This window comes from Rhinolophus ferrumequinum, chromosome 24 (assembly GCF_004115265.2).
Source record: "Rhinolophus ferrumequinum isolate MPI-CBG mRhiFer1 chromosome 24, mRhiFer1_v1.p, whole genome shotgun sequence".
Taxonomy (NCBI): domain Eukaryota; kingdom Metazoa; phylum Chordata; class Mammalia; order Chiroptera; family Rhinolophidae; genus Rhinolophus; species Rhinolophus ferrumequinum.
The window spans coordinates 18692332-18764420 of record NC_046307.1 but is presented as its reverse complement, the minus strand read 5'-3'; positions in this window follow the sequence as shown (position 1 = coordinate 18764420).

Genomic DNA, 72089 nt, shown 5'->3' with positions numbered 1-72089 from the left:
CAGCTTCTATTTTTCTTTTACAGTTAGTATTTTTTTTATTTTCTGTAAAAAAATCTTTGCCTGCAACAAGGTTGTGAAGATTTTCTTTTATCTTTTGTTAGAAGTTATATATTACAATTTTTATGTCTAGTTATATGACCCATTTTTTGTTACTTTTCTTCTATAATGTGTGGTGGGGGTTGAGGTTAATATTTTTTCATATAGATATACAATTGTTTCATCACTACTTTTTAAAAAGACAATCCTTTCCCCCATTGATTTATTGATTTATTTTGATATGATTGTCAAGAATTAATTGACTCTATATGTATGGACCTATTTCTGGACTCCTTATTCTATTCCATTGATTTATATGTCTATATATGATGTCACATTGTTTTATTACTATAGCTTCATAGTAAGTCTTGAAATAAGGTAATAACATCCTCCAACTTTGTTTTGCTTTTTTTCAAAATTATCTTGGATGTGCTAGCTTCTTTGCATTTTCATATGAGTTTTAGAATCATCTTACCTATTTATATAAAGAAGATTGCTGGGATTTTGATGGGGATTGTGTTGACAAATTGGGAGAGAATTGACATCTTAACAATACTGAATTTTTGGATCATGTACTGACTGGTTTTCAATATCTGTAAAGACGTGTTTTATATATTTGGGGAGGGCTAGTGTGGTACCAGTTACCCCCTCATGACAGAAGGAGAAGCTGACAATTCTAATTATAAACAGAATTCTAAACAGTCCATTGCTAGTGATTTTTCTCTAACTTAAAGTTTGCTCAGTTTTAGTTTTGATACTTCCCCCCCATCTCTTTCACATAAGGGAATAGGAGGGAAAAAAACATCAGAAAAATCTAAGGTAGACTGCCAAAGTTCATCCGTAACGAAGCAGGTGAAGTAGATGGAGAGAAAAAGATGAAACTGAGTCTTGGCTTCATTTCAAACTGGTACAGTCTTGGGCAAACTCCTTAAGTTCTTCCAATTTTAAGTTCCTTATTAGAAAAAAGGATTTAATCCTACCCTGCTTGTTCCACAGGGATATTTTACATCCCTTGTAAAATTAATGCATGAATGTGAAAACACTCTCTAAACTCTAAGGCACCAAACACAACTAAGAATTACGTTTATTGTTCTTCAGTAAAGTAAAATCCTGTCCTTTCAGGCTACTTTAGTGTTTTTTCTATACCCCCCCAATTACTTGGATATTTGTCTCAGGATTCTTTTGTGCCTTTTTTTTTTTTTTTTTCCTGCTGGTTTGTAGTTTGCAGTAAGAGATAGAGGCCTCTGAGCACTCAGATGGAAAGAAACACTCTCCAAAGCATTTACCTTGTAAGGAAAATTTTCCTCCTCTCTACGGGATTATTCCTGAGAAATAATATGCTTTGAGTTTTCAGCCAATCAAGATAGCAGCAGCAAGAAAACCAACCAACCAAACAAAAAACACTGTTTATTTTTACTTAGGGAAATGATGATTTTGATTTTATAATATTTCATTATTTAAAATGATTTTTTACATATTTTAACAAAGTTTAAAATGAAATTAAAAATAAATTATTGCTTATAGGAAAGTGTCATGACTCAATCCATAGATGGCAGAAATTGTTCTGTCTCTGGTATTCTATCATCTCCAGGAGACTTGAACCCCATGATTTTTCAGAAATGCTTGTTCGTGAGATCAAGAGCTAACCTTGTTTCAATACGTCAAAGAAAACAGAACCTACAGACACTCTGCTTTTCTTGATTAGTTCTATATATTCCAAATCCTGGAAGCCAGACTCCCTTCCTGCTAGTCTTAGTTCCTCCTCTTATTAGCTATGTGACCTCAAGAAGTTATTCAACCTCTCTAGGCTCCAATTTCCTCATCTGTGAAATGGGTAGATAGGAATACCAACTCACAGAGTTGATGTAGAATTGAATGGATTAATAATCTAAAGCATTTAGAATAGTGCTCTGTTTGTGGTGCATCTTGTATATAAGGATTCAATAAACATTATTATCAAAAATGCTCTCTTGGGCTTGTGCTATTCTTTTAGTGTATGTGATACACATTTTATTCTAGTTTTTGAGTATCTGAATTGGGTGGGAAGGAATCTTGACATTTCCACAACTGACTAGTTGTGTTCCAGAACAAAGGAACTCCTGGAATTCACCATCAACAAATTTGAAGGCATCAGTTGTTTGGGGGAATATCTAAGTTTATGCAACTTACAACTGAGAGCGTAAATCTTAAAGTTGAAAGTCCCTCCTTTAGTTTTAGGCATTCTGACTGCTTCCTGGATGGGAAGATAAGGATGTCTGTGTATTTTTGGACATGGCTTTTTCATCATGGCCATGGATGGGAGTTTCAGACAGGACAGAGATAGGGTCCTTCCTTCCCCACAGTGCCAGCCACAGTGTCCAGTGATTCCCTAGCACCCGAGGAATACCTCCAGTGAATGACCTTTCTCTCTTTGCGTTGCAATGGCTTGTTTTACTAAGCCTGGCTTCCCTGCTACTCTGAATTCTTTGTGGAAAGACTCATTTGAGCCCTTAGCATCTAGCACAGTTCCTGGCACTGAATAGGCATTTAGTAAATATTAAATTAATGTTAAATCATTACTGGGTTTGCATTTCAGCCTTGTTCTTGTGTCTCTGTATGTTGGCTGGCCATTTAAATGAGTGGTTAAAAGAGGAAAACATTTAGAAAATAGTAGTCAGTCCCAGTCTTTGTTGAAACCAAAGTCCTTCAGTGTTTTGCGTGTCTTTGCTCCAAGTAGAGACTTGGGAATCCTGCAGACCTAAGAAGGACCCTGATGTCGTTATCACAACAATGCGTTTTCAGCTATGACTGCGCTTTGATGAAAACTTCTACTCGTGACCCTTTCTAAACATATTCTCCACGTAGCAGCCAGAGTAATCTTTTAAAAATTCAAGTCTGATAATACATCTTCTCTGCTTAAAACTCTTTAATGGCTTCCCATTGGACTTGGAGTCAAATCCACATCACCACAGCCTCTAGGGCCCTTGTGCTTTCGCCCTTGCTGACCTTCCAGTTGCATTTAAAGCCATTCTCCCCCTCATTCTCTGTGCTCCAGTGGCTCTTAACTTTCTCTCCGGTCCTCAAGCATGCCCTTTCCAGCTTTAGAGCCTTAGCACATATTTCTTTCTCTGCTGGTACTGTCTTCCCCACTGGTTTTCACAGACTTGCTCTTTCTCCTTTTCAGGTCTTCCCTGAGAGAACCACTCGAGAGGAGAGACCTTTTGTTAATTGGCATCACAGCACACTGTTTGCATCCTTCATAGCATGTACCACTATGTGTTTGCATCCTTCTTAGCACGTACTACTATGTGTTAATTATGCATTTAGTAAGGCGCTCTTTTTAGTTTGTTTTCTTGCTGGTAGCACATAAGCTTTATGAGGTATTGGACTAAATACATTCCCAATTAAATAACAACATATAAATTTATGAAGTTACAAAAACTTGTAAGTTTTTTAAGTTCTATACTCATCTCTCGTTTGTATAGTCCCAGCGCCTACTACAGTGCTGGTCCTTCGTAAATATTTATTACAATAATTAGGCATTATGAGTGACGTTTTCACATTTAATTTGCATCCTTTTTCTTGTCTCACCAGGCAGGGAGGTGAGTGTTTGGAGATGATGTACACTAACGTGAAACTGTGTTGGTGGATGTGAGTAACTGTATGTTCAGGGCTGCAGACTCACTGGGCTGAGTGAACTTCTCATTTTGTCCGGGTTGTGGAGAAATTGTGTCGAAGAGGAAGGAATACGTCAGATCAAAAAGGAAGTTATAAAGAGACAGGGTAACCAGGATTTCAGTATGGAGAACGGAAGTCTTATTCCCCCAGGGCCAGAAGAGGTCCTCTTATGCATGGAGAGGATAGCCTAGTATCCAGTTATAAGAGGGTATTTTGTAATAAAGAAATGTAATCCTTGTGCTGAATACTTTTAATGGACTACAGAAGGGCAAGGAAACTTACTATGGTTAGCATTATTTCAAGATAATTTTTTTGATCCTCTGGCTATTTTTGGCCATTTTCAAGTTCTTTTAGCAATTCACAAAGAAGGGCCAGGAATTATTAATATTTATTCAGAGTGGAAAAGCACATGCAAATAAATTAGAATAAATATCACTCTTCAGTAGACCTTAAACTAGAAAACATTCTATGCACAAAGAAAAATCAATAAAAATACATCTCAAACTCAGCGTACATACATCTGTGGAGGACAATGAAATGCAAAGCCAGATCATGGTGGACTCTCCAGACTGAACTGACCTGTCTGCCTGTTAGGTCTTTATCACACAGGGCAATGCCTTCCATATTACACTGTGGTATATTAATTTGTTTGCATGAGGAAGGGAAGGCAGTACAAATCATTTCATACCATGGAGAGCTCTTTTCAGCTCAGAGATCGTTTTGTATTTCTCCCTTAAGTCAAAAACTTGGCAAATTATAGCTTAGAAAAGCTTAGTTTTGTCGAGGGGGCAATTGCTATGTCTTGATGAGTTTAAATCAATTTCTAAACCTCAGTACTTTCCCTTCCCTTTTATGTCCAAGACAACAAAATAGGGTCTTTGGGGTTAGTGAAGAAGGGGGATCTGTCAGTAGATTAGCAAATGTCTTTTAACTCTAAAACTGATTTTGTCAGAAGGCAATAAAAATTAACTAGGCCCAGCATTTACATAGCACAAGTCGAGTCCTACAATTTATTGGGAAACATATCCAATGCGTTTCAGAAGGTAGAATATGCAGTTGCAATGGCTTCGATAGCACATCAGCTACCGAGGAAGAAATTTCAAAGAAAAGTACCATCTAAATTAGCTTCTCTGTAAATAGAATTCATGTTGCATAACCCAACTGCAGCTAATATGTAATTTCTCTTTTCCCTTAGTAACTTTGAAAAGAAAGTCTACATATGCAAGAGCTATTGAATGGTTTTCTATGTTTTCTGATCACTAACATGTCTCTTCCTAGTGAAGGTCAATTACTAACAGCTACCCTGTTATATTGCTGCATTAAAAGAGGTAATAATGATATGGGGCTTGAAACCTGGGGGACCTGCTTTGAATTTCGATTCTTCAACTAAATAGTGGTGAGACCTTGACCAATTTATTTAACCCCTCCCCTCAAGTCTCAATTTTTGCTTCTGTAAAATGGGACTAATAATACCGACTTTGTGGGGATAAAGTGAGAATTACACTGAGATAATGCACTAAAGTGTTTAGCACAGTCCTGGGCACGGAGGCAGCACTCAACAGATGGTAGTTAATAATTTCAGTAACAGTGATCCTGGCTGCCTTCACTGAGTTAACCTTTTGAGACAAATCAAATGTCTAATTCAATTATACATATATGGACACCTGTAAAACTAGACAGGAAAATGATAATCAAAAAGTCAGCACATTTGGTTTTCTCATTTTCCAGTCTTTCCAGATTATGGTACAGTCATTCTAAACCATAACATCTCTTTGTTTCATATTTACAACGACACAAAAAAAGCAAGGCCAGTTTCCCCCAGAATTGCTCTTTCAGCGTCACTCACAGCAATACAGACAAAATCAAGTGGAGAGATGTCATTGAGATGAGCTTTGGGGAAGGTATATCCTTTATGAATGATCCAGGTATGAATTATCCTCTTCACGCTAACCTACCTCCTAGATCGTTGTTCAGCACTTTGCGTCACTTGTCCGTGTAGACAAAGCTGGTGAGTCACGATGGGTTTTGATATATGGCGACTGCAGGCAGAAAATGCCAAGTGCAAGTAGCACAACGAGCACTCAAGAGCATGATTTCCTCACTAACAATACAGTGAGGCATTGCTTCTTCAATCCAATCCAGCATGTAACCAGAGTAAATGGAGCAGAAGAATAAAATCTATTGTATTCATAATGAACTTGGACTGCACATAAAAAAAAAAGCCTTTTAAATATCTGAATGGTTAAAAATGGATTATATTTCCCTTTGGGAAAGGAAGTAGTCAAAGGGATATGGCTGATAAACTGAGCTTATTAAATTGGCTTTGGCGGTGATGAAAACTGTATTGACAAAGAGGCAGTGGTATATATTTCACACACATCTGCAGGGTAATGAACACAAAGGGCTGCTCTGGCAAAAGTTGGGATGCTTTATATTCTGACACCGGACTCGGGTGGCATGCTTGTCATCCAGAGTAGAGCTCAGCTTTGAGAAACCAAAGTGATTCATGGATAAACACCTTTGATCATTGGTGGGCTTGGTTTACAACTTGAGAGAACGCTGCATTACTGGAGAAAAGATTCAGGAATAAGACAGGTGGAAACCACTCGTTTCAGTTGACATTCTGAGGGATATTCCAATCCTTTTAGTCCAAAACCCAGGAATCCATGAGCTCTGTGACAGAATTCATGGCGTATGAAGACATACCATTAACCTCGTTCTCAGAAACTCCTTTCTAAGAGTTCGTTGGAGAATCCATGCTAGACTGGATTGTGAGTCTTCTTATCATTCTTTATGTATCCCATTTGACTTAGATGTAAAAAATTGCATAAAATTACTGCCTTCAGAAGCAAACTCACATCTCAAGAGTAGTAGCAAAGAGAGGCAATCGTGTGTATAGAAGAAGAGGTGGCTGGAATGGCCAACTATGGCTTGATTCCTGACATTTGCATTCCTCTGCTTTACCTTCCTTCACATGGATGGCACCACCAAGTTGGCCTTTTGGAAGCATGGATACTTCTATAATGCTTTGGGTAGACACCTCATAGGCTTTCAGCAAACATTAGCTGCTGTTATTATTTTTACAATGAGACCTACAGACCTGAGCTTTTGGTAATCTGTGTATTAATTAAGATCTAAATAGGAACACAGGAATGATTTCAAGTATTTACAAGAGATGAAATTTAAAGCAGGCATTGGGCCCGCAGGTGAGGGATTTGCTGAGGGTCAGACACCTGACAGTGAAGTACCCTCCAGATGAGCACCAGCAGGAAAGCAATACCATTCCCAGACTAGGTGTTGTTACTGGAGCCCGGGGACAAAGTCACATGATAGAAGAGTGAACCTCGAAAGAGCTTTCTGGACTGACCTGGTGTCACAAGAGAGATTTAGCTATGATCGGGAAGACATTCAAGGCCCGGGGAGAAGAGAAATAAATTGGCTTTTACCTTTCCTCCATCCTCCAATCTCTCACCAGTTCCTCTGTTGTTCAAATGGAAGCCTGGTAAACAAAACTTTCAGGGCTAGCCATTCCCCACCCTCCATTCTAGAGCAAATCAGGCCAAGGGCAAGGAAAGGATCTGAGGGCAACAAGGCCTGGGAAAAGCACACGTTGACAGACAAGGTAAGGGTTGTTCTTGGGTTCACAGGCTCTCCTTAATCATCAGCCTCCTAACCACTGGACGTCTTCCATCGTAGGAGCCATTTTAAAAACCCATCACACAACAGCACCCTTTCGGACATCTTGGCAGTGTCTTACCTGAACTTTGTATGCTTAGCTTTTAGAGTAACCCCAGGTTCAGTGAATTCTATGAAAAATGTCACTGAACTGAACTGACAGGCTCAAAGGACCGTTGTGAGCACCCAATGGGATGATGTACACGAAAGCACCTTTTAAACTGGACGAGCACAAGGCATTGCCCTGTGTCTACACCAAGTCCCCAGTTAGCTACTAATGAACTCGGACATGTGTCCCCTGCACCATGATATTTAAAAGCACTGGTCTTCCAACTACAAACCATCTTGTACTTCTCAGCCATAGAGTGGATTCCAAAAGGGCAGGGAATATCCTAGTGGAATTTGATTTTCTCTTAGACAAAATGATCTTTTAAAAATGTGATGATTACTGAGAGCAAGAATATATTCTTTAAAGTTAAACAGAATTGTGGTAAATGAGGGGGAAAGGACTAAATGAGACAAGCACACATACTCGTTTTCAACAAGAAAACAAAGTTTGTTGGTGACTTTTGATACGAGCTCTTTTCTATGAAGTGGATTTAGAAACTGACAGAAACAAGGTTCACCCAAACAAGAAATGTGGTGCTTTCTTGGTTCTATTTCCCTAGTAGAAATGCACCTCATAACAAAAAGTAACCCTAACTCTCAGATTTAGCTCTAAACTCCAGTAAATGTGGAATTCACCATTGTGAAAACTGCAGGCGATGATATCATTATAGGGATTGTTCTTGTCCCTTTATTTTCTCTCTTATTTCTAACCTGTCTAATAAAATTATTTCATTAGTTCTGTATCAGGTTCCCATTCTTTGCACATTGGGAGTGAAGGAGAGAGGTAGAGTTTTAGCTATATGATATATGGTTGGGGGATAGATACAGTGCTGGTAAATGTTTAATAATTGGTCTCCAAGTGTAGCTCCCACTGAATGTTGGTTGATGTTTTGATGTTTTTGTTGATGTTAATGAATATGGTCTAAACAAGGAAGGCATACACTTAGCATGTCACTGGTTTGTCAATGAGAGCAACTTCTTTGCTGATTCAGGTGAATACTGAAGGATATTTTCTTTTTAGTGCTATTCATCATGCAAGTGTTACTACACATCTTAACATTTAATTTACATTACTAGCATTTTTCTCTACTTTGTTTAGTCTGGACAGTAAAAAGACAAAACAAAAACAATAACTAGGCCCATTTTTGTAGTGTTCGTGGGTTCATGGTAAAAATTTTACCATGGCCAATTTCAAGCTACAAATGTGACATTACTTAAGGTGGAATTGGGGAGAGAAACACAACAGCAAACAATTATATAGTATTTTCACCAGACAGGCACAAGAGAGACAGCCTCAAGAGCATCTTTAATATTAGCAGTAAATGCAGTAAAATAATTAGGAAGTTGTGAGTTTGGAGTATCATCTTTTAACAGCTTTGTTGAGGTATAATTGACATGTAAAACTTATGTATACTTAAGACACTTGACTAAATGTTTTGATATATGTATACATTATGAAATGATCACCACAGTCAAGCTAATTAATATAGTCATTACCTCACATAGTTACTATTTGCAGTGCCCTCCAGTCCTTGTGAGATGCAGCCTAGGATTCCATGTAGAGATGTGCCACCATTTACTTAACATGTAGATTATTTCCAGAATTTCTCTCCTGTCAACAATAATGAAACTGACACTTAGGGCATATGTGTAAGGATGTGCCATTTCTAGAATATCTAACTGGTATAATTGCTGCACAAACAACAATAATAGCGAAAACTGAAAGACCAAGCAAGCTTCAGTACATTCAGATACATTAGTCACAGAATAGAAAAAATCTGAAGACAGTGAAACAAAATGCTTATAATTCTTCACTTTATATAAAAGAGTATTAGAAGTTATTCTTCCTGATTAGATACATCCCTATGCATAAATATATGAAAAGAATGATTGTGGATTATATTAATTAATCAATAGGAGGATTTAATATGTAGTTATAACCTTCCAAATTTACCTTTCGGTAATATAGAAAACAAATCGTACAATAAAAATTACAGTTAAAAAACCAACAAAGAAGTATAAAATTCAGATCCAAAGGTGACAGATGGTAAAGGGTGACTAAAAAGTAATTGTATAAATTTCTCCTATTAATAGCTAGAATCTCAGACATGAACAAAAAAACAAATTCACAAGGTTAATATTTTTACGTGCCATAATAGTATTACATAGGAAACTTGTCCTTATTTTTGATGACTGTGGATGATATGGCAACTTACTTGAAATGATACTGAAATAAAAAAAGTAAAACTACCATGGCAATATCTTAATCATTGTTGAATTTGCCTGGGGTGCCAAAAAATTGTATACAAGTGGACACTTTTGTCAACGTTGCTCAAGCAGTAGTTCGCTGTAATCAGAAGTGTCTGGATGCTAATGGTAACCACTTTGAGCACCTCTTGTCATTGCAGAGATCAAATGCGACTTGTATTTATCTTTTGTTATCGGTATATATACGTATATCAAGTATTACAATTTTAATAGTTCTTTTCCTTTCTTAAATTGTGTATACATTTTTTGGCACCCTCTGTGTATGGTAGATTTACAGATATTTGTTGTATTATTTTTACATTATTCTACATTTTTGAAAATTTTAATAACAAAATGTTAGAAAAATAAAACAAAACAATGAAACTTCCCTTCAAAATTCCATTTAAATCCTGTTAGTTATTTTCTTGAAAATTTTCACACTCTTATTAATTTTGAACTTTACAAAACTGTATTCCTAAAGTGGATAATACCTGTAAGTTGTCTCTACTAGATGAAAAGCAGATTTTCCTCTTTCCTTTTTTCCTTTTTGCAAGATAGGAAAATAGAAACCATTAACTCAGAATAGGCAAATCCATTAGCAATAGAAAGTAGAAGAGTGGTTTGTTTCCAAGAGGCGTGGATGTGGAGGAGCGTGGTTAGGGAGAAACGGGGAGTGAAAGCTAATGGGGACCGGTTTCTTTTTCAGTGATGAGATGTTCGAAAGCTGACTGTGATGTTGCTTGTCCTCCATTAGGTGAATATACTAAAAACCATTGAAGTATATACTTTAAGTGGGTGAATAGTACATGTGAATTGTGTCTCAGTAAAACTATTATAAAAAAAAGTCTCGTTTAAATTTATTAAACAACTGAGGCAAAACAGATGCTAAGTCACTCTCTTGACATCTTTCTTTGCCTTATCCAATACAAACAGTTTATGGTCCCTTCCTATTTCAAAATATTCCCTAACTATAAAATGATAAATATAATTTAAAATGCTTTAGTAAACTGTACAGTGCTACATAGGATAGTATAATTACTTATGGTCAGGGTTAAAGCTCTCAACTGGAAAACAGATACTTGAAATGACCATCAAAGGAAGAGTCTCAGCACTATTAACTCTTGATGGTCATGACTTCCCCCGCCTACTGAAAAACGGGGCTGCCCCAGAGAATTTCCTCAAGGTTCTTTCAACTTTATTTCTTTATAATATTAAGCTTCACCCTGGTACTTAGACAAACGATTTGACCTTTCTCTGTTTTTAAACCATGAAACTAGGAAAGTGATGTAATCCTGCAAGTTTTGAGGGTGAGGAGTGGGAGAGAAGCAGGATCACTATTTCTCCTCTTAGCCACAGAATCATGCCACCTTTTATAGAAGTGAAACACACCCCTCCTGCCACCAATCCAAATAAGCCTACCTTCCAACCTCTTCCCTGCCAACTCTGCTGCATGGGATCCCACAGTTACCACTTGTAGTTTGGCTGGACAGAACAAAGAGGCTGTTGTCTGAGAACAGATGCAAGAGGAGATTTTGCCAAATTGCACATTCTAAGGTGAGCAGGTTTTCACAAATGGAGCATTAATCGCCATTCTCTGACACTATCAATTACCGAGTGCCGACCAAGAATGGATCTGAAAATAAGAAGAGCCCTTTCTTTCACTTCAATTTAAGAACAAAAACATACTGGAAATGCAAAGGAAAACAAAGTGGTTGAAAGATAGACGTCTCCACCATAAAACGTCACATAATATTTTTTATAATCAGAACAAACTTAAACTTTTTAAACTGGATGATTATTTAGCAGAAATACACACACACACACACGCATATACACACACACACATATAATTAAATATATATATATATATTTTGTTTGTTTGTTTGTTTGTTTTGTTTTGTTTTGTTTATTTTATGGCGTTACCTAGAACCTTCCTACCTAAAGTGTGAAATATGGAATTACTTGAGAGCTTGTTAACAAAGCAGCATCACAGGCCCCTTCTCAAAGCTATGGAGTAAGAATCTCCATTTTACTCAGGAGATTTGCCTGAATGTATGAAAAGCATGGGTCTCTAATATAAGTTTCTACAGAGCTGGCAACTTACGCTTGGGCTAACAGGGATCACTCAACATGCTGGGCTGCATAAAGTATAAACAGAGTGTTCCTTTATCATATTATTTAACTTTAAGCATAATACTTTTCCATGGAATCTGTATTATTTCTTAGGGAAGTTCACACGACAGGGAAAATACCATGTGTTCACCAGCAAATAGTGTATAAAAATACTACATTTCCCAGACATCTTTGGCCATGCCTAGTCTGAGTACTGGCCAATGGAGTAGAGCAATGGATGAAAAGTGTGACCATAAGAGTTTCTATGCAACCCTCAGAATTGACTACAAAATTTGTGGGGTCCAGTGAAAAATGAAAATGTAAGGCCTCTTGTTAAAAAAATATGAATTTCAAGATATAACAGCAGAGCATTAAACCAAGCATAGGCCCTTCCAAGTGAGGAATGGATAGGTGTGTGTGTGGGGGTGTGTGTGTGTGTGTGGGGGGCTATGCTACTACACAGGTTGCATGCCATGAAACCCGTCCTGGCAACACTTCAGCTCCTCTCTTCTCTGGCCCTGGCAACTGGCCTTGGAAACCATGTGTGAGATTGTAGCATTATAAGATGCTAGAGTCTCTGTCAGCCTATGTCCCTGAGTGACCATGGGGTGCAGGGCACATGCTAACATATAGTGGACAGATAGTGAATGAGGAATAAACTTTTGTTTCTGCAAACCACAGAAATTTCAGTTAATTTGTCACTCTCTAATCTAGCCCATTTTTGGCTTATGCTTCTGAGTTGTTGCCAATTACAGATGACTCAAATCGAGAGGAAGCAGTTAAAACTTAACTGAGAGACAAAAGGTATAAAGGTAGGAAGAGGTGGCATGGAGAACAAAACCGGAATATCTGAGCTTGTAAGGGAAAAATATTCAAGATAGGATTGGAACATTTAGTTAGAGTTTGAGGAAAAGAGACACGGAGGGGAGGGAAGCTTTAACCTGATACCTTCTTCTTTTCATTAATATGGAAGAAAAGTCCCCTGGTGAGATTCAGAATGTATGGAGATGCATTTTGAAATAAGTGCTGCTGGAAACCTCCTAGGAAACCAATAGGAGATGAGTAAGAGGACGTGTGTCAGAAAAGGTCGAGATGGATCGAGCCTTTGGTGGAGCCAAGAAAACCCAATCACTGGAGCTGGAGGGGACAGAAGGAAGAGGTGGCCCAATATCATGAAGGAAAAAAGTAGTTTGAATTACATTTCACAGAGTATCTATCACCTCTGTGGTTAAGAATTGATTGCTCCATTAATATCAGTCATGACCATTTTGACAGTTTCAAATAGATCCTCAGAGTACACCTGGTGATTGTCACTTGGGTGAGGGCATCTGGCCACTCGGAAAGGCTTCCCAACGTGGCATTTTCTTTGGTAAAATTACCACAGTACAGATAATAGCTGTTATTCCTGCGAACTTAGTGGTTGACATTAGAAGGAAAAATACAAATGTCAGGCAGACTAGGCATCATCACGTCCTCTCCCTCTACTCCAGCTACGCAGGAAGCCCATTTAAAACTAGATTGCTAACTGCTTACACTTTCCTCAAAGAAATAATGATAATTACAAACGCTTACTTACTGCTCACTCTGTGCTAGGTACTCTTCTAAATGCTTTCAGTGGGTTGTTTTAATTCTTACAACAACCCTAAAAGAAAGATTCTATTAAATTCTCCATTTTTCCGGATGAGTATACTGAGGCAGAGAAAGACTAAGTACCTTATCCAAGGTCACAACACAGTGAGTGGCTGAGCGATGAATTGAACTTTGTGCTCTGACGTTGGCGTTTAGAGAAGCAGTTTGTATCATACCACTGGCAAACAGACAGCACTCCCAGTTGGCCCAGCTAGCTGGCCTCTCTCTTCGGTAAGTTCCAAGGGAAGCTATTTCCTTTCCTAAGGCTGCGTGAAGAAGCAGGATTGCATGGGTGTTGGAGTCACACTTCTTGGGGTCACATCTTTGCTCTGCCCTTTTGATCTCATATAATTTGGGCCAATTATTCAACCTTTTGTTTGTTCCGTAAGCTGCAAAATGTGGAACTCACGGGGTAGCTGTAAAGATTAAATGAGAAAGGAAGACTGAGCACAGTACTTGGCATATTAAGAACTCCATGGACATTAGCTATTGTTATTAGCATAGAACCAGGTCAAAGGCAATTATTGATTATTTCATTTGGCCCATCTCATACCATTGTCAGCAAACCTTCTTTAAACACTCAATGTAACTGGCTCCCAATGTTATAGGGGCTGCTTTTTGTCAGTAGGCAAAGCTCTAACTCTTTAGCTTAGCTGGTAAATCCTTCTGCAGTCTCGCACCAGTTTTTCCCCTCCATCCCTATTTTTCGCTCTTCTCCAACGTGAGCTCTTCAATCCAGGCCCTCACGAGCCTTTGCTCGTGTCATTTCTCTTTTTCATCCTTCAGATCTAGCTCAGATCTCACCTTCTCGTGAACTCTGCTTGCGACACCCTGTTCTCCAGTAATGCCCTTTCCCTTCTGAGCTTCAAGAACACCAGTCTGTTCATATTCCTTGTGTTGGTTCTCTCCTATAGTATTTTCTCTCCTCAACGTTTGCTTAAAAGTGCATAGGAGGGAAAGAGCCCCTAGGCATCAAACACTACATTTTAGTGCTGCTGATTAAGCTCTATTATTTGACATGACCACTTGGAGGTAGAGCTATTTTGATGTGTCAAAATGTAAGAACAATTTCTAATGATCCAGTTTCACATACACAAGAGATCTTGCATCCTTACTTCATTCTTCCTGCCTAAGACATTCCTGAGCCCTATTCCATCCTCTGAATGGAGTCAGGGATGGAGTGGGGCCCAGGGAATGTCTGTTCTGCCCCTTAATTTAGACAAAGAAAAATAATTTTTTATTTGATGGCATCAAAATATCGCTGTGGTCAACATGACTTTGTGAAAGCAGCTTTGTTAAAATGACAGGTGTGTTTCATAAAGTGTTCACATCTTATTTGAATCCTTAGTTGCCACCTATTTTTAAATTCTTTCCACAAGCTATATTTTAGCACCTACTATGTGTTAAGGCTCAGCTAGAAGTCCCGAAACTATTAAATGCTCAATTAATGTTTGCCCAAAGAATACATTGTCTGCTTTGACAATGGAATACAAAGGAGTACCTTCCAACTCCTTAAGTAAAATATCTGTTTCTACGTTACCTATCTTATCTATCATCTATCTATCTATCATCTATCATCTATCTATCATATATCATCTGTCTATTTATCTAGATAGCTATGTAGATACACAGATCTTTATGATGTCGGAGTAATTAGCATTAATTTGTGAGAACACTCTTGAGTCAGTGTGCCTGCAATACAGTTGGAAGACATTCAACTTGGAATTACAACGCATGAAAACTGAAAAATAAGCACAGGCAATGAAAAATGTTTTTTTTAAATATCGCATTACAAAAAAAGGAAAGCAAAGTGACCATTAGAGCAGGTGAGATTGATGATTCTCTCCACAGCTTAAATCTTTGTCGATTAGCACATCTATTTTCCTCCTAGAGATCCGTTTGTTAGCACTAAATCATGGACCCATCCATACAGACAAGATATATACTTACATATGCTAGAACTGCTGGGCATTCGGGCTCTGCGCTTGTCTCCAAGAATAATGGCTAAGGCAGGAAGGGGGCCATCAGTCATCTTGAGGCACCCGGTGCCCTCCCTCAGTCTGATAATGGCTCATGCCTCTTTGGTAGAGTAGTTAGTGATGGCTTTTATGAACGTTTATTACTGCTTTCTCCCTTCGAAAGACCCTTCTTTCACCTCTCAATTAAACTAGATGGAACACGCACAGAAAGCGCCAGAGCAGGGAAGAGTTAGGGGAAATCGTATGTTAAACAGGCCTGGGAATGGCTGGGGCGGGCGGACTCAAGCTATTTCTGCCACGAGGTCAGTGGTGACCAGTGGTCACTGGTCAGTGACCACACAGAGCGGCTCAGGTCAGTGGTCTTTCTCCCAGTTTTGGACATGAGGCCACAAGTAAATGGGAGCTGGACAAATCTCCCCCTTTGTTTTTTGTCCCTCTCTGAGGGTCCTGATGGTTCTGATGGTCCTGTTCCTATGACTCAGATGTCCTGCCGAGGACACACGGCCTACTGTGGGCTACAGCTCTCAGATCATCTCTCTTGTCCCAACCAGAGCCCCCGACACCGAATGGAAATGACCTGGGGACTCAACTTCCAATGGCCATGGAGCTAATGTACACTTTGGGTGGCTCTGGGGAGAGGTCAGTTGAGTAGGTGTGTGTCATGCACAGAGGTAGGATATTCTACTTCACAGGCTCGTCTCTGGACTAGGCGGCGCCAGGTCAGGTTTGACGTGTTGGGGGTGCAGTGGTATTCTCCTTTTTGCACTGAGTAACAACGGGACTTTAGCAAGCATATCGGACTTAAGTGTCTTCCTAGATTCACTTGGTCCCATCACTCACCGACCTTACCCATTTGTGGCCTGGAGAAACTCAGGTGACCAGCCAAGCGAGCTTCCCTCAGGGTGAGGACTAGGCTTTGGCCTGGCCTCCATTGTACCTGCTGCAGGGGGAGGTCTGCAAGCTCCAGCACCTGGGATTGTCCCCATCAGACCCAGGAGGACAAGTTACTTTATCTCTCAAAACCTTAATTTCCTTTACTATACTTAGCGAATACTAATACTAACACTAATAATAATATTGCTCTTTCCATAGGGTAGTTACGAGAACTTGGTTCATAAAATTTTAAAAATAAACCATTAGGACACCACTTGGCGTGTATTAAGTGCTCAATATATGTTAACCGTTATGTGATCTTTTTATTTTTTCTCACTTTTGCTGTATTTTGCCCTTTTTCTACAAATAGCCTGCTCTACATTCTTAATCAGGAAAAAAAAAATCGACGTTACTATTTTTAGAAGAAAACGTTCCTTCCCGGTGTACGTCCAAATGGAAGCCAAATTACGCGGGTGGAAACGAAGCAGCCTGTCAGTTGCTCCACTCCCCTCAGCCCCTGTGACGGTCACTGAGTGTGATTATGTAGCCCCACGCGGGCATCGTGAGCACTGGAGAATGAATAAAAAGAACTGCAACAATGATGGTCACCTCCAATAGACTCACTTGTCCCCGAATACGTCCTTCGGTTTTAGAGGACGGCCATCATCATGAAAGGGAGCCTTTCTAATCATAACAATAAAGTAGTCTTCAGCTTGGTGCTGTCATCCTTTTTGTAATCAGTGGAAACTCAATTAATTCAGTTAATTAAACGTTGGTGAACTCAGAATGCATTCTATTAATGAATGTTTCTGTATAAAGACACACCAGACCACACAGTGCTTTCCAGCAAGCTTGCAGGTGGCTGCCCAATTGTAGCTGTCACATTTTCCATGTTGCTGGGGACAGAAAGAGAGAATAAATGACACAGTCATCCCAGGATTCCCAGTCCACGTTCTACAGATGTGATCTCAGGGGACAACGAATTCACTCTAAGAATTTAAACTTGCTTAGTTTCTACTGGGTGCTATAAAAGTAACATAAGATTCTGAATGTTCTGGATGAGGACCGTCAGTGGAGCACTGCCACACAATTTTAGCATCCACACTTCCCTTCGTGCTTGCAATCAGATCAGTTTTGTGGTTAACTTAAGATAGCAGTGTTGACTTTACCTCTTCTGTTATATAAGCATCGGAAACAACCCTCAAGCACTACCTCTAAACTAAATGTAGCTAACATTGTATTTTTCTCCTACTCTTTGGCATGCTTTACAAGTGTTATTTCATTCTGACAACATTATAAGGGTTTGTATTATTGTTGTCAGTTCAGAAGCTCAGAGAAGTAAATTTACTCTCCTACCGTGTTTCCCCGAAAATAAGACCTAGCCAGACAATCAGCTCTAATGTGTCTTTTGGAACAAAAATTAATATAAGACCTGGTCTTATTTTACTCTAATATAAGACCGGGTATAATATAATATAATAAATATAATATAATATAATATAATATAATATAATATAATATAATATAATGTAATATAATACCGGGTCTTATAATACCAGGTCTTATATTAATTTTTCTTCCAAAAGATGCATTAGAGGTGGTTGTCCAGCTAAGTCTTATTTTCGGGGAAACACTGTAGTTCACACAACTAGTGATAGAACTGAGGTTTGAATCTGTAACTGCTTGACTCCAAGACTGAGCTATTCCCAGTATTAGCTGTGATTACAGAGCTTAAAAAGAATCCGATGGGATGGGGTGGGGAAGGAATTTGTATTGTGTTCACAAAATGCCATGTTCCTAATTGTGCTGAAGCCCGCATTTCCATCAAAGGCTGTATACTAGGCTCACGTAAACAAAGAAACAACAACAAGCCAGTGATCGTCTTGAAATAAATAGTTGATTAGCTGACCTTAGCAACACCTAGACCTTTAGGACCACTCTGTGCCAAGGATGTCGCTATATGTGGCATGACCTCAAATCCAAGGGCCATGGGCCAAAAAATCAAACCTGAATCTGATCAGGCCACAGGATGTAACTATAAGATGACAGGACATACAGAGCACAGAGGAATATATTAAACAGCGTGATAAGTATGCAATCAGCAAAATCCAAACCAAGGGAAATCTTACAATAACCTAGTTTGTTTAACAAATACACTGCCAAAGAAAGAAAGAAAAAAACTGAAAATGGTAAAGGGAAACCTATCGATTAAAACTGATATGAGAGTTGCAGCAATCAATCATAACATGTTATTTTGATTTTGGTTCAAACAAACTAAAAATGTCTGGAAGTCTGAATATTAACTGAATGTCTAAACATACTAAGACCATATTATTAAAAGGTGTGGAAATGATATTGTAGTTATGTTGACAAGAAACAAACATACATGAGGACCGGGATTAGTTTCAAAATGACGTAGATGGCCAAGGTAAGATACAGGTACAGTGAGATTTGTCTTGAGCTGCTAATTATTGAAGCTAGGCGAGGAGTATATGGGCTCATTATTCTGTTCTATACTTGTTCAAATTTTCCATCATAGAAAATTGAATAATGTAAGTATGACAAAAGTAATATTTAGTAAGAGTTCACGAGTTTTATAGGGTTTTTACATGGTTTCACATAACATTCGTTTAAACTTGTAACATTGCAAAATAAAATATTTTCAGAACTATATTATATATTTTATAATATAAATGCATGAAACCAATAACAATATATATACAATTAAAATATATACCATACTATACTATACTATGCTATACTATGCTATACTATACTATGCTATACATGTTTTAAAAGAATGACCCTCTCTGCTATCACTGAGATTCTGGCCTCGTGGGATTTGCCCACCAACCGCATTTCCCAATCTCATTTCTCTGTCTCTGGAAATCTCCTTAGCAGCTTTACACTAGGATTTTTCTGATCAGTTATCTTTCCTAGTATAAACAATTCCAAATTCCTAATTATTTTTTCAAATTCTCATAAATCATCTCCTCAGTTCTCCTTTATGTAACAAAGTGTGGCTTTTAAATTTCATTACTCATTCATCTGTTCATTCATTTAACAAATGCATAGGGTTGATTCTTCCATGAATTTGCTATGTGAACACAGACAAGTCTTTGTTTTCATTCTAAATCTGTTTTCACATCTGAAAAATGATATGCTTCGATTATATGATCTCTAAAGACTTCTTTTAGCTTTAAAGTACTACAGAACAGTGATTCCATCATTTATTTCTATCTGGCATGCATTACTTTTATTCACATCCTGGGGGTACTTCCAGTTCTGTACTCTATCAACACTGCAAAAAATCAAGATCAACTTCTTTTAGTTCTCTTTCATTTGTAGCAAAACAGACTTCACTTCAGCCATCACTTTCCAATAGGTCATGAAAAAGGGTTCCACAATCAAATATGTTTGGGAACTGCTACAGAGCAGGTAGCATTGATTTTAATTTGTTACCTAATTAGAGATGGTAAATTATATTATCATGCTTCTCTTTTTTGCCTCATTACTGTTTCCGAATTGAGTCTTTACAATGAAATAATTATAAAATAATTTGTCATCAGAGGAATTTAGAAATCAATTTTTGGAGGGCTCTGCATGTAGAGGTGTCAACTACAGATTCATCTTTTCATTTGTCACAAAGTTTTCGTAGCCAAAACTTTGTATAATCTGGAGTTTACAGCAGTGTGGTACATCAGGGCAAATAGATGAGGATGCTCATAGACCAAAGAAACCAGCCCAGAAAAGGCAACCAGTCGAGAGGCTGGAGGACTCACTATCTAGGCTTCCCAGGAACTCATGCATAGCAAGATGGTTGGGAAGCTTCGATGTCTTTTCTGCTCTGATGGAATGAAAAATATTTGTTGTTTGGACAGAAGACTTTTCAACCTATCTGTCAAAAGACAATTCCTCTACCCAGGAACTCTCATGTTGAGAGCAGTGCAGTTTAGTGGTATGCCCAAGCAGAGATTTGACTCGTCAGTTACCAGAGCTTCGGGGAAATATGGCATTAAATCAGAATTAGGACAAGATTCATGGCTCTATCACCTAAACTACATGAATCAGGATAAGGTTATTCCAAGTAAGCAAATTATGTGCACAACTTACAAATACATGGCTAATCACAAAAAGACTTTTCATTTACTCTGTGGTATTTATAAACAATGACAAGTTCTAGCAGCTACCCAATAAAAATTAATAATCTTGACATAGAAAACAGAGGCCTTCCTGTTGTGAAGCTGTCAAAGTGGTATAATATTGCCTATATGGGGGTAGCGATGGAATCATAGGACTCTTTGGATACAGAATTTCTGGTTTCAAAAAATTTAAGAACGACAAGTCATTTAGTCTTATCCCTTATTCTCAATGATGTAACCTCTTCTCAGCTGATGGGTACTGATTCAAAGGCCACTGATTTAAATGACCAGGTTTGACAACTTTCCAGAAAAATACTACTTCATTAGTATTCTAGAACTTCTGCTACTTCTCCTGGTTAGCCATTATTGGCCTTAATAATTTAAAATGATGTTTATGGAGGCACATGACCTCAACTGTCCTGCGTGATGGCATTTCCAAATAGAAGGACACTGTTACAGGTTGAGTTTCCCAGAAGCAGATTGAAACTTGAAGTCTACTGTGCATGATTTTTTAAAAAAGTAGTGCCCTTGGGACCAAATTTGTCAAAGAAGAGATGGATACATAATTGAACAGGGATTGGAGTTGTATTGTAATGCTGGCCCAAAGATTTCCTCAGTTGACCCAAGATGGAGCGCTGGATCTAGACCTGTACTTAAGCATAGTCAGGTATTGAGCACAGATGGCTAGGCCTTTTTATTGACACATCTGCTGTTCATTGGAGGCAGGCCTTTGGCTGCCCAGGAAAGCATGACCTTGGGCTAGGCAGCCCTCTGGAGCTGAAATAATTCCTGATGGGGTTCACCGCTGATTTCTGCTGACAGTAAGCCCAGCAGTTGGGGCCAAAAGTCCTTCGTTACAGGGAGATCTGGACCATAGATTGCAGTGTCTACTCCAGAAACCATAATGGGGGCTGAGTAGGTTGAATCAGTGGGGTTACTGCAAGGTCTCTAAGTTGGTCTCTTTTCTCTGCACCACTTTCCAATTCCTTTGCCATATGGAAGTCAGAGCATTCCTCTTCAGATGTGCATTTGCTTAAAAACTTTAATTATTCCCCATAGCCTGGAGAATAAATTTTAAGCACTTGAATATAGTTTACAATGTCTCTCTTGCTTACTTCTTTAGGCTCTTTTTCTCAGCCTCATAATTTCACTCCCTAACCTTGGGACATTCTGAATTGCTTAAAAGACCATAAACAAATCGTGATCTCTCTCACCTCTTGGTCTTTGCACAGGCTATCTTCTCAGCCCAGAACACTCTCTTTTTATTCACCACTCTGTTTCCTACTTATCCCACGGAGGTCCACAAACCCTGTGATTGGCTCCCTCCCCATGGTCCCTGTTCCCTCCTTAAGTTTCATTTTCTCCAAGAAGATTTCTTCAGTATTCTAAGTCTTATTCCTACCTTTTGCTCAGATAACACTTTTACTTAATGTGCTGTATTGTAATTGACTTTTTCCTTGATTCCATGCCCCCTACTCAAACTTTCATAATGAACAATCCAAGGGAGGGCCAGAACTGGGTCTTATTCTCCTGGTATCTTCAACCCCTAGCACAGTGCTTGGCACATAGTATATGTTCAGTAACTAATTGATGAAAGTTGTCTAACTGGGTGTTGACTGCCTCATATGTGACACTTTGTAGGATGCATTACAAAGGAAAAAATGTATGTTTGGAAAAATGTAAAGTTACAAGATTTTGGTGCCTTGGCATTGTCTCACGTTGTTAGCCTCACGTGACCGTCTCTATGGCCTATAATTTGGAGCTTGGAATCAACCCAGCATTTGCATCCTTCACTGGTCCACGAAGCCTGGTGTTTCCCTCCTTCCCCACCCACTTCATGTGGGAGAAATGCCTATCATGATGTCTCCGTCTCAGTCATCCAGAGACTAGAGTCTCTTCATTCTCTAACTGTACAATAGACTTCTCTCTGACTTAAATTAAGAGCGGCAGTGACCACACATTGAGTATTGACTATGTAGGACTCGTTGGGTAAGAGCTTTGCTTACATTATCTTGAATCCTCATGACAAGCAGTGAGGTTACTATTATCATCAACATTGTCCATCTGAGTAAACGAGGGATGAAATGACATGCCCGAGCTCACACAGCTAGGAAGTAGTAAAGCCACTCTGAATCTGTCTGCTCTTTCTATTACACTCACATTAGAACACTAAAAAAAAAAAATGAATGTGAGCAGCCAGGAGTCACCAGGAATGAATTCCTTCTGCTCGCAAGGGGCTGACAAGGTAGTTCAAACCGTTGTGAAATGGTTATGAGTTCAGATCTCAGCTTCTGTCCCTAGGCTGCCTCCCACTTGTGCCTGTGTGCAGTTGGTTAGCTCTCTGCTCTAAGAAAGAATAACAATTGTAGCTCCTACCTGGGATTATTGCAAAGAATAAAACCTATATTTCATGCCAAGTCTTTAGCATAGAGTACACAGAGCATAGCCTGGCGTAACTGTAATGACAAGTGACATTTTCTTATTATGAAAATTATTATGAGAGAATTATTTTGTTCTCCTAATTCTCCCAGAAATCCATGTAAGTACTGAGAGACTCAAATCTGTATAACAGGGGTTAAATACTCAGATATGTTTATGAGAACGAGACAGGTGAGATAAGTGAGTAAAGCTGGCCATCCATGTGTTTGACAAGCAGGAGTGGTCGTGGTGGTGGTTTACGGTAGTGTACCTGTCCTCTCCAAATGCAGCATAACTGTTCAGTTACGGCCTATGGGAATAAAGGCTTAGTGTTGCTGAATACTTTGAATTTTGTCAAACGAAGACTGAAATCTGGATTTGATGGGAATTTAAAAATGGGGAAAAATTGGAAACCAATTCAGTTGGTTTTTTAAAAAATATTTTTTAATGTTTTTAAGCAAGAGACATTTAAAATACACTTGTGACCCAGATTCAGTCCTTGGTTCATCAGTATGTTACCCATTTTTATTATTGATTATTCAAGCGTATGACATTATCTTTCATTCAACAAATACTTGCTGAGTTGTGACTATGTGTGAGTCTTTGTCTTCAGAGTAGAAAATACAATAGTTGCTAAGAAAGATGAGAGGTCCTTTTGGACCTTGCTTTATAATATGTGTGTGTCTTATGGTAGTTTATGGAGGGGGTGGGGTGGGAAGCGAAGAGGAGTGTCCTCTTACTATTGCATTTTCATGAAGTCATAAAATGAGGGCAGGATTTCATAATAAATCCCTCTCTTGTCTTATTTAGCCCTATTGCAAAATTCCTCCACAGTTGATATAGAAAGCACACATCCCAATATTTAAAATTTTTTAATATATATTTTTCTAAATCTGTGACTCCAAAGGAGAGTTTATCTTTTTCAGTGCCTGGAGGTACAAATAAGAAAATGATTATAAATCATTTTCAGTTGATGTAAGAAATTTATATCACCATTTTTATGTAGTGCCTAGAGAAATTGAAGTTTTTTCTTTTTTTCTTTTTGATGAATGGTCTAGAGGAAAGGAAAAGCAATAAAATCTGCTGGTGCAAACATAAAAAAATTATGAAAGAATTTAATGGATTATATCAAAAATGGAAAGTAACCAAATGTTAAGAGTATAGCTCAGACTCACGCAAATATAATTAACTGATTTTTGACAAAGTTGCCAAGGCAATTTGATTGAGAAAGAATAGTCATTTCAACAAATGGTGTTGGAACAATTGGATGTCCACATACAAAATATTGAATCTAGGCATAGACTTTATACCTTTTACAAAAATTAACTCAAAATGGATCATATACATAGAAATGTAGAACAAAAAACTACACTTCTGTAGTTTTTGTAATTGACTTTTTACAATGTAGATTACAATGTAGAAAATTACAATGTAGTCAATTACAATGTAGAAAAATACACAGGATAAAATCCAGGTGTTCTTGGATTTGGTGATGAGTTTTTAGACACAACACCAAAACCATGACCCTTGAAGAAAACAAAAATGATAAGTGGGACTGTTTTTAGTTTCCTAGGGCCACCATAACAAAGTACCACAAACCAAGTGGCTTAAAACAATAGCAATTTATTCTCTCACATTTCTGGAGGCTCCAAGTCCAAAATTAAGGTGTTGGCAGATGCATGTTCCTTCTGAAGCCTCTAGGGAGTCATCTTTCTTGGCTTCTTCCTAGTTTCCGGTAGCTGTTGGCACCCCTTGGTTTCTGGCTTGTATATGCATTACAGTCTCTGCCATCATCATTAGATGGCCTTTTCCCCTGTGGGTCTGTGTTCAAAGCTCTCTTTCCTTTTTCTTATGGAGACATCAGTCATTGGATATAGGGCCCACTGTAATTCAGTATGACCTCATCTCACCTTGATTACATGTGCATTCCATGTAATATAGAAACTCTATTTCTAAATAGGGTCATATTCACAAATTGTGGGGGTTAGGACTTGGACTTATCTTTATGGGGAATAAAAGTCAATCCACACCATGGACTATATTAAACATTTTAAATTCTGCTGTGTAAATGATACTGTTGAAAGAATGAAAAGACAAGCCCCAGACTCGGAAAAAATTTTTAACAAAACACATATGTAATAAAGGACTTGTATCCCAAATATACTAACTCTCAAAATTCAACACTGAAAAAACAGTCAACCAACCCAGTTAAAAATAGTCAAAAAATCTGAACAATGCCTCACCAAAGAAGATATACAGATGCCAAATAAGCATATGAAAATGTGATCAATATTATTTTTTTATTATATTAATGCAAATTGAAACAATGATGAGATATCACTACACATCTATTAAAATGGCTAATATTTTAAAAAGTTGACAATACCAATTGCTGGTGAAGACATGGAGCAATAGGAATTCTCATTTATTGCTGGTGAGAATGCAAAATGACACTACTACCTTGGAAGACAATTTGGCAGTTTCTTTTAAAGCTAAATATTATCTTACCATACAATTTAGAAATAGTGCTTCTAAATATTTACACATCTGATTTGAAAATTAATGTCCATGCAGAAAACCTGCATGCATATTTACTTATACTGTATTAGTAATCTAAAAAAAACAAACAACTGGAATCAACCAAAAGGTTCTTAAATAGGTGAATAAATAAATTGTGGTATATCCATACAATAGAATATTTTTCAGTAATTAAAAATAAAGGCATTATGAAACTATGAAAGGTCAAGTGTAAATCTTAAATGCATATTTCTAAGTGGCAGAAGCCAGTCTGAAAGAATACATATTGTATGATTCCATTTATATGACATTCTGGAAAAAACAAAACTATCGAAACAGTAGAAAGATCTGTAATTGACAGGGATTTGGGGGAGGAGGTTGAATAGACAAAGCGCAGGGGAAATTTTAGGGCAGAGAAACTTTTGTATATGATCCTGTAATAGTGGATATATGATATTGTACAATTGCTATAACCTGTAGAATTTACAGCTAGCAAAAAGAGTGAGCCTTGATGTATGCAAAATTTTAAAAATCATTTAGGAAGTTAGGGGAATCCAGAATGAAATGCACATGTGACAAAAGAAATCTAGCTATTAATGTATATGAAATAACCTTATCGAAGGAAGTAGTGGGGGAAGGTGCTGACCAAAGTAACTTTGTAAATGAGGGGAGTTTTTGAGACTAAAAACAAAAGGAAATTCACAGGAGCACTGTACTCTACTTGATAAAATTTTTCCCCATAGGGGTATGTATTAACAATTCTGATACTGTTATACTTATATACTGGAAGTAAACAATTAAATAAATGGAAGGCAAATGGTGCAAGCCAGGTTTCTCACTGTGAGAGTGAGAAACTATAGACAAATGGGAAAAACCTATAATGACGATGGTTGGAGACCTCAGTATGAACTCATGTTTGTATCCATATAGTACAAGTGGATATTTTATATTTGCAGATGTGTATATATATATAGGTTAACACATACACATATGTCCTTGCTCTGTTAGCAGTGACACCCAGTAGCAATAAGCATACCTACCACTGAGACATTGGTTTCTTTTTTCTTTTCTTGTTTCAGAGTAATATATTGCTCCTTTATTAACACTGTAAATAATAAGATCTAGTGGAGAACTTTATAGCCACTATAATTTCTTTTTTTTTTTAGCTAAAGTTTATTGGGGTGACAATAGTTAGTCAAGTTACATAGGTTTCAGGTGTACAGTTCTGTAATACATCATCTATATATCACATTTACATAATCTTTTATTATGTAAATAATAAAATGTATTATTAAAATACATTTTAATAATACATTTTAATGTAAAATAAAATCTAAATGTATTGCTTGCTCAATTTTGACTTGGACAATGAAAAAGTCAACGTTAAGTCTGCTTTTTGGGGAAATTCAAGGCAAGTTCCGATGGGATACTCTGGAAGGGAGTGGTTCTGTTCTCGGTCTTCCTGATGGTGCCACCACAAACATCGTCCCCTGCTTCATCCCTAAGCTCCCAATTCCCACCATGATACAGATGCTCCTGCACTTACCATGGGGTACGGACTCATAAACCCATCGTTCAGTTGAAAACATCGTTAGTCGAAAATGCATTCGATACAGCCTAACATACCAAACACCATAGTTTAGCCTAGCCTAATTTAAACGTGCTCAGCACACAGCATCCAAAAACTGCAGGTCACACAGTCCACCGCAGAGTTTGGGTTGTTTACCCTCCTGATCGCCTGGGTGACGGGGAGCTGTCACTCGCTGGCCCTGCCCAGCATCACGAAAGTAATGCACCACATAGCACCAGCCCAGCAGACAATCAATGAGATCACTTTTGCACAACTGTAAAGTTGAAAAATCGTAAGTCGAGCCATCATAAGTGTGTAGTGCCAGTTTAACTCCCCTTTGTCAGTTTCCATGGCTATGCCCATCTCCTAATTCTGCCTCAGATGGGAGGTGCTGCTATCTATCTCTGTTCTGTCACCGGGCTACTTGGGACAGGGAAAGATGTCCAAAGTGCATACAGGTGAGCACAATCAGTAAGGCCACAGGTTTTGATTGTATAGACCCAGTGAGTGTTGTTTCTCCACCTTATCAAGTGTGTGATCCCAGAGAGCATTCTAAACCCCAACTTTCGTAATACCTGCTTCACGGAGCTGCTGTGAGGATGAAATTGGACCAACGCAGGTGAAGTGCTTCACATAGTGCCTGGCACATGGTGGGTTTTGATTAAAATTAGTTTTCGCTATTATTAGTGACAGATATATTGAATGCATTCTTTATATCCTGAAATAGATTCTTCCATGTCTGATTCAAATGTCACCTCGGAGTTTTGATGGGTTTAGATCAAAAGTCTCTATACTTAGTGCAGAAAACTCCCCGATATGGAAAGTAATACCATCAGAATTCAAACCAACCACTTTCATATTTACTTGGTGGGGGCCCGGGTCAGGGTTGGGGGGTAGAAGAAAGAGTAGGAAGTTGAGAATTAAAGAGCTGAGTGTCAGGATAGGCTCTAACACGGATTCACGTGTTAGTTTGGATTTGCTTCCTAAACTGGTAAAACGGGGTTCCTCCTCCCTCCCCCCGTTAGACTTCACCAGACAGAGCCTCTTCCTTTAAATAAAATAAGAAGAGCAAACAAACAAACAAAAATTCTTGAATTTGTCATTAGCTCTTGCCTCCTTACCCATATTATTCAGCGTTTGTTGTCTGGCCATGATGGATGCACGTTGGTGAACAGACTGGTTATGCCGAACATTCCTTCCCAATCTCCTGTTGTCGCGTTCGCTTATTAGTTCGCAGTACACACAGCTTACCCCTAAGTATCTAAAATAATTTAGCTAACGATTTCCCTACTGAACCTTGAAAGATTGTTCAAAACAAACAAAGCTAAGCACAACTGCATCCTATTCATGTTGCAGAACTGAAATTTGTATTCATGAGGATGTAGCGATAATTTTTATAGCATTAGCATTTATAATGTATCAGAACATGTGCTAATCACTTAGGTGTGCATTCATCCTTGGAATGAGCATGCAAGGAAGATACTCTTATTCTCATTTTATCGATGAACACTATGCTGAGAGAGATTAATAACTTTCCACAATCAAATACCTCCACAATGGTGAGCTAGGTTTCAAACTAAGATCGCTTTGACTGTGTCACTCTTAACTTTTAACTACTTGCATTCTGGAGATTAGGGAAATTAGGAAGGACAGTAAAACAACAACCATCTCTCCCCTGAAAAAAATAAAATAAAATAAAACAAAAGGAGGTCTTTATAATAAGAGCTTACTGATGAATGCAGGGATGGTTTTTAGCTGAACATACATAATTAATTTCCTCTCAAATCAATTTAACATCTAAATAATGCAGCACCAACTAATGGGCTCTCAGCTGGCCAAACGTTAAGAGATGTATTGTCCCCTCTACGCATCATAAAGAATGAAGATGAACAACTTGCCTGGTTACATAACGTTGTTGTACAACATAAATAAAAGATTCTCTTGTTTTGGCGATTGTTCTGTACTGTTCTCAGTTTTGCTAAATCAGACTTCCTTCTAATCTAACAGATGCCAGCAGTTTAAAAGCAGTTCAAGAATCCTTATTTATATCTGGTGTTCAGCTTGAATAAAATGGGCAGGCAAATGCAGAGGGAGAGGGGGGGAAAACATAACTTAAAAATGGAATTTATTTCCAGCCTTCTAAACACAGATTTCCAATAAACATCCACTTAGAGAACCATTTCATTAAGCTAACTGCAGCCGAAAACAAGTTCCCCGATGTTTCTCTTTGAGCATTTTATTTTCTAAAATGAATCATTACTTTCTATGTTTTGGCTTGACAATCTTTCCCCCCCCCCCCCCAGTTGTGTAATTTCACGTTTGTCACTCAAATTGCTTATATTTCCAGAGAATTGTTCCAGGACATTTATGCTTTGGAATGAGACTCTTAATATGGTGGCATGAGTTTGGAGAAGCCTCCAAACTACTACGGTGTTAGAAAAACTGGAGAGGGTCTTGACTTACTTTCTCATTCCAATTAAAGTTTAGCAGCCCTTAAGGCTGATTCTGGGGGTGGCTGCAATGAATTTGTAATAAATGGGATAGATAGCTGTGGCCCCACGAGGATTTAAGGGAAATGAAAACCAGGCCTTTGAAACTATCTTCTGTCTATGGCTTGGTAAATAATCCAGATACTTGCAAACCAATTCTTAATGATTCCACCCTCAAGGGATGCACCTTTACTAATGAAGAACTAATAAAATGTGAGGAAAATTAAAGCAAGGTGTTGGGGGGAATATTTTCGATATACAAACTCCACATATGCAAATGACACTTAAGAATAACTCTCTCAAAAGTCAATTCATTCCAGTAGCATTTGGCTTTGGTATCTTTGGTTAAATAGTCAAACTGAGCAAAAAAGATTCATACTTCATGCCCGGTAATAAGCATAGACAATGCACAGCTAAGAAGGGTATGTTTTATCATATGGAGAACCTCTCATGGCAGTAGCTGCATTCACCCTACCATTGAAAAGATCAGATACTCTAATAATCATTACAATAAGCAAACCCTAGAGCCATTTATTGAACATTTAGTGTATACCACATTTAGGTAGCCATAAAAATGAGTGTTATTATTAATAACAGACATAGTTAACATTTGTGGACTGCTTACCACATCCAAGACAATATACTATATCTATTATGTGGTTATATCACGTGATCTTAAAGTAGGTACTATAATTATCCCTACTTTACAAATGATGAAGGTGGGAGGCAGAATATTTGATCAATTCTCAAGGCTCGCAAATATCCTAATTCAGGTGGTCTAACTCCAAAGTTGATTCTTTTGACCACTGTTCTATACTCTCCCCTTACTCCCTTACTGTTTGCAGATAAGGTGACAGGCGTACAGAGGTTACGTCTCTTACCCAGGACCCATAAGTCGTTAAATGAAGTCTTGGGAGTCGAACACAGATTTCTCTGGTTTGTAATCCAGGGTACCTCTTGGATTAGGCATGGAATTAGTGAAAGCCCACTATATAAATGATGTGCTGCGGAAGACTACAGGTTGGAGGGTGATGACATCTATCTTCAGCTGCCTGACTTCCTGAGAAAGACTGTGCCTAAGAACTCTAAACTCTAAAAAATCACGCAAGTGTAGGTTTCATCCCCTGTACTCCATCTATGCTGTCCCTATAATGATGCCCAGAGTGATGGGATTTTACCCTCTAAACAGATATCGATGCCTTTAAAACTTTCTGTGAACACGTCTCTTTCCTCTTGGTGTGTGTCTTTTCTAAAACCTGAATGTTGTGCCACATTTGCTATAGAGAGAAGTCAGAATGAGTCTTTTTTGTGTTTGTTTCAATTCCCAGATCCTTTTTTCTTACACGTCCTTCTCTTTTCTAGTTGGTTTCCCAAAGCGTCAATTATTTCCTTGGTAGCTTTTTATATCAATATTAAAAGGCTGTTCCTATTACTGAGGATAACAGCTATAATTTATTTCATGCCTATATAACTCTTGTGCTTAATTTCTGCTATGTCTAGTACTCATTACAGATCTGTAAGGTAAATATCATTATCCCTATTTTAGAGATGAGAAAACTTGGGTTTAGAGATTTAAACAACTTATCTAACATGACAAGCCAATTAATTAAAAAAAAAAGCTATTATTGATTGGGGACTGGAGATAGAATTTTAACCCAAGTCTGGATAGTTCTAAATGAGTGAGTTGGATCTCATTCTACTGTATTAATACCGCCTTTTCTACTCAGAGTTAAGAAACTGTAATTATTAGGTTACTGGTTTGTCACTGAAGGAGCACATAAACAAGTCTCTCTAATCATGACAGCAGGTATGTGGCCTCTGCTTATTCTATGTGAGAACATTGTGAAACATTCATGGATCTCCACTATCATTTCCTTTGAAGGTGTTGTCATGACTGTCTTATTTCGTGGTAGATAGAGTACAATAAGCTGCCAGTATTAACCCGGGCAGGGGACGTGCCTTATCTTAGAGCTACAGGTTCGATTATGAGAAGGGTAGAAATCCTAGCGTGCACTACAAGTGACTAGAGTGTAAATTGGCTCTGGACAGAAACAAACAATAATCACGGAAGGGTAGGGGACATCTATTTCTGACTGCCCACGGTACCTCAGAACACTCTCTCTCTCTAAGAGACTCACCCCCAATTTACAGAACACATGTGTTTTGATAGTGGAGGGTGACTTCACTTTCACGTCCAGGAGGTAAACAGTTGACCTGGTTCTAATGAATAAGACTACCCCTTTTCCACGGTTAGTGATTTTTCTCTGGGTTGGGTATTGGGACCTAGTTGGAGCCCAGTAATCATTGAATAATTAAGAAAAAGGCATGCTTTTCCAGCTAAAGTCATTAGGCTACTAGGATATAATCTTGATTTGCTGGTTGCCACATTTGCTACTTCTTGGAGAGAACCTGAGAATGGAGCTGTTCCTCCAGCTGAGCAGCCCATGGATTTTTCCATTATATGAGCTAATACATTTACTCCTCACCATTGCCGTCACCCATCCAGACCCAGTTTTAGTTGGGTTGCTGTCATTTGCAACTAAAATTATCCTGTGTCATTCAGCAAATCACTGAAACTGTATAGGAAGATGTTCCAATCTATTTTCTTCATGAATTAAGATGCACCTCATTATTTAGAGGCTCTGCAAGCAAGCCAAGGTCTAGAAAACCCATCTCTGTTCTTCTTTTTCCCATCCAGACAGAAATAGTACATTAAGATGCAAACATTTCCTGTCTGCCAATACACACACACATACACATGCATAGATATGTAAATAAACCATCACACAGAGCTGCTTGGTGGTTCAGTGAATGCATGGCATATATCACCACTCTGTTTAAATCTACAGTCGGGACTACATTTCTTTTTAACAACATGAGCAAAGAAATTATTTCCAGTTGCATTTTTAAAAATTGCTCTCAATTGTGACATTTATCTTCCTTTTCAATCAAGGGTAATTTGCCAGAAAGACTGCAGAATGTTTCTGCATTTAAAGTGTGTGAGGTTTTGGCGACATTCCCCACCGCTCTCCCCCTCAAGTTTCCCTATCAGGTAGGGGTGGGACCGACATGGTTCAACCAAACTCATGAAGTTATAATGGCTCCCCAAAAATCCCATCTACCACAAAAATAAGATGGTCAATTGCTAAGAAGCTTCACTGGTTTAGTTCACAGTGAATCAATCAACACATCTTGAAAGTTCGAGGCCTGGTTTGATTTCAGGTATCTTAGTGAAAAATGTGTGTTGATGTAGGATGAGCCAATCATTCATTTAGTGGTTGAGAGACAAGAAGGCAGTAGCATGAGTTCTATTACTGTGGTCTGATGGGACCTTGGATTTCTAATCCAGCAGTTGCCAAACCCTGTGCTATGGATCAGTGGAAATCCATGATGAAGTTTTCACTGTGTGTGGCAACATCAAAAAAATCAATACTGGAGAGTGAGGCTTTTTTTTGGGTTGTTGTTTGTTTGTTTCAAAGCTAAATTTATTCCATTTAAAAGGACTGTCCTTTAATTCAAGATTATGTCTCTTTGTCAAAAATTATCTGTCCATGTTTATGTGGGTTTATTTCTGGGTTCTTTATTCCATTCCATTGGTCTGTGTGTCTGTTTTTCTGCCAATACCATGCTGTTTTGATTATTGTTGCCCTGTAGTACAAGCTAAATTCAGGGAGTGTGATAACTCCAGCAATGTTCTCTTTTCTTAGGATTGCTTTGGCTCTTCGGCGTCTTTTGTGGTTCCATACAAATCTGATGATTTTTTCATTCTATTTCTTCAAAAAATGCCATTGGGATTTTGATGGGGATTTCATTAAATCTGTATATTGATTTGGGTAATACGGCTATTTTAACTATGCTGATTCTTCCAATCCATGAGCCCTATGTAACTTTACTAATAATTGTCACCCCAATAAACTTTAAAAAAAAGATTATAAAAAAAGAAAGATTCTAATTCTTTGGTTTAAAATATTTTTTTCTTGGATGAAGGAATGGTGATATTAAATGATGGTTTTGAAATAAATGTAATTGGAAAAATTGAAAATTGGCAGCCCCATATTTCTTGAAATTATATGGGTTTGGCTACCAATCACTGTTCTTGGCAATAATGCTAATGTCAATATTAGGCGTTAGCATTTTTGAATTGTTCTCATATGCTGAGGACTTTGCTAAATGATGTGTGTTTAATCCCTACCTCAGCACATGGCAGAGCTGCAATGACTGTCTGATTTCACAGGCAAGGAAACGAAAGCCTGTGGACTTGCCTAAACTCACATACCACAGTCACAAAGTGGAAGAAGCCAACCGTTTCTGAAGGTCTCGTTCTTCCGAATTTCATCACACCTGTCATTTAGAATGTAAATCTGCCAGATCAGGGATGATGATGGTGAGGTCGTTTTGAGCCGACCTGGCAAAAGAAACCTGAAAATTTTAGCTGGTGGATGCTGAAATGAGAAGGAAGGAGAGGGTTGACGAGTCTCTGATTCCGGATGCCTGTGGCGTATGGCGATGCAGAGACTGCCAATCGGGAAGAGCTGCAGAAACTGAGACTGCTTTTGTATATTATGGGTAAGAAAATGTTATCTGCTAAGTATTCTGGATAATTTGGATAGCAGACACCTTCAGCGTGCGCTTTCTACTATGTTACACCTCTGCTGTGATTTTGTTCTGGAGAAGAGAGAAAGGGCCATCTCGGCTTATATTTTCTCTCACTGCTCGAGAAATTACTCTTGGATAAATTTCCTCAACTTCAGGAGATTTCTGGGTCTCTTCTTTTCCTTCAGACTCTAGGCCAAATTTCCCAAAAAGGCAAGACTCTAAAGCATCACAAAGGCTTTTTTTAAAAAAAATGTTTTTAATATTATTAATAATGGTAAGAAAGGATTGCTCTAGTTAGGGCTAAAACAAACAGAATGTAGCCCAAGGGAGGTGGACAGGTGGTAAGTTGGTGGACATGAGTTCACTTCATACCCTTGTGTGGACCCCTCTCCATGAGTGAGGGCGGCACCTGTGACTTGCTTCCCACCAAATAAATATGGCAAGGATGATGGGATATCACTTCTGTAATTACGTTCCATAAGATTGTAACACTTGTCTTGCTAGAACTCTCTTGCCCTGCGGGCTTTTAAGAAGCAAACTACCATGCTGTGAGCTGCCTCACCTGGCTGTGAGGGCCAGGTAGTGAGGAACTGAAGGCAGCCTCTTGTTCTCTGGACCACCAGCAAGAAACTGAAGCCCTCGTTCCCGCAGCCTGTGGCCACGAAATTCTCCAGTGACCACATGAGCTTGGAAGTGAATCCTTCCACTCTGATGGGACTCCAGCCCTGGCCAATACCTTGATTACAGCTTTGCAGAGGACCAAGCTGTGCCACAAAATATGCACCTTGTATTTGATGCCTTATCATCTGACCTCTAAGACATGAGAGCACTGCTCACCTTACAGAAAACTCATTTACCTCCTCAGCCCAGAGTCGTCCAGGGCTCATTCCACTTTGCTCATCATTCATGTAGATAAGCTGACCGGGCATGGCATGGCTTCTGAAGCAGGGAGACCAGTGCTTCATTTTCCCTCATTTACCACTGTACAGCCTCAAATGAGTTATTCAACCTCCATCCATCTCAGCTCCCGCATTTGTAAAATGGCGAAATAACCATTATCCTGCAGAGTTGCTCTCAGGACTATTTCTGATTCATTAATTTAACAAAAATTTATTGAGTGCTCAAAACATGCCAACCTTGTATGACTTTTTTCTGAAAATTATATTATCGTATCTTCAAAACATGAAATATATCCCTTGTAGAACATTTGGTCGATGGCGAACCATCTATCTAACCCTATCTGCCATTACCAGCGAGGCTACCAAGGCAAGAAGAGTTATTATTGACAATACAGCCACAACACAATTATTGGACCAATAAAATATGATAGTATTTTTAATGTATTAATCTCATACACCCAAAGTATAAATAAACATTCTGGGCTATTTGAATCCAGGGACATTTTCCTAAGTGTGTATGTTTTTGATAGCACCAAATATTAAGGACCACTTGGTTTGGGCCAAATATGCTCATGGTCTTTTTTATTATTATTAAATTAACCGGGGTGACATTGGTTAGTAAAATTATATAGGTTTCCAGAGTACAATTCTATAATATATCATCTATATATTGCATGCGTGTTCACCACCCAGAATCAGTATTCCTTTTATCATCATATATTTGACTACCTTTACCTTTTTCTACCAACCCCAAACTTCTTACTCTCTGGTAGCCACCAAATTGTTAAGTTTTTGTTTGTGTGTCTTCTTCATTTGTTGCTTTCAGTTTTATTTCCCACATTATGAGTGAAATCATATGGTTCTCAACGCTTTCTGTCTCACTTACTTTGCTTAGCCTGATGATCTCAAGATCCATCCATGATGTCGCAAATGGCAGTATTTCGTTTTTTCTTATGATCGAGTACTATTCCATTGTATATTTGTACCACATCTTCTTTATCTAATCATCTATTGAAGGACACTTTTGTTGTTTCCCTGTCTTGGTCACCATGAATAATGCTGCAATGAACATAGGGGGACATATATCTTTACAGATAAAAGTTTTCAGATCACGGTCATTTTTGATAGGTCCAAATTTCAAGGATCCCTTTTGGTATGGATCAAATGTCTTTGTGGACATTTTGGACAGGACCAAGTGTCCACTAAGCAATATACTATACTGCTAAATACGAACATTTCCTATTACAGAAAGAATTTCATGACAGTATCACAATTATTCATGATCCAACTAGATGAGTTCAAGCAATTCTTTGTAAACACATAATTATAAGAAATAGAGGTGACATCTTTTAGGAGCTAGGAATTTGATAACACCACTGTCTGACAGAAAGGGTAGGAAATTAACATCAGGGATAGCTTTTTATGCAACGAATCCTGCTGACCCTGGTGATTTTAGAGAGCACCAATATTTGAATGATTCTCTTCTGAGCCCCTTCTTTCATTCAGAGACAACTGATTTCCATCATGTACTGAGACCATGTGGAATAGACACACAGTTGGCACATTAGACTGAAAAGGGAAATTTTGAACTGCTAAGAGGAAAGAGAAGCGACTTTGGTGAAATAGTTTAATGGAATGTGTGGATGAAAGGCATTTAATCTCCAAGACCACAGAAGTATTTTAGCCAATGCACATTTGTCACTAGTGTGCTTCCACCAATTTCTTTAAAGGTATTTTAAAGGAGAATTGTATTTTAAACGAAAATGTTATTTGAGAGTGAAAAGGGAACTATTCAATAAATGCCTGCTGAATTGATCATTAAGAAAGAGTATCCTTTTTACCTTTATCCTATGTTTAAGTGACATCTTCATGTGCTATGTAGATTTTATCTCCTGTCCTTCCCCCAATGATAAAAGTTGACATATACTGAATGTTACTAAGTGCCAGAAGCTGCTAGAAGTACTGTATGTGCCTCCATGCATTTACCTATGAGGTGTGTACAATGATTAGTCCCAATGTATAGTTGAGGAAACTTATGCACAGAGAGGGTAAGGTATTCACCCAAAGTCACAATGTTGGTAAGTGGTAGAGTTAAGATGTAACCCACATAGGATGGCCAGAGCTCTAGCTCTTAAGCATTATACTAAATAGTCTCTTAAAATTATTAGACAATTGTCTGCTCATTTACTTCTTAATGCACCAATAAAGAGTGCTTACACTAGCACGTGCCCCTCTGCACACGCTTCGCGTCACCACAACCTTCATATTTTATTTTCTCCAAATGGTCTGATGCCCACTTACAGCTCTGGACACATCACATACCACACTCTACTTCCTCTCTTAGTCCTGCTGACTTCACTCAACCCCTCTAACATATGGTGATCTCTTCTGCCTGTCCCCGGGAAATGTGTGGTTTCCTCATTCTTGGGTCACCTATGTGCCTTTCTTTCTCTGGCTCATGCCTACACCCTCTTCTGGACTTAGCTTAAAGCTCCCTTCCTCCAGACACCCTTCCCCAACCCCCCCTATTTTACACTCTCTTTTTTTTTGCAACATTTTGCACTGGTGTGATTAATTATTAAATTACTTATTTATAGACAACCCCATATTGGATGCTCGTCTTCCCCACTCGCCCCCAATATTCACGAGGACGGGGTCATGTCTTCCTGTATCCCCAGTGCTTTGCATAGCACCCTGCACAGAGCAAGTGCTCAGTTAATATGTTTGGGGCCTTACGGGCTGAATTGTGTCCCTCCCACCAAATTCATACGTTGAAGTCCTAAGTGCACCTCAGAATGTGAGTGTACGTGGAAATAAAGCCTTTGACTAAGCAATTAAAGTAAAATGAAGTCATATGTGTGGGCCCTGATCCAATAGGATTGGTATCCTTATAAGAAGAGGAGATTAGGACACAGAAAAAACACAGACTGAGGGACAATCATGTGAGCACAGGGAGAAGGTGGCCATCTGCAAGCCTAGGAGAGAGACCTCAAAAGGAGAAATCTGCTGATATCTTCATATTGGACTTCCTCCAGAACTGTGAGAAAATACATTTCTGTTTGGTATGGCAGTCCAAGCAGACTACATTGGGAATTGACTCTCTGTCAGACTGGCCTTTCTTCAACTCTGGTTTCCATTGGTTCCCATGTGTCAACTAAGACTTCTCCTTTGCGACATTCTATCGGCGAGGCTGTCTTCTTTTTCTCTCTTCTCGACTGGAAGTAATTGATAGACTAGAATAAATATGCAAATGCTTTTTATTGTCTTTATTGGTGTTATTTATTACTCCCAGCAGGCTGATTACAGTGATGTAAGCTCCTTGCAAAGGTGCCCACTTTTGACCTCTAAGTCTGTGCCTACCTCAAACATCCATATAATCTTTTTGAATACTTGTCATGGAAGCTGTTGATGAGCAAATGAGAGAACTTCTCCCAGCTGCCGTGGGGTCCATAAATTCAAGTGAGCTCATTATTTCCTTTTCTGATGCATAATGTCGCTCTAGAAAATTATCATTTAATCAGCAGTAATGACTCTCATATTTCTGCTGCACTGCTTGTTAATCTCCCTACCCAGTATAAAGAGAATGTCTTTAGCAATGCAAATAAAATTTCAGCTTAGAAACACAGCTATGGAGAAGGATGGGATCTTACCCATTCTTAAGTATTGTCATGTCTATATAGCCTTTGAAAGAAACAATAATTTGTACTCCATCAAATGTACTAAAATTTCCCATGGAAGGTGGTCAACAGTAGGAAGTGATTTAATTGAATTTAATAACCTTATATAATACCCAAATGCTTGCATCCCTTGGTCTGTGTCAAGTGCTAAACATTTATCAAAAGCCTGTGATTTCACATCCTGCAAATCCTTACCTTTCCATCCTCGCTGGGCATCACTGTCCCTCTTGGTCACTATGCTCTAGTCACTCCAGTGTCCTTTTAACCCCTTGAACATCGAGCCTCTTCCAACCTCAGTGCCTTTGTACATACTGCTGCTTCTGCCTGTGACTCTTTTCCCATGTTCTTTTCCTGATAACATCGACTTTTATGACTTGTTTCACTGCCACATTCTAGAGGAAGCCACCCCTGAATTCCCCAGGACAAAATTGGTCCCATAATAGGTCCCCAAATATGCACGGTAGTTTTCTTCAGCGCACTGGTCACAAGGACATTTAAACTTTATATTCATAATAAATAACCTGCTAGCTGTGTCCCTAATATTTGGAAGGGCAAAAACATAGACCATTTCTTTCAGACTATCAATCACACGCGTGTATCCAGAGGATGCTACAAAACATTTCTGTCTTGTTTGTGCATGCATCATGCCATATTATAATAATTTATTATGTGTTTGTTTGTGTCCCTTATGTGACTGAATGCACCACGACCAAAGATTATTTCTGTTTAAATTTTTGTAGTGTTAGCACAGTCCTTACCATATAGTAATATTTGCTGAATTTATCTTTGGTGCAGTTTGTACAAATCTTGGAAGCTGGCTTCCTTGCCTGATCAAGTCCCTTGACTTTCATCTTATCTTCCAGCTAAGCATTGAAATGTTAATCTTCTTAGTATAATCAAATTTAATTATTGCAGTTATGTTTCTGTGCCCAGAGGTGAAAATTGTGTGTTCTCAATAAGTCAAAGTAATAAAGAACACAGTACAAGGTAGGACATTTGGTGCTTTGAGAAATAGAAAATGCCCCCATCTTCTCCCAGATTCCAGGACTTCCAGACCAAGTGGGCTGGGAGTCCACAGGGGAGCCACCAGAGATGCAATGTGATCAGGGAAGTAATCCTCAGGAAGTTTACTGTATATGGAATAAACCCTGCTACTTGCATATTAATAGTCTCTCAAACTGACTAGTAGGATACTTCAAATGTTCTCAAAATTGGTGAAATCTGATGGCTTGGCAAGATATTTAGGAAGTAGGGTCCCTAAGTGTTGAGTGTGGATTGGATGTTGGGGAATGAGAGAAATGGCCAGGTTTCTGGCCTTGACTGGTTGGAAGAAGGTGCCAGTAATCAAGAAGGCACACCCTGGAGGAGGAGCCACTCATATCTATTCCCCCAAACCAGGAGGGAGGGCGAAGCAATGGAAGAGAAAATAATGGTTCTCCTGCTTTAAATACACATCTCTTCATCTGGGAACGACAGAAATCCAACTGAAACTAATTTAAGCACAAAATAGGACTGTGTTGGCTTCAGTAACCAAAACTTAATAAGAGTAGGAGTGGATTTGACCTTAGAGACAACTGAAGTGAGAACTCACACACACAGTTTTAGACATACTTAGCATGTGGTGCCATGCAAGGGTATTAACTGTACAGTTCTGAGTAACCCACATTCCCTTCAACAAACAGAACTCTGCCATCGGCCCAGAAAGTACTTTAATATCCCTCTTTTTGGCAACATGTGCCCCTAAAAAACATTTTACAGGAAAAGTATTCATAGCAGCTTTAATCATAATAGTTAAAAACTTCTATTCTAATTTCTAAAACCATGTATTTGTTTTGCATATTCTCGAACTTCATATAAGTCAGATTATTATCATATGTACTGTTTAATGTCTGGTCTCTTTCAACACTTTTTAGAGGTTCATCCAAATTGTTGTGCTTATAAACATGTTTTTTTGTTTGTTTTTGTTTTTTATTAAATTCCCAAGTACTATTCCACTGTATGAATATAGTACAGTTTATCCATTCTCTTGTTGGTGGGATGTTTCCAGTTTTTAGCTATTATGACTAAAGCTGCTATAAATATTCTTGTAAAATGTTTTTTAGGGAGCTCATGTTGTCAATCCTGTTGGATAAAGGCTTAGGAATTCCATTGCCATTCACAGTATAGATACATGTTTACTTTTTAAGAGGTCGTACGATTTTACCAACTCCTACCAGTAGTGTACGAGAGTTGTGGTTACTTGTCAACATTTGATGATATCAGTCTTTTAATGTTAGTCATTCTACTGTGTGTGGTGTTGTATCTCACTGTAGTTGTAGTTTGCATTTTTAATGATGTTGAGCACATTTTTTTGTGCTTATTGGCCTTTAATATCTTCTTTCATTAAATATCTGCTGAAGTATTGTACATCTGTATTTATAATTATGTGATATATGTCAATATGTGTTATATACAAGATTGGGCATTCTTGAATTGTGCCTGATGTTAGGGAAAAGGCATTCGACCTTTACTAGGGAAGTATGATTTTAACTACTCTTTACACAGGTGTCCTAACCTGAGTTGAGAAAGTCTCCTTATTGCTAGTTGCTGAGTATTTTTATAATGAATAAATGTTAAATTTCATTAACATTTTCTTCTCCTGCATTTACTGAAGCATAGCATTCTTTTCTTTTTTAAAAAATCAGTTAATATAGTGAATTACATTGATTGATTTTTTTGAATCATGATTTCACTTGGTCATGATGTAATATTCTTTTTATATATTATTGCACTTGCTGTGATAATATTTTGTTAAGGGTGTTTGAGTCCTATGTTTATGGACATTGGTCTTTACTTATTTTCTTGTAATGCTCTGGATATCAGGGTTATACTGGCCTAATGAAATCCACTGGGATGTGTTCCTTCCTTTATTTTCTGAATTATTTTTAAAAGTTTGGTATTTCTTCCTTAAATGTCCGAGAGAATTCTTCAGTGAAGCCATCTTGTCCTGGAGATTTCTTTGTAGAAAGTTTTAAAATTGAAAGTTCAAATTCTTTAATAGTTATAAGGATTCTCAGATTTTCTATTTCTTCTTTTGTCCGTGTTATGGATTGAATTGGGCCCCCCAGAATTCATATGTTGAAGTCTTAATTTGGCCCCCAATGTGACTATATTTGGGGATGGGCCCTTTAAAGAGGTAATTAAGGTTAAATGAGGTCATAGGGTGGTGACCTTGTAAGGGCTGGTGTCCTTATAAGAGAGAAAGAGACACCAAAGATGCACATGTGCAGAGAAACGGCTACGTGTGAACATAGCAAGAAGGTGGCAGTCTGCAAGCCAAAGAGAGAGGCCTCAGGAGAAACCAACCCTCCCAACACCTTGATCTTGGACTTCCAGCCTCCATACTGTGAGAAAATAATTTCTGTTGAATAAACCATTTAGTCTTGTATTATGTTATGGCAGCCCTAGAAAACTGAAACTGTCAACTTTAGTAAAACTTTTAAAGGAATTTATTCATTTTGTCTAAGTTATGAAACATAGTAGCACAAAATTTTTGAAATATCCTATTGTTATTTTTTATACTTTGTTCTATCTCATTGTCCCTCTTTAATTTCTGATATTGGTAATTAAAATTTCTCGCTCTTTTTTCTTGACCTGTTCTAATAAGGACATATCGATTTTATTAGTTTTTGTAAAGAACAACCCTTTGGCTTTTTAAAATGTTCTCCAACTTGTCTGTTTTTTAGTTCATTAATTTCTGCTTTTATTTTTATTTTTCCTCTCTTCTGTTAACTTTGGGTTTAATTATTGATCTTTTTGAGATTCTTATGGACACATGGGTCACTACTTTTACAAATTTCTTCTTTTTTAATACATTCATTTAAAACTATACAGTTCCCTGTAAGAGCTGCTTTACCTGTAACCTACAAATTTTGATATGTTGTGTTTTTATTTTCATTCAGTTGAAAATATTTCCTAGATTCCCTTGTGATTTCTTCAGGGTAATTTACAATTGATTGTTTAATTTACAAATATTTAATAATTTTCAAAATATTTTTTGTTATTGAGTTCTAATTTCTAATTCTAGTTATACTCCATTTAATTTAAATTCTTTGAAATGTATTTAGAAATTTTTATGACCAAAAAATAGTCTGTCTTCCAAAATGTTCCGTGTGTACTTGAGAATGTCCATTCTGTTGTCATTCGATGCGGTGTTCTTTAAATATCAACTATATCAGTTGGTTGATAGTATTGTTCAAATCTTCTGATTTTTTTTCCTTTCTATTTTATACATTCCTGTGAGAGGGGTATTAAAGACTCCAACTTTGGTTATGGATTTGTGTCCCTCACTTTAGTTTTCCCAATTTCTGCTTCTTATGTTTGGGAGACTTTTTACTAGATGCATAAGCAGTTAAGATTGTTTTGTCTTCTTGTCTAATTGACTCCTTTGTCTTTATGAAATGCTTTTCTTTGTCTCTGATAATACTCTTTGTTTTGAAGTATACTTCTAATATTAATGTGGCCACACCAGTTTCATTCTGCTTTAAGTTTGCACAGTATACCAGTTGTCTCCTTTTACTTTCAAGTGTTCTGTATTCTTATACATTCTTGAAGAATATTTTTATGAGCAATATTAATTGTGTCTTGTGTTTTTATCCTGTCTGATAATCTCTGCTTTTTAATTAGATTCTTTACTCCATTTACGAAATTACTGATTTATTTGTATGTTTAAGTTTATCATCTCACTGTGTGAGTTCTGTAGGTCCCATTGATGTTTCCTCTGTTTCTTCTTTTATGACCCTTTTTTGGTGTGAATTGTATATTTTTTTAGTGTTCTTTTTTATTTTCTCTATTGACTTTTTGGTTATACTTCTTTCTGTTAGTTATTTTTAGTAGTAACTCTATGGATTACAATATACATCTTTATCACCATCTACTTTCACAAAATATTCTACATTTTCACAATCAATATAAGAATGTTACAAATATATGGTCCATTTACTACCCTAATACCCATGGGTCATTAGGGTATACTCTTACATATACTCTAAGCCACACATTATACTATTAAATCATTTTAAAGAGTCAATAGTCTTTTAACCAGGTTTAAAAATTCTATGTACAAGTACACTAAGATTTTTTTAAAGGCTCTTTTACTTACTGACCTATTTACTATTTATGATGTTTTTCATTGCTTCCTACATCACCTGATTTCTATCTGGTATTATTTTCCTTTAGCCTCAGAAACTTTGACATTTCCTGTGAGGCAAGTTTGTTGAACATGATGTCTTTTAGTTGTTTTCTCTGGGAAAAAAAAAAAAAATCTTTCACCTTTAATTTCGAATGGACATGGAATTCTAGTTTGACTGTTTTTGTTTTTGTTCTTTTTTTAGCATTTCAAAGATACTGTTTCATTGTCTTCTAGCCTCCACTACATTTCTGATTAAGAGTCTACTGCCTTTCTTCTTGGTTGTTTCCATAAATGTAACATATCACCTCACTGTCCCTTTCCCCCCACTTCTAACACTTAAGCTGCTCCTAAGGCTTAGGAAGTCTTTGTATTTCAGTAGTTTGATGCCTAGGTATGCTTTTCTTTGTATTTGTCAGTTTGCCGAGATTTATGGATGTATGAATTGACATGTGTGGTAGGCAGAATGAGGTCCCCCAAAGACGCCTATGTGCTAATCTCTGGAACCTGTACATATAAAGATTACTTGGGAAAAGGGAACTAAGTTTGCGGATAGAATTATGGTTGTTAGTCAGCTGAATTTACAATAGGGTCAACCTGAAGTGAGAGACCAGGTTGTCAAGACAAACCATGGACATCTAAACAAGGTGCAGTGACCATGAACAAAACAAGGGTTGAAAAGCAGAAAAGAGGCCCTACTATCCCGGCAAGAGTGTCCAGGGTTCACATATTCTACAAAATATCACGAGGAGTATTAAACCCATAGAGAAATGTTGACAGTCACCTGATGGAGTGAGTGCAGACATGCTTGACTACCTATCCTCAGGTGAGGTGCATGGCCTACTCTCCTGGGTGGGATGGTAAAGACCAGCAGCCATGTTCTCTTCTAGAATGAGGGCAGCTCCTGGTAAGTGATTTTAGCAGGGAATCATTACATAGGCAGAAATCCAGACCTCTGAGAGCTTCTAACCCCTGGGGAACAGCCTCAGAAGCGCAGAGTCTAGGGGAATACTCCAACAGTAGCCTGGGAGTTTCACCCACTTGAAAAGTTTGCTTGGCCAGTAAGATGAGCCACGATGCAAAATAATTACAAAATAATTGATTTACTGCCTTAAGGTGATAATTAGAACTCTAGTTCCCTATGCCTAGCAACGTTGTTGCCTATATAATCCCAGCCTAGAGAACACCTTCCATGCTCTCTGCTGCTGCGCTCGTGGTCACATGCCTATACAGTCTTCAAGATCAGAAACTGTTGCACAAATCAAAAAAATCTCCTTGATTCGTGCTTCCTAACTCCCTCTTCATCTAGATGTACGTCTGTCTGGGGGAAGAATAATCTGGCAACTATAGATAGCTGCGCCTTCCATTCTTTATCATCTCCCACAATAATCTCATTTCAGAAACAAGTATGTTTCTAAATAGCCTTTTTTCTTTCTTTCTGGTTACAAAGGGACTATGTGTTTATTGTAGAAACTTGATGAAACTGGACGGAAAAGTGAAAGTAATGTACTGAGTATTTCCTTCAGAGACAGTGGTGGGCAAATATTGTAGTACTTCAAAATCCTACCTCCCAATAAATAATCATCAATAACTTTTTTCTGTTTGTCTTATTTCAGTTTGACTTTATCAGGATCCCACTCTACATACTGTTTTATATCCTGGCTTTAAATTTAACAATGTTTCATGAAAAATATCCCCATATCATTACTTAGCATTTGTATTCCGTCTCAGAAATCTGAAGCCCACCATTCGACTTATTAACCACTGCCTCTTGACCCTTCTCATCCAGACCGTCCAAGTCTCTCACTCCCCTCAGACCAACTCTCCATTCCGTAGCCCGTCACTTCAAGTCCTTTTTCATCAATATTCTCAACGTCCTAGTCTTCTTATCAATGATTTGATTGTAAGTAGGTCAGTCCAGCAGCATCTTTATCAGTCTAACTCTGATTCTGAAACAGATGGCTTGGTTCAGACATCTGCATTTTGAATGAAGCCAGACCTCACAACCAATGGCACAGAATGAGCTCCCTACAAATGTGATTAAGGGATTTCAGGCTATAAAATACGCTTCAAGTCAGATGTATTATTCGAGCAAACAAGTGCACATTGCAAACATGATTCTTGGCCTCGCATACTTCATGTTGATGAGGTTCGTCTGTGCATATTTGAGAATATATTCCATCTTTGACTACTGTAAACCAGAAGAGTAGTGGAGATTTTGCTGGAAAGAATACAAAATCGGATACAACCTTGCCTTTCCTAACTGCATTTTCTAAAAGCAACAAATTGAAAAATTCTGGGTCTATAAAGAAAATTCAGGCTGTGGATATTCAACTAAATATTTACAGCAAGATTGATGCACATTTCAATTAGCTATGTGGGGGATGGTGGGAGAGGGAGGGAGAGAGAAAGAGAGAGAGAGAGAGAGAGAGAGAGAGAGAGAGAAAGAGAGAGAGAGAGAGAGAGAGAGAATAGTAGAGAAATATTTGTAAATGGTGTTAAGAAATAATGGTACCCACGCTTCAATCACCTCCCTACTCGTTGAGGCCAGTGCCCAAAGATTTTAAATTATATATTTTTTTTTCTGGAAAGAATCATAAGATTCCTTTAGGCATTCTAAAACAGAGAACTAAACTTAATATTGTGAAGTAGACCCAAGAACCTGCCTTCTGTGCGGGCTGAAATATAGTATTTTCCCTTTAAAATAATGTTGAAGGGTGGTGAACCTTTAAACCTGCAGATTTGCAGCTTAACACTGTAATTTATTTCTCCTGGCAACAGTTGCAACGTTCCTAGATTTATGTAGAGAAGAAAAAATATAATTCCTCTATCTGAAATGGACAAAAACTCTAAAAAGGGAAAAAAAAAATGAGGATTTTTGCCCTTTACTGTTAAAAGAGGAAAATAGACTTTGGGAAGGTAGCATTCGTTGTCCAATCCTCTGAGAATTTTGGAAGGTAATTATGGAGGAGCATTTATATATTCAAAGTACTCAAAATTAAGTCTAAGGCTTAGACAGCCCCAATACTACCGAATAAAAAGGATCTTATCAATGTAATAGTAACAGATGGATGCAAAGGTTTAGAATTTGAAGAAGCAGGGGAGGGATGACAGCAAAGTGCTTATTGACGAGCAAGGGTTTGACACTTGGGAAGGGAGCATGCTAGTCTCAATCAGCTTCATCTCTTTGGGTTTTGCTGCAAAAGCCAAAACAAGAGAATTCTAAATTTCTCTATTCTTGAGCAAATCGCTAATTTGTACCTTTGTAAGGTATTTAAATATGAGACTCATATCATATTTCATATGTAATCTGGTGATGCTTATTCATATGCAGGAAAAATGCTGACAGCAAAAGGGGGATAAGGCTGTTGAACCTGAACAAGTATCAACATAATAGTTATTGAGCTTGTATGACTGAAATACGTAATGGCCTGAATTAACGGGTTGGCACTGAAGGTTTTCACTGTGGTCCCTGAGACAGCTCCTTCTTAAATTTAGTTGTTGGCATCTGATTATTGCTCCAATGGTTTTGGCTCCCTAGGGTTGAAGGTAAGGAGAGACTGCTAGAGACCAGATCAGCTTCTTGGATTTCACAAGGAACAGCCAGCGATAAACTTAGAGCAGTGATATCCCTGACTCCCCAGTTCTCATCCCTATAACACAGAGCTGGCTTCTTATTCTAGTCAAGTATTCCGTGGGTGCCAAAGAAATGTACACATTTTAAGAGATATTATCTATGTATTACTTTTCAAAGTTGAATTGATTTACATTAGCAATGTGTAGTATGACATTCACTCACTCAAAACATGGTGTTAATCAAATGAATGCTGGCGTCATTCATTGCATTACAATTTTAATGCAGTTTTTTTTTTCTTTTCTTAATATGTGTATACATGGTTTTGGCACCCTCTGTATTATGCACTTTTTACAATTATGATTTTAAGTTTTTTTAATTATAAAAGAAAATATGCTTACTGTGCAGAACTTGAAAAAATATAAGCAAAGAGAACAACATAAATATCTTTATCTCTTTATTGTAGTTTACCCTGGGCCTCCCTCCGTCCCACCTACTATTTCCCACACACACACATACAAGAGCTAAGATGAGGAGTGAAAATACAGGAATTTTACTTTTTTTCATTTACTTCTGTAGCCGGAGTACTTCCTCATGTCAGAAAGATAGTGCGGAAATGGTATTGTTAATGGCTATTTAATACTGTATTGTAATTTATCAAACTATTTCTCTACAGTTGAATACAGCTAAATACTTACCAAGTCATATTAACCATGGTTTTCTTCATGAACTCCTGTGACTCTAGCTGCCTTGCAAATGTTGATGCTACTTAAAAGTCTACCTTTGGCTCCTCTTCTTTTCTGTTTTCCTCCCTCATTGATTTTGTCCATTTCCATGTTTTTCAAGCCCCTTCTATCTGCTAGTGACTCCCTGCCGGCACAGACCTTTTCCTGACTCTGAAACCCATGTGACAGAGTCATGTAAAAATAGTGGGAGAGCCTTGACTGCTGCCATATTGAAAAGTTTATCCCTCTCCCACCACTTTTTTTTTGGAGATAGCCACTAGCGAGTTTCAGTGACTGGAAATGCCATGATAAAAGCTTTCTGAAAGACGAATCTGGTGAGGAATGTGGGATGGCGCAGAGACAGGAGATGCATCAGAACTGTCTCATGCCCCTGTCAGAACTTCGTGACCTTTCCTCTGCTCTCAGCCCAGGCAGGCATCAGGACCAGCCTTATGCTTGTGACAGTGAAAGAAAGGGCTTTGTCCGGGGCACGGATCCCTTCCCTCATGCTTTGCCCAGAGGCTTCTCTCTGCTGTAGGCACTGGCACTGGTGGCACTCAATGCTAGGTACTCATGCAGGTGCACCCCAGAATTGGGGGAAGCTCGTGCCCCACGGAGCAGATTTGTACCAATGTGGGACAGAAGCCCATACACAAGTGTGTTTCGTTTCCTTCCCTCAGGCAGATGGTGCTGAGAGGTATCTCACAAGACTTCTCAGCTGGCCCCATGGGACGGAACGTGCAGCTGTCTCCTGGACGAGCGGTGCATTTGCTAACGTGCAGCCTTGTGCTGGCTGTCTTGTTCCCCGTGTCTCGTGCCCGCTCCTAAGTAAACTACTCCTGCATGAGCTGTCGTTACAGGTGGGCACTGGGAGAGCCCGTGCTAAGGAAGAAGGGAATACAGTTGCTTTTCCCCAGAGACGCCTTCTCAGTTTAAATCAGACTACCTTCCAATGCATCACACTTGTCCCTTGGAGTAATTATTGCTTTTTTAAATTATTTTTTATTTGTGTGATTCTCTCCCCCATTTGACTAAGATCCATGAAGCAAAGAGCATGTCTTTTTTATTCATTATTATATCCCCAAACCTTGAGAAAAATTATTGAATAAACCAAACAATGGCGATGATTGTAAAGCTTTCCTCCAAATCCCAGATTTCTGAGGTCGAGGCTGTCAGCAGCTATGTAGTCTGTTTCACCTTTGTGAGGGTGTGTGTTGGTGAGTAACATCTAACTTTATTGTTCTCAGTAGCCTTTGAGTTTCTCATTATGGGAGATAGCAAAATATATTTGACATCAATTTGGATAAAACTGAATTTCATTAATCATCTCATTTATCAGATTTATGATTTTCTAATTTCTTCACCTCAGTTTTCTGTATTCCAAGTAAAAGTTCGAGGTTCCCATGACTACAGATGATCTGCTCTGTTTCATGGTGTCCTAAATGAAGCAAGGTTTCTGTGACCACCCCCAAACCCGTGCTCTTTCCAGAGGCTTCTTTGAAGATGAGCTGAGGACAGTAGAAGAATAGTAAAAAAAAAAGTGGAAATGTATTGGGTTCCACTGTGCTCTTTGCAGTGACACACCCAGTGTCATTGAAGGAGGAATCATTGGCCACATTTTACAGTTGAAGAAAATGAGGCTCCGAGAGAGCAAATGCACTGCCCAAGTTCACACAGCTAAGTGGCCTCCTTCCAAAGCCTGCGCTGTCATATTACATTTCAGAGCTGTTCGAGTATGATAAATTTCAGTTTCTTTCGCGGTAACAGTGGGTTTTTCTGCCCTGTGCCGTCATCGTTAATCCTTCAGGGCGTCTGAGAAGTATCTTAATCACGGCCTCTGACCCTGTCATTCATTCTTTTCTTACTCTTCAGTTAACTGCAGGCACCCTAAGGAATGGAAAGGGAACAGCTTTGGACTTCACAGGAGCAGACCCAGCCAGAGAAACTACCCCTAAGACCCCACAGTCAGCCCAAGATAATACCTTTCATGTGAATGTTTCTCTTCTCTCTCTCTCTCTCTCTCTCTCTCTCTCTCTCTCTCTCTCTCTCTCTCTCTCTCTCTCTCTCTCATCCCCGCACCCCCCTCGTGCCCCCTCCCCACCACACACCTTTCTATCTTTGTGTCTACTTGCCTGGTTCCTTTACTTTGGGTGGAGGGATAAGATAAGAAGGATATCTTCTTTTAACTTTATTTTTGCTGATATGCAAGTTTATTTAAAAGTGACCTCTGAGGATTTTCAGGAGTTTTTACTATTAGGCACTGCAACCATTTAAACTGCAGCTTCTCAGCTTTGAATCTAAATCTATGGAAATAAATCATGGTGGAAAGCTCATTATTTCTTAATTACAGGACATATTAGTATCTAGCTTTAAATTCTCCAGTGAGTTAAAGGAACATTTGGTGCAAAGGAAAGTTTCCGTTTAACCTTTCTGCTAGAGCAACATCAATGAAGTATCATTATCATTAGTTTAAAATAAAAATGGGACAAAAAGAAAAACAGACAGGAATGAAAAGACATAATTTAAATTCTTTGGGGACGAGCCAGAAGAGAGGCTTCAATTGCTTCTTGTAACAATTTTCTCTTATTTGGAATAAATTCTAAAGAAGACTCATAAACTACAGTGTTGATTTTATTCCAGGTAGAACTGTGGGTAGGCAAAATTTGTTTTGCAGCCAAAGGTGAACTTAAGGAAAGTTAACTCTGATCTGAGTTGGACTTCAATAAGTAACAGCCGTCTCAAAAAGTTATGATTGTATATTAAATTTTACATATTTGTATAACACATACAGTCTATTATCTAAATCCATTTGAGACCTTCCATGCTATACAGAAACTTAATATACTACAAGTTGAGCTTAGGGACTAATTTAAATGAAAGCTTCCTGTAGCTAGTACTTAGGTCCCTCTGTGTGCGAGCTGTAGGGCTGTATCAAGTCCGCCACCATTATTCCAATTATTCCAGTCCTGGGGAATATGGTCTCATCGCAGCCATTCCTCCTGTTCATTTCCCAAAGCTGTGATACTGCATATTTTGTCTCCTCAGTTCAAGCCGCCATACCAACCATCCATGCCCTTTGCAGATATTTATGGAACAACTGCCATCTGCCAGCATTGTACTAAATGCTGGGAATAGAGTAGTGGGCAGACAGAAGTGGTCCCTGTTCTCACAAAGCTGTCAGTTTAGAGGGGAGAAGACCGTCGAATCAGTGAATTAGAGGGGAAATAAATGTTACCAAAAGTTGGAAGTAAAAGAAAGTAGATATAATAGGGGGAACCAGCAAACAGGACCTTTGTGACTCTGGGGAAATTCACCGTCTTCTTTTGGAAACCCTAGGAAAATGAAGTAGAAATAATAACAATGTTAACAATGGTAGTAGCAATAGCTAGCATTTGTTAAGTATTTATTATCCGCAAGGCATTAAAATAATGCTATAAACCTTAAATGCATATTGCTAAGTGAAAGAAGCCACTTTGAAAACAGTACCATACTGTATGATTCCAACTATATGATATTCTGAAAAGGCAAAACAACGGAGACAGTAAAAAGACCAATGGTCGCCAGGGGTGTGGCGGGAGGGGAGATGAAGAGGTGAAGCATAGGGGATTTTTACGGTAGGGAAACTAGTTTGAATGACACTATGATGGTGGGTGCATGTCATATAACTTTTCAAATTCACAGAATATATAACACAAAGACTAACATGAACAATGGACTTCAGTTAATAATATGCATCACCGTTGACTCCTCTAACATAATGAATGTACCACACTAATACAAAACGTTCATAATGGAAATTGATGGGGCGTGAGGTGGTATATTGTACTGTATTTTCTGCTCTAAAACTGCTGAAAATATAATCTTATTAAAAAAGATTGTACAAAAACAAAACGAAAAACCCAGGAGTCACTAAAATTAGCATGGTGTTTCAGATGAGGAAACAAAGACTCAGAGACTTGCCTGATTTCTCACAACCAATAAGGGAAGGCACTAGGACTTGAACCCACGTCTGTCTGGTTAGGTCCTGTTATAATGCCAAGTAACACCAGAAACGCTTTTTTGGTTCCTCACTCCCATTTCTAACCTGCTCTACCCTCCTCTCTTCCCGTAGCTGTTAATGGTCTCATTATTCTTCTGGGCACTTGGAATAGAACCTCAAAAATCCGTTTGTCTCCTTTTTCTCTCCCTTATACCCCTACAGCTGCAATCATTCATCACGTCCCACGGATCCCCCTTCCACCATGTTTCTTGGCCCCACCTTCTCTTTTCACCTTTTCTAGTCATCTACCACCTCATTGGTCCACACAGTCATTAAGGTTTCTCCACTTCTATGGCCTCTTAGGGACTTCACCTGCTTCTGGGCCAATGGTTTATTTCTCTGGTTTGTTCCTTCATCTCCCCCATACTAACTCCAGACTGATTGTTCTAATAATCATTCAACACCATGCCAGGGTCTTTGACAGTCAGTGAATAGTAAATGCTTTTATGGAAGTGATGACAATGATAATTGTGATAATGATGATGATAGGTATTGAGATACTGTAACTGACTATATCTCTCTTCAAGCTTGTCTCCCAAAACATCAAAGCCAAATTTGGGTGTCAATCTAAACAACTATAGTGGACTTTACTATTTGGGTACCTGATTTGGGAAAGAAAGATTTACCTAGCATCACCATTCAAGGCTGTTTTTTCCATTCTCTTAACCCTGCTCACACCTCCACGTGTAGTCATTTTACCAAAATCTCTGCATTTAAATCATCTGGGTGAATTCTGTGTCCTGCTGATGCGGTTACTGATAGAGAGGATATTCAATGTCTATTTGCCAAACTGATTTAGAATTGGAAAACATTTCTCCCTTTTGTTTTTGTTGCTGTATTTGTTCCATTTAGCATACAAATGATAAATTATGCAACAACAACAAAACAAGTCGAAATGCCTTTCAGTTCTCTGAAATCCTACTTTGTGTTTGGTTTGGAATAGTCTTACTACATTTTCAAGAAAGTATAATTTTCTTTTAAATGCATGATTATTTACAACTTTATTATATTTGTGAGATTTTATAAAAGGTCTGATAGTCATTCTTTTTTCTAAAGAATTATGTCTTAAATGGAATAATGAAAATAAATGGGAAATGTCATTTAAATATATAGATATTTGTTATACAGCTTTTTCTCAGGAACATGTAGAAGTTAAATCATGACATTTAAAGATCCATAGCACTTGCTAAATCCCTTTAGTAGCTGAAAAATTTGTTTTATTTACTCTTTCCTGAAACCAGTGTGCTATTAGAAATGAAGCTTGGTAAACCTTCTATACTTCATGTATTTTCACTGAAATTATTGGAATAAGATTTAACCTACTGCTCATCAAGTGATTTAATTGTTGTTTTCTATGATTTACCTTTGGGTGAATTCACATGCATCCTATCGTTCACATTTTTCTCTCATAGGCACATCTATAGCTGTTACATTAATTCACTTGATCATACCTGTCACTTTAACCATTTTCAGAAAATTTGCATGTGGAAAATTGAAGCCTACTCATCACTGGATGGTTACTTGCATTGCATAGTAAAGACCTTGGACGAGCCCTTTCACCTCTCTGAATTTCAGTGTCCCGTCTGTGGGGTGGGGCTGATAATACCGTCGTATATGCAGAACACATTGCAGAGCATGATGCAAATGCAAGTGGCTACCCATTTAAATCTATATTTAGAAAGATACATTTGATAGTGTTATTTAATATTGTATGGTCTCCGGAGAGTCAAAAGACTCTGAAAAACTATTTTAGCTAGTCTCAACTGGAAGCTCTAATCTTAAAAAATAAACCATGTGGTTTGTATTTGGATAAATTTTTGTCTCAATGATCATAAAGTGATATATATGTATGTATATATATATATGTGTATATATATATATAATTATCATATATATGTATATATATACTACATCATCCTTGGTATCCTTTTTCCCTTTCTTTGGTAACCAATAACATTTTTGCAAAAGAACAATACCCTAAATTGAGCATTTTTCTTTCATGTCTATGGTCCTCAAGAGAAAAATTTGGGAAATATATTCCTGTTTGGTATGACTTTGCTTTAGACAGTTCAGAACTATTATAGTGCATGTGCTATTGTTATTTTAGAGTTTTCAAAATGCAACAGCCTTTCTTTTGAGAATTCTTTTTTTCCAGAAGAATGTTTCATCCTGGATGTTCCTCAACTAGTACATTGGTATTTATGGTTTCAGTGTTTCAGTAAATATAAGAAAACAATATTCACTGGTAAAGCTAGGAGGAGATATGAGGAATATGTGTTTTTAAGTTGACTAAACCCATTTTTCTGTATTGAGATTAACCTCTGTAGCCTAGAGTCAAATGAGGACTATAAAGAAAAAAAGAGATGAGGTAAAATACATTCCAGATAGACAACTGACACTTGGATTCATGCATTATTAAATTGTGGATTATCTGTAGCAAAGTTGTGGTCTGAACTCCTTTCCTCTATTCTTCATATTTTGAGATCTAAAGTCTCTCTTCTTTGAAACAGATAGTACATGATAAGAAAATAATAATAGGAAACTGTATTAGTCTAGAAAGGCTAACTGCTATAACAAGAGCAATAAAATATTTCAAGTGTAACACAATATACCTCCATTTCTCACTGATATAATGATAGTTCAGTGTGGTTGTTTGGGTGGGGCTCTTACTCCATACATTCATTCATGGATCCAGGCTCCTTCCATCTGTGGTCCATCTGCTCTTATTGTCCTCTGCTCTAGGTCCTTGGGGTGATCTCTGTTCAGCCAGCTGACAGGGAAATGGATGAGGATCATACTTTGAAGGTATTTATGGGTCAGGCCAGTAAATGACACATATCAATTCATCTCACATCCACTCTCATGGAATATACCTGACTGCAAGGGAAGCTGAAAAACTAATTGAGGAGTGTTTACAGGAAGAAAAAAAAATGTGTAGTATTTCTTGAGCACTTGAACGTGCCAGGTACTATTCGGAATCCATTTTATGGATCAAGTCATGTAATCTCCAGAACTCTAAGAGAGAGAGATTTTAATTATACCATTTTCAAGAAGAAGGAACTAAAGCACAAAGAAGTTATTTAATTTGGTGGAGGCATAGAACTAGTGAGTGGCTGAACCAGGATAGGGGATCAAGTAATCTGGTTTAAGAATTCACTTCTACTATTACACATTCTGCTTTTATATACATATAGAAGGTTTACATAATCACATACCATTTACTAAATGTAGAAAATAAATACATATTTAAAATTTTTATTTCTTTTGCATATGATATTACCCAGGATTGGCACAGTGGCTGTATAAGGCAGGTCCAGAGAAAAATTTACACCTAAGCTTCAGGAGCCTTTAAAATGGTCTTTCACTTTGGCCCAATTCTACTTTGGCCCAACAATTCTACTGATTTTCTAAGGAAAGTCTCAGGGGAATGCAAGGTGTAAGTATAAAGACCTTTGTCACAAAGTTATTAAAGATAGCAAAATTTTGGAAATAACCTCGCTGTCTGATAGTAAGCATAGGTTAAATAAATTTTGAGATATACAAAATGGATTATTCTGTAACCACTACAGATGAGACTATACATACATACTTATGACATGAAATATGTTTATTTACTATTTATACACGTACAAGTTACAAAATAATATATACATCAGGAAATTTTTTTTATTTTAAAAAGTGTATATTTCCATAGGAAAATCTTGAAAAAGACATAACAAAATGTTAATATTGGTTAGCTCTAGTTGGTAGAATTTTTTGCTTTTAAAAATGTTGCTTATTTTTATTTTCTCATATGTCTATAAAAACACACTTGTATGATGAAAAAGAGAAAGCAGTAAGGCGCAAAGTTTAAATTGAAAAGAAGATACTTTTACTTGACATTGAGGGTGATGGAGAGGTATACAATGTTATAAATGCCACAAAACTTCAGACATTCCTGGGACAGTCAGTTTTATTCACTTTCATTCATTCAATTATGTTCATCCATCACATTACATGTAAAATACCTATTCTGTGTCTGTTCTTTGGCAAGAACGAGTGTATAGGAATAAGAAAGAAACTGAGGGTTGCTAGATGGGCGGGAGGGGTGGGGGGTGGGGGGGAGGGTGAGGGGATTGGAGGGCAGTTGGTGACCACAGGATGGCCACGGGTTTGAAAATTAATCCGGGGAACGTAATTTGGTGGTTACCAGAGGGTAAGGGGGTTGGGGGGTGGGGGATGAGGGTGAGGGGGATCAAATGTATGGTGATGGAAGGGGAGCTGACTCTGGGTGGTGAACACACAGTGTGATCTATGGATGATGTGATACAGAATTGCACACCTGAAATCTATGTAATTTTACTAACAATTGTCACCTCAATAAATTTAAAAAATAAAATTAAAAAAAAAAAGACACAGGCTGTGCTCTCAAAGAACTTATTTAGCTGGGTAGGAAAAAGACTGAAGGTGCTTCTAATTCTGAGAGAATAGTATTTATCAATATGTTTTGCTGGGACGGCGGGGAGGGTGCAGATTTATGTGACATAATTTTGTTCCAATCGTGGATGCAATCAGTCACATTCAGTTGTCATCAACTTTCAATTATTCAATGGCGGAAAGATTAGATTCTAGGTTTGCCAAGTCCTTGGATTCTTTTACCTCAAATGCCTGGGACAATTCTAAAGAAGCTTCTAGAAGGATCTCGTCATCAGCTCCAAGAGCCATTAGGACAGGACAGATCTTATAAAATTTCTTAAGAACCTGTATGGGTTAAAATCTTCTGAAATATTTCCATGGGTAACTTATTGGGAAACCCTGAATTTAAAAAAAATAAAGGCATTTCCAATTTTCATGGTTCGTATTTGAGCTTCTGGAGAGCAAGACAGCAGTTTGATTTAATTCAATTCAACACACATTTATTGTAATTGCATTATAATATTTATTATAATTGCATTACAGCATTTACCATCACTTCAGGAGGAAGCTCAGTAATTAGAGACCTCAGCAGTCAGTCACTTTTTCATTCCCTCAAAGTGTAGGATACCCGTGGGCACTGCCGACCCAGAATACTACACTGTAATTGCCTGTTGATCCCACGAGACTATATCCTTGAGGTAAGAGACTATGTGGCCCCATCACCCAATGGGGTTCCTGGAATATGGTTGGCACTCAATAATTACCTTCTGGGAAAATCTCTTCCTCATCCTTTTGCTCCTTTTTTAACATTTAATTGCTCATTAGTATTTGTTTCAAAGGACTAGCTAGAGAGGGGAAGGATCCTTGGTCAAGTCATAAACATTTAATAAGATAGCTGAAGACACTGCAGTGAGAATTAAAGGTTATAAAATAATTTCATAAGTAGTACTTGCCCTCGTAGAGCTCACACTCTTCCTGAAACGATGCACAGAGACCTTGAAAATACACTTAAGATGTCTAACTGCACGTCTCTGAAAAATGAACACTAATGTATAGATGTACAGCCCCACTTAGTTAATATAAACCAGTGTCAGGAAATGAAACTCTACAAAGCAGGTGAATAAGAAAGTGGTTATTCAGAAGATTAAATGACTTCTTTATTGTAGAAAAAATGGTTTTGCGTAGGCTTTCATTTACGTAGGGAGAACCCTGATTAATTTTAACTTTTATTGCATTACCCTTAGAACTGCATAACTGTATAGTGTGGCATTTACTTGGAGGGTGGAGGGAGGTGGGTGATAGAGGAGACCTATCGTGTGATGAAAATGTGAAGTAAAGAGGGATCAGAGGTGGGTGCAGCTATTCCGGGAATGCAATTTTGAAAAGTTTGAAAGGAGGCAGGAAAAAAAAAAACACATTTCATTTAGTCATTATTTCATTCAACAAATATTTATTTAGTACATATCTGGCAAAAAGGGGAAAGACTGGAAAAGTCAAGATAGGAAAAGGACAAATAAATGAATTTAGGTTCTATACAAATTTTCTTCCCTGAAGTTGACTTTCTTCCCTGAAGTTGACATATTCTGTAGAGGAGTAATAAAACTTCCTGAAATCTCAGAGGACTGAATTAAATTAAAACTTGAAAGTGCTGAATAGTGGATGTCATCATTGACACCAGCAAGACCTGGTTTCGAATCCTTTGCTTGTTGGTTGAGAAAATAAACTCTGAGCCCAGTTCTCTCATTTTATAAAATAGGGATAATAAGGATTATTACATGGTTAAGTGAGATAAAACATTTAATCTCCTCTAATAGCACTCTGGTACATACAGTTGCCCCTCAAAATTACTTCTCTCTCTCTTTTTTTTTTTCCTCACTTAATTTCCAATTTTGCACTTGAGGGAAACTACTTGTGACCTCTAGATGGCGCTCTAACAATGTAAGCATAGTTTGTTGGAGGGTGGCTCTTTGTGAGAAGGAATACGACATGTGTATGATTAGTGCTAATGCCTGATTCCTACATGAAATATGTCCCTGGTCCACAGTTTAATGTCCCAGCCTTACCCTGAGTTAACTAGTAGAATTGGAAGGAATGGGGTTTCGTGAAGATACCCATACTTGTTGCAGCTTTATGAAGAGTTGCATTTTGTGTAAGACTGGTTACAGAGTCAATAAAACTGACCATTTCTTTCATAAGAACAGGAAGGAGTGATCAGAGAGGAAAAAGCACAAGGGCAGGTCATCGAAAGGAAAAAAGATGAGTACTTACACTGACCCTATACTCTGTTACTGGTGGTAGAAAAGAGCCAGCCTCATTCACCACCACCACGCTCCCAGATACTATAACCAGAGTTGTGAGATTCTGGTGAGAAAGAAGGAATATTTAGTAGGATCCAGAAGAAAGCAATAGATAATGTGGAAAACACAAAATTTCTCTCTTTGAAAGGCTGGAACGGTGCTCAGAGAAGTTGAGGCTCTAGCCCAGCAGACACGTCATCTGTGCCACCATCTCTCAATTCCGTGCTCATGGCAGACATTACTAATCAATTATGCCAATTGTCCCTATTGAGGCTGGAGATGGCTACCAAAAACATGCTTACTGTAGCCCTCCAGGCAGCCATTGCAAAATCGCAGGAGTTGACTCATGGGATGAAATCTCAGCCCCAGGCATATACAGCCACTCCACTCAAAGGTGTTTTGCTTTGCTTGTTTGATTTTTTTCCCTGTGTGGTTGGCAATAAAATCTTATCATATCACAAGGCCAAGCTCCATCTCAATGAGGAAGTGTGGACAGTGCAGGAGACATTGCAGTGGTTGGGAATGTATCATTCTCTTATTATAGGGGAGAACGGAGACAGTAATGCAACCTACTACAGGAAATTCCTTCCTTGTGATCTTACTAGGGTAGATAAAGCATTTCATGACCACAGTTGTTGAGTTAGTGCCTTTTAGGATTCTTCCTCAATTGCATGAAGAGAGAGAGAACCTATGACAGCTGAGGTCAAGCATCTTCTAGCAACTTAGTCCAGTTCGCGGACAGTCCGATGATAACCTCTTCTCTTTGGTATCTCACTGTACACTTAATAGCATGGTTTCATTAGACCAGCTAACTTAATCCATAATTCTTAACATGATTTATGCTCTGGCCTTTGTTCACCCCTCTGGCCTCACATATGGATATTCCTCAGTGATCTAGATGAAAAAAAACCTCCACTACTTGAAGTCATTTTTTATTTGCAGATGCCCTCCCACTGCCTGGAATACAATTCCTCCTAAGAAAGACTTACAGGGCTTGCCATATGTGGCATCTGTCCTTTAGCAACATCTAGGTGGTCTATTCATCCCGTTTCCTTTGCCCTAATAAAATCAGATCTTTTAAACCAGAGAAGTGGCCCTGAGTGTCAATCCAAAAAGAAATGAACTAATGTTTCCACAGCATACAGGTGTATTGTTATCTTTAATCCTAATTTTCCGTTCTCAGCAACGTCAGTTTGCATGTCAACTGACGCTGCAAGGAAAGCAGCCACTTCTGGATTTGCCTTGAGGCCTCAGGTCCAGGGAATAGCTGCTTTCAACACCTCTCTGGAGACTTGCAAGCAACTGGAGGAGCAAATGTATCCTATGCTTGAGTCGATCAATGAGTTACAGCTGTGTAGTTCTGCAGAAACTGTCTACCCTACCCCCCCAAAAAATATGCTAGAATCACAGGAGTGGAGGACTGTCACATTACCATAACAGCACCAGCCTGTGAGTCTCCTTTCTTATATTTGACCCTCAGTTACATTTGTATCTATATTCTTTTATATACATGCAATAGTCCCTCCTTACCTGGGGGGGATGCATTCCAAGACTCCAAGTGGATGCCTGAAACCTCAGAGGATACTGAACCCTTTATAGACCATGTTTTTTCCTGCACATACATACACTTTATACTTCTCGTTGGCAAATCCAAATTGCCAGCATCACTACTTTTGTACTTTGGGGTCATCACCAAGTGAAATAAGGGTGACTTGAACACAGGCTCTGTGATACAAGCACTGTGATCTGATAACAGAGACAGTTACTAAGTGACTGACCGGATAGGCAGCATATATAGTGGATGCATTAGACAAAGGGATGATTCACATTTTGGGAGGAAGAAAGAAAGAGAGAGAGAGAGAGAGAGAGAGAGAGAGAGAGAGAGAGAGAGAGAGAGATTATTTACTGCTCCAGCATCCTGGGTGGTCCAAGCAGAGTATGCAATAAAGACAGAGGATAGTCAGGAGTATTCATTTGGGGATCCATCACCCTACAGAGAGAATTTTGAGCAGAATTTGACCTCAACTGTTCTGGCCATGGGAATAAGAAGTCACCTCCTCACTGTAATTTTCCTTCTACGGAATAGCTTAGCTATCTCTTGTTCCTCTTCTCCCACCAAGATGTCAATACATTGATTTCAGCTTAGCAGAGAGGAGAAGGCTATCAAATTGAACATGCTCAAATAAAGTGTGGGGATTAGAAGAATGACAGTTCATTGCTATTGTATCCTCTGAAGGTTCTTAGACACAACCCTAGTGGGTGGTCAAACTGTCCATGAGAAGTAGAACTGTTTAAGCCTGTTATTTCTTTTCATAAACTGTCCTGAAATTGCCAGTGTCAATTTCCAACCATTATTTAAAGCCTGACAAGTAACTATCATGCCTTGCATTGTCCCTTGTTATCTGACTACCTCCTCCAGCATAGGCCAGTGGTAATGGCATGCGTGGGGGCAGCACTGTATTCAGTTTAAAGAATGGATCACCCTTAGGAGCTGCCCTGACAGGATATGCAGGTGTTGCAGAGTATGGCAAAGCTCTGGAAAGACACTGTAATGGTTTTAATAGAAATGTCAAAAAATTGTTTGATAGTCTTCCCTTCAAAAGGTCAGTTCTAATTCCCTGCCTATTAAGTGTGGGTTGTTTTGGATGACCTGCTTCTAATGAATTGTATGTGGAGGAAGTGAAGGTGTCTGATGTTTGACATTAGGGCATATAAGGCATTATGGTTTCCTCCTTGCACTCTTTCTGGGGGAAGCTAGTTATCGCGTCATAAAGACATTCAGTGGACCTATGGAGAGGTTGGTGTAGTCAGGAACTCAGGCCTCCTACCAATAGCCATGTGAGTGAGCCATCTTGGAAACAGAGCCAGGGGCTCCAATCCGAGCACCTCTGGTTGACATCTTCATTAAAAAACCCTGAGTGCAGCTTCATTAAAAAACCCTGAACCACAATCAACCACTGAAGCTGAGCCTGAATTCCTGACCCACAGGATGCTGTGAGATACAACAAATGTTTCTTGTATTAATCCACTAAGTTTTGGGCTTTTTATCACACAGCAATGGCTTACTAATACCGACCTATTTTAGCAAAACTTCAAAAGACTCTCTATTTCAAATAGTGTTTGTTTGTTTTGTTTTGTTTTTAAGAAAGGATAAAACAGACTCACACAAAGAAATTGGTGGGAATTGCCAAAGTAGAGGCTACACGTCTCCTTGCTAGTACCTCCAGCCTCTAATGGACTTTTTTCTGGCATGCCTGTGAGGTCAGGTGCTGGTTGCTGGTGCTGAATGGAGGAGGGAATACTCGGGAGGCCTAGCTGCTCTTACGAACAGCCGGCGAAGCCTTTTTTACCGTTAGCTGAGGCCTAGTATTCTTGCTATAACAAGAATCCTTAAGGTTAAACAACATATATCTTTTCTTGGTTGTGTGTTTGATACATAGAATTATTATTGTTACTTTCAATAAATCCATAAAAATCAATCTTCATGTTCTTTTGGGGAAGAAATACGTCCAATACTGAGATTCAGATCTACTGCTTGGCACTCAGGAAAGACTTAGAAGAGGCTGTTTTCTCTAGGGGACTCAGAAAGGAATCTGTGTGTAAAGAGATAATTAGTTCTTAGTCATATGCAGTAGCTGTGGCTTCTGTGTTCTCTGAAATGTCCCTTACATCATCCTCATTTGCTGGAGGAAATTGTGGAAAGAAACTTGGTCTTGAACTGGCTTGGCTAATAGACCTACTTCCAACCAGAGAGAAATTTGAAATTAAGAAATCACATTTTCTCCAAAGACTTTTATCCCTCTACCTCTTTTAATTCAGTGGAGCCATAGGCTTCTAATGGAAAGATACAGTTTCAAGGCCACTGTACAATAAATAGCTTCTCAGCATGGCAATGATTTCAATGTATTTTTTTGATCTGGAGAATGATACTTTTGTTCCGGGAAGTGATGTTACAATCAAATTACTTTACCTCTGCAATGGGACCAGTGGATGGGAAGTTCTGTGAAGTGCACACCGTTGTTATTAATTTACAAGATAAAGCGCTTGTTGTTTTGGGAATCACTTCCAGAGCTCACTGTTTCCACATAATCTTATATTATGGGCAATTATACACAGACATTAACTTGATAAAGATAATTACAAGAATCTATCATTGCAGGGGTTTTGATTTATTTGATTGTGAACTATCAGGGACTGTAGCTTCGATGATTCACTTATCCTGGGTATTCATTGGTGAGGGCCTGACTAGTTACTAAAATTAATACAGAGCATATTTTTACCTTTTCACAATGAATTTGTTTGATTAACAGCACAGTGTTTATCCCGTTGAGGATCTTAAATGCCAGATGCAAATTTCAAACAAACAAAAAAAAATCAGTTGAACCACTAAGTTCAAATATTTAATGGATCAGTGCAGAAACCATTAAGTGGGAAATTTACTTTAAAAAACAAGTGTGCATTTGTGTATGTGTGTGTGTGTGTGTGTGTGTGTGTGTGTGTGTGTGTGTGTATGTGTTTGAGATAGAAGCAGAATGAGACCCTGGTAGATTTTAACCATCTCAGAACTCATGGTATGGCAGACACATAGATCCCATGAGGGTGATATTTTCAATTTTTGGAAATGTTGGATTCCTTACACTTTTTTTATGTTTGAATTTTTAAAAATTATTAATTTATTTTTCAGTTATCGTTAATATTCGATACTATTTCATATTAGTGTCAGGTGTACAGCTAGTGGTTAGACATTGATATAATTTATACAGTGATCCCCCAGTTCATCTAGTACCCACCTGGCACTATATATAGTTGTTGCAACATTATTGACTATATTCTCTACGCTGTACTTTGCATCCACATGACTGTTTTGTAACTACCAATTTGTACTTATTAATCCCTTCACCTTTTTCTCTCAGCTTCCCAATCCTCCCACCCCTGGCAACCATCAGTGTGTTCTTTGTATCTATGAGTCTACTTCTGTTTTGTTTTTTTGTTTATTTTGTTTTTTAAATTCCACATATAAGTGAGACTATAGGGTATTTATCTTTCTCATTCCTTACAAGTTTTATATAATTATTTCTGGTATGTTAGGAACGGCTCCCGATGCTAGCTGTGCGTAAGCATCACCAGGATTATGAATCGTGCTTCTGGTTTGGTGCCTGTACACCTTCATTTTTATTTTAACACCTGCCCTAGGTGATTCTGATGCATAGCCTGCTTTAGGAAGTACTGTTATGGCATTCCTGTGAAGGTCTGCTCCTAGCTAGAAACGTGACATCATATTAGTTTCTCCTAAAATCATAACAGGAAAATATAAGAAAAGATACAACATTCTCTCTCTTTTCGACCAATTATTAGGCCTTGGCTCCAAACTTTGCATGTTTTCTTTTTTTCATTGCCAGAGTCCTCTATCCACTTCAAGCGATGTCTTTCCCTAGTTTTTTTTTTATGTGAGGAAGGAGACATTTATCCATTTTTTAGCCAATTCTTCCAGGACTGAGATTCAGATTACCCTCGAGGCTATTAGCCCTGCTGATTACTAGGTTTTTGTCTTGCTCCTTGGCTTCTGCGCCCACACTTTGCTTTGGTTTATATTAATGATTTCTGGGTTCTTTCCTAAGTCTTAGTCCTGAGATCCTGTCCAGTAGCTTAGTCCATCTAGGGTTGGAGTTTTGCCTTGGTTTCCTCCCAAGAATGTAAGTCTTGCTTTAAAACCTCCGTCCAGAGGCCAGGACAGTCACCAGCTGGTAGATTTCCCCATGTGGCCTGGCATGCTTTCCTCCCTATTCCTGCTCTGATGGCATGTTCCACCCACCCACCTGTCCAGGTGCTCTGTGTTGGACCTTCTTGATAATCACTGACCCAGGGACTGTCTCACATGAGAGAATAGCTCTGGTTCAGAGTTCATTTTCTGTGTTCTGGTTAGCTAGGTCTGGTCAGGTGGTGTCCTGAGGCATGACCCAGCACCTGGAATATCTATGAACCTGTCCAGACTGTGTAGCATGCATTTTCTATTCTGGTTTCCTTTTCCTCTATCTTTTTCTCTGTCCACGTCCTGGGACGTGAATTTATAGCTATTTACTTTTGTACTGATCTGTAAACCACGTCTGTGTGCCCTTGATTTCAACAAATCAATAACAAGAGTGAATCCTACAGAAGAAAGGATTCAAAGGGGTTGTGACAGTTGTCTTCAAGCATTTGAGGGGTTGTCATCAAAATGAGGACTTCACCTGGATCCAGGTAGCTCCAAAGGGTAGCTGATTATGGCTCAAAATAAGGAGAATGTCCTCCCAATCTAACAAAGGTGGAATGAGCAGTCTCTGAAGAAAGAGGGCTTCCAATAAGAAGCTGAATTACTCTGATAGAAATCCTATGCAGGCAATCCAGGAGAATAGATCTCATACAGCTTTGAGAATCATGAGTCATGAGTGATTGACACGTCAGTAGCTATGCATTCAGGAACATCAGTTATTGCTCCGTGGAGTGACATGTGGGTCCCAACCCAAGAGATTATACTGGTTGGCTCAGAGAGGGTGACAAGCCAGCCTAGTACCAAGTAACATTATGAATGTCCTGATTATGTCACTGGATACAGTTTATTCTTTTGTCTATCCTGAGACAAAAGCACTAAGGCCAGTTGCTCTGCAAAGCTGGTAACAAATCTATTCTGAAAAGATGGCATATCTTAAGATAGGCCCAGGAAATTAAGGCTGATACTTGCTGGTAGGAAATACGATTTTGGAATGACTTCTCAATCATCTTTGGAAGTTGTTTAATCATTAAATTTCATTGAGTCTCTAGTATGGGCAGAGTTGGTTCAAGGAGTCTTGATAGTTCATTATACCACATGTTTTAACTAGCATACAGTTTTACCAGCCAGACAAGCTTGATGCTGTACGGCGCATACCACTCTGTGAGCTGTCCTGGTTCAACTATGCCCTCTGGAATAAGATGGAAACTTTGGGTTCCAATACAGAAGAGCCATCCCCAGACTGGCCGAAGTTTCTGAGAAAGAGTCATTGTCTAAAAAGGGGGCTGGAAAAAAAGTTTCAAGACTCACTCTTGGCTGTCCACATACTCCTACTTGGCTGGCTCTCTAGGCTAGACCACAGCAGAGTTTATCTCCCAGTCATGGCTCAGGATAGAATGCTAGATTTTGATGCCTTTGTTTGCTCCTTAGGTAGGAATTCATACCAGTGACTAGAGTCTGGGATCTAATACTGAAGCTGAATAGATTTTTGCATTAAAATCCCGTCAGCATCCCCTTAAGGTTGGGTGGATGATGGAAGAGTTAATCCCATCTGTCCCTTTTATTATGCATCTGGAAACTGCCAGCTGTGCTCACCCTCTTCCATGATCAACCCTGCATCTGTTTTTAGAGTATGTCAAGGCTCCAGAACTCCATTTACACAGAGTATTGCTCTGAGTCTCCATATTTATCTGACTCAGTCACCTTCGATAGGAAAAAAAAAAAGAAAAGAAACTGAAATAAAAGCCTTAAAAAAGATTCTCTAAACATATCCACAAAGTCAATTCTAGTAAACACTAACAGTTTTGGTTACTGCACATCAGATGCCTTCTCCCCCTTCATCTCCACACTTTTCCTTTTGGTTCATGAGTGTCATGGCAAGGGCATTCGGACTTCTAAGAAGACTCAAGGATAAGTTCTGGCCTCAGAAGCTGAGTCCTTGAATAAAGTCTTCAGGCTAAAGAGGAAAAAACTTCAAAATACTCTCCTAAGTTAATCAGAGCCATGAAAGGTCAGAGAAATTGGGTTTTCTGTGTCCACCTCGATATTCACAAAAGCCTTGAAAAACACACCCCTATCTTCATTTGTTTTATCAACTGTTCTTTTTGAGTTTCTGGGAGGTTGGTGGTAAAGAAAGTGTGGGGAAGACACACCCTCTTGGTTTACCATAAATGCAGGTCAACAGTTGGTCTTATTTCCTCTCCAAGTGGGAATTTAAGGAATATAGGCATTCAGAAGTACGTTACCACTTGAGAAAATGTAAGGAAAGGCCCATTTTTCTTGGGGAGAATTATGTGCACAAGTGGAACTTCAACATATTTTAATTTCTATTACTTGAACACGCAGTCTTCTGTAGGGTTCTTCATGATTGAAAAAGAAATGTTAGGCCTGTGCATTGCAGCATTCGATAGCATAAACGCTCATTTCTGAACGGTGATTGTATATTGTTTCATGGTTCGTGCTGACACATCCTCAGTTCCTGTCACAGCTAGGATGGTATGCTTTCGGTGATTACATTTTGAGAAAACTCTCTATAGAGATTCTAGGCATGGCTGATGTGTAACAGTGAGGCATATACTGTGTGTGTGTGTGTGTGTGTGTGTGTGTGTGTGTGTGTGTGTGTGTTAGCCAGGAATAGATTTCCATCAGATATTTCACTGAAATGCACATTTAAAAAATGTTTAAAGCCATATTGCCGGTTTAGACTCAAAGTTGCTAATAAAAAGAGATGATTTTCTAAGTAAATGTGAGTGCACTTTGCTCTTTTGACTGAACATGGACATGTCTAATGAGCATTAATTTTGTTCCAAGTGGTGATAGAATTAAAGATAAAACAAACAGAAATTGGGGTACAGGGGAGTGTGACTGGCAAATTAATCAGGACCAAAATACACACTGCAATTGCAGGTACTTCTTTGCACAGCAAAATCAAAACCAAAGAGCAGGTAACATGCAGAGAATAGGTAGGTAGGTAGGTAGGTAGGTAGATGATAGATGATAGATGGATGGATGGATAGATAGATGATAGATAGACAAATAGATAGATAGATAGACAGACAGATAGATAGACAGTCACAAGGAATCTATAGTTTCCCATTCTCTTCTATTCCATTAAGGCTATCAGGTGTGAGTAGCATATTTCAGAATAGCAAGGAGCCAAAGAAGAGCTATGATATACCCTCAGTAGGAGAATTATGTAAAATATCTGAAATCCTTTACTCTTCCTTCCCCTTCCCATTGTCTTTAGGAAAAAGTCCAAAGTCCCGCAAGCGGCAATAAAGTCTGAGATGACCCAGCGCCTACCTCCCTCTTCAACCTCATTCGTGCATTCCTTTACGCAACTACTCTGCTTCTGTCAAAATGACCTTCTTTCAGTTTCTTGACCCACCATGTCCTCCATAGAATCTGAACCGTCACACAACCTGGTATTTCTGACTCGATTTCCCTTTTCTCTCCTCCCACCTCAACCCTTTCACATGGCAAAACGCGACTGGTCTTTCGGCTCTCAGCTCGAGTGTTCCTTTCCCAAGGAGGTTTCCCTGATCTCTCCATCCCCCTGATGAGTCAAGTACGTATTCCTATGACACACCAAATGTCTCCTTCATAGCATTTGTCACTGTTAAGTCCACCTGTTTAAAGTCTGTTTTTTCTGTGAGCTCCATGTGTTCATCGCCACGTCCGAGAACCCCGCCAGATACCTTTCACTTGGTGTGTCACCAAATTTTCTGAAAGCATTAAGAAGTAAAGGTGACTGTAGAGGCCCCGGGGAAAGTCTGTAAAATATGAGGAACAATAAGTATTCATGATTTTTGGTGAAATAAGTCACGTAAAGCATCTCCTGAAGTTCCCAGGACTGATCAATTTGTACCTTGTATGTAGCTATGAATTAAGCAGCACAGAAATCACAAATACTTATGTATCTCTACTTGGGCACATCAAAAGTCTTTATATTTAGCAGATTAAAAATTAAACCTAAGATGTTTTTGCCCCAAGCCTTTACTAACATGCTATTCCCAACCTCAGTGGCCAGAAGCGCCATGTCCAGACTGGATAATCATCCTCAACACTTCCTCCCCAGTGACCAATCCTCAACAACTGAGGACTTCATATTTTTTCAATCCATCCATTTCTCTCCGTCTCAGTTCTTCCATGCTAGTCCACCCGACCATCACTCATTCCTGGATAGTACAGTAGATTCATAGGTAGTCTTCTCGTTCCATGCATGCCTTCCCTCTAATCCAATCTTCTCATTGCAGCTAGAGTGGTCTCTTAAAAACTTATGTCTAACCATGTCATACACCCACAACTTTATATTATTAGCTTTCCAATAGAACAACAATAACAACATGTAACATGTTATATGACACCTTATAGCACTCACTATGTGCCAGGCACTGTCCTAAGTGCTGTATGCATATTAACTCATTGAATCCCCTCAAGAAATTGGGATGCTATGTTTAGTCCATTGTAGAGAAATAAGCACAGAGGGGTTGAACAATTTAGAGCAGACCACACACACCACTCTTCAGCCTGTTTCTAATTTGGAGAAGTGTATAGAGTAGTACTGAAGAGCATTGGCTCTGAAGACACACTGCCTGGCTTCAAATCCTGGCTCTACCACTTACTAGATGACACCTGACCTCTCTGGACTCCATCCCTTCATCAGCTCAATGGGGATGCTAACAGCACTTCCTTTATAAGTTGTTGTATCAAAGGAGTACCTACAAGCAAAATGTTCAGAATGGTGCATACCTGGCACAGAAATAGAAGTCAATAAAAGTCATTGATACTGCCTTAGGGTCTATCTATCTATCTATCTGTCTATCTATCTATCATCTATCATTGATCATCATGTATTTGTTTATCCTAAGGTAATTTCAAAAATATTGGCTTTAGTGAAAGATTACAGAAGAAAAGTTAGCGCAAACAGAACAAAGGGGTTTTCACTTGTACTAGGCAATTATAAAGGGAGTCCAAATCCGTATGAATCTTGCTTTCTTTGGAAGCAACTGGCCCGTCAGGCATTTAGTATTCCAGTCCCATGTGGTGGGAGCAGTACGTTGTCTACAGCCAACATGTTGCTTACGCAGGTGTGAACAGATGAAATTGTGCATCTGAGCACAGATGAGATGAAAAAACAAACCATGGAAAATCTGAGCTAAAAATGGCTATATCCATTTGGCATAAGCAAACATAATACCATGGGAAATGCCACAGAAAATTAAGTTCAGCAGTCTAGGACTCAGGTCTTTGAGACTCTGAAGTAGTATGGTGCTTATTCTTGGGGATGTGTACCCTATAGAAAGGTCTTTGCGCTGCATAATAAAATCTCTGGACTTCCACAGAATGTAGATAAGGGTTAAGGTAAGGACTGTTTTACTGAAAAGCTATCTTCAAATGTGGATGTAAATATCAGCCCTTGCATTTCCTGAGGCAGCTCTTGTCCTTTTCACTGGCCCCAATATTAACTGAGTTCGTTGTTATGACTGCATCACCAATGTGCCTCATCCATCGCCCTTAGAGATGAAAAAGTTTGACTTCTTTTGTCATAAAAAGCAATGCATTCAATATGCTCCCTGCAAGAAGGAGTTGTAGGAGATTTGAAATAACAATTGCTAATTTATAAAAGCTGACACCAATATCAAATATACGAGGGTAGAAGGAGAACTGACTTTGCGTGGTAAACACACAATGCAATATATAGATGATGTATTATTGAGTTATACACCTGAAACCTATGTAATTTTACTAACCAATGTCACCCCAATAAATTTAATAAAAATTATATATATACATAATATAATTTTTATATACTATATATATATATAATTTTTATGTATATATTATATATATATATGAGATGGAAAGAAACAAAAGATAATACAAAGTTAATGATCACTTAAGAATTGCTATTTATGAATCAGTTCTTCAATATAGGAAAAATCCCATATGTTTGTTTGAGCAAACCATGTACAGTCATTTGTGATTACAGGAATTATACGGACCCCTCCAAAATATTTGCGGCAAAAATTACAAATCAGAGAAATCTTATTCACAGGGCTTGAAAACATACAATAAAACTAGTTATCCACACCTAACCTCCCGTCAAAATGCACTGTTTATCAGGGTTGTACTGGCACCTGACCCATTTTGGTTGGGCTGCTTTTAATCCCAGGTTCATAGCAGAATTTCCTTTACAAGTATTGCCTGCAGGAGAGACTCATACTATTCCAGTGCTCATGTTCTGGGGTCACCTGCCTTGCCTACCTGGTGAACTTCTCTGTCCCCAGAAAATTTAGAGATATAAGTCTTTCTCGTGTTGTCACATGCTACTCATTTCCATGTTCTTTGTGTTCTTTTGTGCCATCTATCTTTCTATTTTTGTTTTCAATTTTGAGTATAGTTAGCCCTTTTATCTTTAAAATACCCATTCTAATACTACCAGTAGTGAAATTTAGTTAGTCTTATGTCTCTGTTACAAATTTTGGTCCTGGAAAACCAATAGTGCCCATTCAAAACACCATCCAATTATTGTGTAGACCTTTAATAATTTTTCTCTTGTTATGGTTTCTCATTTCCTTTAGAGTTAATCTGAATTCTTTACCATGATCTACAAGACCCTACAAGATCTGGCTTCTGTCGCTTTCCTCCTTTCCCATGGAACTCCAGCTATGCTGGTCTTCTTTTGTTTTCCAAATATGTCTCTTATTTTCTAACTCAGGGCCTTTGCACTTGCTATTCCCTCTAGTTTCAACATCATTACCCCAACCTTCACACGTGAGGCACCCAAATAAAATTGAATTTTCTCAGAGATGTTTTTCCTGATTTTCCTACTTATAGTAGATTCACTCTAATAGCACTTAGTATGATACATGTAATTAACTAATCTTCTTATTCATTTTTGGGGCTGTCTGAATCCCCTAATCAACTGCATAAATTCCATAAGGGCGGGGTCTATACATGCTTGACCATTATCTAGCGTGTCTTGCACCAATCGGTGTTCACTAAATACTTTTGTGAATGTGAGGACATTATGAATAACTTCTTAGCTAAGATCAAGTATTCTTCATTCTAAGAGATAATTTAAGCCAAAATAAGATTTACGAAACAGATAAAGTGTGCCATGAAATCAACATCTTCATCTAAGAAAGGAGTATATACTGCATCCTGACACCTGCCTGCCATCTCAAACACTGCATTTTAATGCTGCTATGCCTCAGACCATCAGAGCACAGGTGCACTAGTCCTGGGAACTAAGGGTAGAGTGGCACCAAACTTGGCCCTTAGTGTGGGACACAAGTCCCTCAGGTGAGGCATGAACTCTTGGCTTGGAAAGTGCTCTAAGGTATGCCATTGTCTTTTAGTGTCTGTTGTATCCTCAGCGCTTGGCACAAGGCTGGCACCTTGTAGGCTCTTAAATATCTGTTGAACGAACAGATGAATCGATAGAGCATCTCACAACCTGCTCATCTTTACTTATACTTAAGCTATTTTTATGACTCAAGTTAGTCATTTTTTTTTT